Source organism: Lissotriton vulgaris, chromosome 3_1 (assembly GCF_964263255.1).
Source record: "Lissotriton vulgaris chromosome 3_1, aLisVul1.2, whole genome shotgun sequence".
In the NCBI taxonomy this organism is placed as follows: domain Eukaryota; kingdom Metazoa; phylum Chordata; class Amphibia; order Caudata; family Salamandridae; genus Lissotriton; species Lissotriton vulgaris.
In genome coordinates this window covers 936,206,020-936,278,108 of record NC_141689.1, presented here as the reverse complement: position 1 = coordinate 936,278,108, position 72,089 = coordinate 936,206,020, and positions in this window count along the sequence as shown.

The following is a 72,089-nucleotide window of genomic DNA, read 5'->3' as shown; positions in this document are numbered from 1 at the left end:
TCAAGCTTGATAACCAAGTTGTCGACTGCAGCGAGATCGAGAGATGTCATTTTTAAGAAGACAAAGTCTTTATTAATAATGACAGCGACTCCGCCCCCTACTTTCCCTGTTGCTCGATCTACCTGGAAAATATAGTAATTGTCCGGTAGGGCAGCCAAGATGTCAGGGGAAGAATTGATGTTGAGCCAAGTTTCTGTAAGGAAGAGAATATCCGGTTTATGGCAAGTGAGAAGGAGGAAAATGTCCATTTGGTGTTTGACTAGTGACCTCGTATTAAGATAAAAGATGTTTAAGTGCGGAGTATTAGTGAGAATGGGCTTTGGTTGTCGAGATTGCTGACATTGCAGGGGTAAAAGTGGCAGAGTGCTAGCAGAGGAGGATAAGATACCCAAATGGCTCAAATGCCCTATGGTAACAGAGGACAGACAACTTGCTGAACTACGAAGGTTCAACAGACTGTCGGCCGAATAAGTTGTAAAAAAGACAGAGGGTCTGGCCCCTGGGCCCGACCCGGCGCGGACGGGCGCAGACGGGCTTGCCTTTGGCGGTCAGGGTGGGGGACATATTATATGCAGTCAGGCGAAATAGTTGCAGATCAACTACAGCGGCAACCCTGGGCTACTCCCAAGATGGCGGCTGCCCTCCCAGTCCCCGTAGCAGCGTCAAATCGGCTGCATGAGGAAGTGATGGCAGATGAGGAGGAGAAGGCGGGTAAGTCCACGGAGATACGAGAGCAGTTTTAAAATACACAACAATTTTTTAAAAACACAATGCGATGGTGCAATAGTGCTCCCGGCTTCCGCCTCAGGAGTGAGAAGCAACCTCTAAGCTACCTAGATGCGTCACTTTGTAAATATGGCGCAACAAGGCGCATTTTTTACGCCACTGGTGCGTCACAAAAAGTGACGCACCAGCGGCGTAAAAGTGACACACAGCCTCATAAATGAGGCCCACTGTTTTTACTCATTGTTTGTTAAATAATTGCTGTAAACAGTAAAGCTGTTACTAACCAGACCAAAGAAATAAGGAAAAATAATTGAAGTAATACCTCAATTGACGAGATTGTTGATTTAAAATAAATGAATCGTCTGTTACAAAAAAAACATCGCTAAGGTAAATTCAAGGTTGCCCTAAAAGTCAGGGGCCATTGCTTGTATAGCGCACAATCTTTGACACATAAGAAATTAGACGAGGTTACAGATTTGTTTTTATAAAAAAACGAAACAATGGATCAGGTTCTATTGGGAATCTAATGAACAGCGAACCTCACATGTTTTACTATTTTATGATAATCAATTTCTAATGGTTATATTATACTAGCAGCCCGTCCCGACCTTGTCCGGGAGCAATCAGGCCTCCCCGACCCCCGCCCTGACATTGTCCAGCAGCCCGGGACCCCGCCCGCCCCGACATTATCCAGCAGCCCGGGCCCCTGCCTGCCCCGCCCCCGCCTGCCCCGACCCCCGCCTACCCCGACATTGTCCGTGGGTCCCCCGGAGCCTTACCTCGGCCGCCGCTCCTCCCCCGTGCTCCTCAGTTCACCGCTCCGCCGCTCCTTGCCGCTCCTTGCCGCTCGTCACCGCTCCTCCCACCTGTCCGCCGGTCCTCACCGCCTGTCCGCCGCTGGCCACCACTCCTCCCCCACGCCATGTCTGCCGCTCCTCCTCGCGCTCCTGGACGCCGCTCCTCCCCGCGCTCCTGACGTCAGCACGCAGGTCGCGGCCGGCGCTACTTCGAAGGGACTACTTTTTTTTTAAGGTACATTTTTTAAATAACGCATATTTTTATAGTTTATATAGCCTATGTCCATCTGCACACCCTGACGATTACAATGATGTATCGGGTGTGTGGATTGGCGCTGTGGTTCCCGAGTTTACCCGCCTCAAAGGTTCAAAGTTCTTGCTTTATAATTGTAGTATAGATAGAGAGGTCATCGAAAATGGATCGTCCAGGAACAAGTTCGTAATGGTTGGATCAGGGAATAATGACCGCAATGTCTCAGAATGTAGATGGAAAATGGTATGGTAAAATAACCATTTGAAGGGCGAGCGAGCAAGTGAGAGTTAAAGTGAGACAAAAACAAAAACAAAAATATTGCACACAGCAAAAAGGTATTCTGAAACTCTGCTTCCATAAAACAGACAAACATACTTATTTCTACGAAACCTTCACTGGAAAATATGTATACATAATAACAGCCAGACTATTTACACAATGCTTTTGTCTCTTCTACATGTTTCTTAGGACAAACACATTATGCTCTTCGTATTCTCTTTTTAAAATGATGTATCCATGAAATTTGGGTTCCATCCATCAAAGCTGCAGGAGCCAAGAAATACGTTGTCGTGTCCTTGTTAAATGTGAATAATATAGGTCCTGCTGTTATTGGAAATTGTTTGAAGAGCTATTCTGCCTGACACTTTTGTTTCTATTTGAGATTTTGTTTTATTTGAGAACTTTTTCTTACCTTGTTATTTACTTGTTATTTAGTTGCTTGCTGGCCAGACAGCAGGTATTTTATTTCTTTCAGATTTGTTTATCATGACATCAGCAGGCTGCTGATGGCTTGGAAAAAAATTAACTATCTGAAAAGTTTGAGAGTTTCCCTGAAAAGCAGTTTTAATGAAAAATCCTCTCTTTGTTTGGTGATGGCTGTTAACTTGAGGTAAAATAGAAATCTGTGTGTATGAAAAGGGAATATTTAACGTCAATCACACAATGTTTTTTTTAATGGCCAACAATACAAGGGAGACGTGCTGGATATCTGACACTAGCTGTTGTACACTAAGAAAATTAATTATATGCACTGTGCAAGGCGACACCAAATCTAGAGTGCCGCATTGCCATTTAATCACCAGAGATTGCTAAGGGAGGGGCTCCATTTTAATTTTTCATAACCTGAGTTCATTTACGTAAATACAAAAAATCCTGAAATCCGGTGTTTTCTGACCTCGCCAGAAAGGAACATCAAACTCCAGGTGTGACGCCCAGGACTGAACACAGTATGCCAGAGGTGGTCTCTAGGGCACAGCTCTCCGGATGAGATTTTCAGTATGAAACACAATGTGCTAGCTTCCGACGTAATAGACCAGTTAGGAACTCTAGACTCTAGTCCCAGCAGAACTAATAGAGGTGAGGCATCAAGACCCAGGCACAATATTTCAGATTGAGGTTCTGGCACCTGGCATAATATCTTAGATGAATGGTCATGATGCTCCAGATCAGGACCCCAATGTGGCATCTATAAAAGTAGTAGCAATACACCAGGGGATAACTGAACTCTAAAAACACTCATTTAGAAAAAAAAGACTTCCTCAGAGTCCATAGGACTGCAACAGGTCATAGTCTCCATTGGTGCAACAGGTGCAATCCAGCCCAGAGTCCAGAAGAGCCCACTCAACCTTGATTATTGCTGTATTTTATAATTCAAACAGCAGCCAGGGACATTTCCTCCTGTGCAATATGGCCAATGGCACGCTGACTACGTTACTGAACTGCTAATGAGTCCTTACAAATAAATGGGCATATTATCCACAAGTAGCGATATTTATCGCTAAATAGGCTTCGCGATGATTTTTTTATCGCTGCCTATCGCTGGATATGTTAGCGGAGAAAACATGCTATTAGCAACGTTTTTCTCCATTGTGCTAAAATATCCAGATAGCCGCGAAATGCGTGAATATCGCTGAGAATACAGTGATATTCACGCATTAGCGATGAAATGCTCTTAGCCATGTTATCAACCTCCCATTGGATAACATGGCTAAGAACTGGTCTGGGCAGGTGTTAGTATTTGGAGATATTCGCGCTTAGCGCGAATATTTCCAACGCTACGCCTGCCTTGCTAATAGGCAATAGCGACGTTAGCGACTGCTTTCAGTCGCTAACTGGTTGGGTACGCCCACTTTGCATGTCATTAGCGATAAACAATTGCAAATTGGGCCTCAAACCACTCGCTATCGCCTAAAAGCTGTCGCTATCATCAGTTAGTGACAGCTTACTAATAGGGCAATAGAATTATCGCCGCTTAGCGTCTGGAAACGGCCGCTATATCGGCAATGATTGCCTATCGCCCCCCTTGGTAATATGCCCCAATGTTTCCACACCGTAGAGTTATATCATAACCTCCATGTTCTCCTGTTTTTTGTCTCCTCAGGCCCTAAACTTCATTTTGCTCTCACTGTGACACTATTGTGTTATTTACACACTGTCCAGTTATCCCATAAGTGCACCGCTTCTGCCTTTACCTTTCTATCTCTGCCAAGTGTGTGAATGGCCAGGCGCCCACAGGCAGGAGTCAAGGAGGGTCGTGACTAGGAGTGGGTGGAATTTGCGTAGTTGCGCTATGAAAGCTCTGCGAAATGGTAAAACTCTCCGCGAGCATGCAAAAGTTCAGCGAACACGTAGAATTGCTTCTTCCGCCCGTTCACAAAGCTTTTTTCCTTTTTACAAACGTTATTTGCGTGTTCGGGGAGAAATATCTTGCGAACATGCATTTTTAAAGCGCAAACAAGCAAAAATTCAGCGAAGCTGCAGATCGCAGAATTTTGGGAAATTACCCAAATTCCGCAAATTCTTTGAGCGGAAAGGAATTTACCGCCCAGGCGTAGTCGTGACGGCATCGCAAGGTGCGCAGGGTGGGAGCATTTAAGACAACGAGAGGCAAGAGATTGACCTCTTTTCTCTCGACAGCGCACCAGCATACCAGATCACACAGGTCCTGGAGTTTTACATGCTTCGGGCACATTTTCAAAGGTGAGCATTGTAGATTGAGTGTCGCAATGGGGGTACAGCCATTTTGCGTGGCCACATGGTCAGCTCATTACTGAGGATGATAGGTGAGTGGGTCAGGCAGAGGCCAAGTAAAGTAGCCGTAGCGTGTAGAGTCTACTACCCTTGGGACTTCGGAAACTAGTCCGAAGTTCTATTGCTGCTGCTTACAACAAAGAGCTGGATGGTTCCATAATATGAGATCCTTACCTCTACTCAGTAGCCTCCTGGTAAGATAGGGTTTGGTTCAATGCATGCGGAGGCTATAAGGGAGAGATACGGTTGCAGTGATGCAAACAGTAAAGCAAAAAAAGATATTTACAATGCATTTGAAAAGTGCACTGAACTTTTATTTCCTTGTTTCTCTTTTCGATTCTTTAACTGCAATAACGGGGAGGCACACCTCGCTAAAATGGGGGCAACATGGTCGCAGGAAGATGGACGGGCATATCCGGAGGGGGTATGGCTAGCTGCGTCAGTGGCACAAGGCACGGCAAGAGCTTTTGGAAGACCGTTGCGCTGTCAGTATACAAGTGTGAAAGGCTCCCCGGTCATTATTATTTTTGCGTTTGTATATGAAATGCGTATTGATGTTATTTAAGCAGGAAATGTACTCGCATGCCCCTTTTCCACACAAAGATACATTTCACTGCAACATGGTGCACAAGCCTGGCGTACAACGACTGCCCGCATTCTAGTTGTTTGCATTGTTACCTACCTTTTCTAGCATTTTATTTCCTTGTTTCGATGCTAGTACCCAATATTCGTATTCAGTTTCTGCTGCAGTCTAAAAAAATGCAAATAAAAGAACAGATTATTCAGTTTCTCACCATTCAGAAAACCTGGCCGTGCTTTTTATAGTGGTTGCAACTCCTAAAAACTTTATTCAAAATACTTAAAAAAAAAAAGGATGGCACTTGGTTAAATTTTAAATGTGTGGAGATGCTTTTTTTATAGAGAACTTAGGAAAAACCAAATTCGGAAATAGACCAGAATCCATGGTCAGAAACAAAGTTGGCGCTCTCTCTACTATTCTATTATTAAAGAAAACAAGACAATTCATTGTTTTTAAGGCTGAGTGGTATATTTGTTGGGTGCACGAGCACCCACACCTGAACGCGCGCTGCCTCGACCTGCAGAGAAGGCGCTGAGCACAAGGAGGAGGAGGGGAGCCCAGGACATGGTATAGCCTCCAGCAGATCGCTGATATCTTCTTCAGACAGATCTGCCTGGGACTCTCCAGGTCTCACTTAAAGCTTGTGAAGGAATCTGTGAATAAAGTGAAATTGAACATAACAGAAATCTCTCTCGAGCCTACTCTTATTCCGTATAGTCCTTCTTTCAAACTACGATTGTCTGTCTCAGTGTTCCCTAGTATTTAAAATACTAGTATGTGTTACAGAGTAAAATATTGCTTGGTCTCTAACTCTACCATCGCGTTGATGTGGTGCCTGTCAATAAGGTCAAAAATATTAATCTTGTCTGTATTTTCCTGTAGGGTTCAATATTTAGAGTAAAGGTCTGAATGTAGCCAAGTTACTTGGGAACTATGCAGGTTCACCAATTGCAACTCGGAGGGGGTAATATACATGATCACCTGCTCATGCAACCTGCATTACATTGGCATGACCTTAAGGAACATAAAAACATGGATATGTGAGCACGGAAGTAATATGAGATGTAAACGAGCCACAACCAAAATGACCACACATTATATTGAACAACAACACACACTCAAGGATCTACGATGGACCGTTACTGAACAAACCAATAATGAATCTCGGGGCATATTATCAAGGGGGTTTATCTCCGCTTTATTGGCTTTAAAAGCCAAGAAAGCGGAGATAAAATTATCTCCCTATTAACTAGCTGTCGCTAACACCAGTTAACGACAGTTAGTAGGAGATAGCAACCATCTTGGTCCCCACTTTGCATGTCAGTGATATTTATGACTAATGACATGCAAAGTGGGCGTGCCAAGATGTTAACGACTGGAAACAGTCGCAAACATCGCTATCTCCTATTACCAACTTTTGGAGATATTCGCGCTAAGCGCGAATATCTCCAAAAGCTAACACCTGCCCTGAGCAGTTCTTAGCCATGTTATCCAATGGGTGGTGGATAACATGGCTAAGAGCATTAGCTCGGTAATGCATGAATATCGCAGACTTTTCAGCGATATTCATGCATTGCGGCCGATTTTTATCACATTTGCGATAAACCTTGGTAATACCAAGGTTTATCTGCGATAAAAATCGCCGCAGCTCAGCGGTAAATTTTTGTCTCTAACCAAGCAATAGCGATAATTATCGCTATTGCTTGGTAATATGCCCCCTCATCTATTTGAAAAAGAGCAGAGATGGGTTTATAGACTAAAATCTCATGAGAAAATATCCCTGGGGCCAATTCGCATAAATTATTCATAGGGACCTTTCCTTACTATCAGGTTGACCACTTGAGCCTGACTACCTGTACTGCACACACCTTTATCTCCATCCAGGAAATTTTAATGGGGACCTTAACTTTGACAACCATCTGTATCAAATGGTCTTTTTGGACCACAATGAGTGCTTCTGCTGACTGCAAAACTGCCTGTCAGACCTATCCAATTGGATGCATGGCCATTATTTAAAACTAAATGCTGACAAGTCAGAATTTCTCCTCATCGGTGGGGCTAAACAGCTCTGGGATAACACCTGGTGGCCAATTTCCTTAGGTTCTCCACCTAATCCTACATCGTCTGCTAGAAACGTAGGAATTCAGATGGACACCACTCTATCGATGAAATGCCATGTCACCTCAATATGTGGTAAAGGATTCGCCATACTAAAAAGGTTGAAACGGGTCTTCCCCTGGATCCCACTGGAATGCAGACAGATCCTAGTCCAGTCGCTACTAGTTAGCAGGCTGGACTATGGCAATTCAATATTTGTTGGTATGTCGGACTACTTATTTAGAAAATTACAACTGGTCCAGAATGCTGCAGCTAAAGCTGTTTGCAATAAGAGAAAGTATGATTCAGCCACAAGCTGCCTGAGAGCCTTACACTGGCTGCCTATGAGGCAAAGAGCCACGTTCAAAATGCTATGCATCGCCCATAAAACAATACACAATACTGGCCCTTACATTCTACGGAATAGAATTAAGTTCTATGCTCCAGCACGGAACTTACGTTCACAAGCCTCAGCCAAAGCAGCCACCACACGGATCAAGCTATCCAGGATGGGCGGACGTGCCTTTTCACACATCGCTGCTAAATGTTGGAATGATCTGCCCATCAACCTCCGACTCACGGACTCCTACCCCATCTTTAGGAAAAAACTAAAAACTGCATTATTCCCCATATCAGAATAATCATTAAGCCCCAGGAAATTGCCCAAGGTTTTACTGCTCAATATTGCAGCGCCGTGATATCCTGGTAGGATGAATGTTGCGCTTTACAAGTACACATAACAATAACAATAACAATACCAACAAATGGCTTTTCCTTTGATTTTAGTTTGCAAATAACCAGCCACTTTATGGCAATATTGGCTTCTAAATTCCATCTTCAGCCAACTTGTTTCACCAACACTCCCCCCCCCCCCCTTTTCTGATGCCCTTCCATTTTCTAATGCCTTTCTTTGCATCAGGGAATAATATAATAACATACCTTTTTGTGTTTTAATATTTCAAGAGGTACTCTGTTGTTACCCAGTTTTCCCTCTCATTACCAAACACATCCAAGCACATGAGAACATTTCTGGTTTTTGACCACAGTCAGCGATCTAGTTGTACAAAGCATTTACGAGGATGACAATCCTAATCAGCGTTAATACGTCGACGAGCAGCCATTTTACAGGATGTGAGTACCGTTCTTTACCGTAGTACGCGGTCTAGTTGAAAAGCGCCCCTGAGGATGCAAACACTGGCCCCAATCCAATGTTATTTACGTGACCGACATGCTCCTCCAGTATCTCCGGTATCTCCGGTGCCTTGAGTGAGCAAGTCAGGTTTTCAGTAGGGTAGTAAACTTGCATTTGCCTGGCATTTTAAAGCAACCTGTCGCCTCCTTTTTGGCAGTAATTTAACTTCCCTGAGTTTCTCCCCTATATATATATATGTTCAGGGTCTGACTACAGGCGTCCTTTCTGTTCCTCGAAGGACTCATGAGGCCCAGTAACAGTCTCTTATCATGTATGTAATTTGCATTAACCCCCACTATTATATGATGATGTGCAAATATATGTTTTGTGAGTCTGTCTATGTTTGGTTTGTCTTGTGAGTTAAGTGTCATGATATTCCACACTGTGTGCTCACAAACTTGTATTATCTCCAACACTATGATCACTGATTCACCACCAATTTTTACATAATTGTAGACCTGATGGGTCGTGCATTTTTTAACTCTTTCTCTCTCTCTCCAAACCTCTGCAGGATTTTGGAGATTTAAACAGACCAATTAGGTGCTGTATAAACTTATTTATGTATCTTTTTGTTTATCATTATATTTTAATAGTTGAATAGAACTTTAGGAGTGGGAGCATTCTTTGTCCTTTGAGGTCCTGAAGAAAAGCCTTGATGTTGGGCTTGAAACTAGTCGACCAACCAGGGAATCGGCAGGTATTTTGCCTCGAGACCTTCCTGTTGTTTTTTGACACCGGATTTCTGGCCATCTCGATTGAAGGAGAACCACGGGCCGTACTGACCTTTGCTGCCTGCCTGCTTTCAGCGCCTGCCTGCACCGCCTGCACCGACACCTCTCGCGTTTCCCGCTTCGCGGGAAACGCTCGCAGCTGGGGTGACGGGGATAGTGAGGGGGCATAGAACATCAATGCCCACAATACACCTGGGCCTGAAGCTGCCTCCCCGTCACGCCCTCCACAGGTGGGATAAAGCCAAGACCTGCATTGCGCACCACGGGAGACCTTCCTGTTGTTTTTTGACACCGGATTTCTGGGCATCTTGATTGAAGGAGAACCACGGGCCGTACTGACCTTTGCTGCCTGCCTGCTTTCAGCGCCTGCCTGCGCCGACACCTCTCGTGTTTCCCACTTCGCGGGAAGCGCTCGCAGCTGGGGTGACGTGGATAGTGAGGGGGCATAGAACATCAACGCCCACAATACACCTGGGCCTGAAGCCGCCTCCCCGTCACGCCCCCCACAGGTGGGATAAAGCCAAGACCTGCACCGCGCTCCACTGGAGACCTTCCTGTTGTTTTTTGACACCGGATTTCTGGGCATCTCGATTGAAGGAGAACCACGGGCTGTACTGACCTTTGCTGCCTGCCTGCTTTCAGTGCCTGCCTGCACCGACACCTTTCGCGTTTCACTCTTCGCGGGAAACGCTCGCAGCTGGGGTGACGTGGATAGTGAGGGGGCATAGAACATCAACGCCCACAATACACCTGGGCCTGAAGCCGCCTCCTCGTCACGCCAGCCACAGGTGGGATAAAGCCAAGACCTGCACTGCGCATCGCGGTATGCGCGCGGTCGGCGCCAGGAGAAGCACGGGACAAGGGCAGGACAGTCTTAGACAGTCCTAGACTGGCCGTGACTGGACTGGGCCGGCCACTCTGTCCGTACTACTACCAAAGTAAGCTGTCTGAAGTAAGACTATACCATCCATTATTTAAAAACTGTCTCCCCGCGCTCGCATCTAGCGTGCACTTATCTGGTTGCTACTAGTTTGTGTCGTAACGCAGTGTTTAATATCATTTGAGAATATGTCAAAGAAAAATGTCCATGGAGCTTCAGAGACGCTTAATACCATGGATAACTATATGGTTCAAGTGGTAAACAAAATAAACACCGAAAGAAGGCAATCGTTAGGCTTGAGTCAATCCCCTGTCCTTCATTTAGTGAGCCCCTCCACCAGCACGCAAATGTCTGATATACCATTGCAAGACCTCAGAACGAACATCCCAGATACCAACCTCCTTGATATTGAAAATCATGACCAAAGTGTAGATCTATTGGTCGATGTGGAGTCAAATGTAGAGTCTGACCCGGAGCCTCAGGTGGAATTTATAGCCGAGGAATCCCCCCCCCAGTGCCTGTGACCAGGGCGGTGAGAACCTGCAGAAGAATTCAGTCCAAACGGGGGGGGGCCACGGACAGGGAGGAAAAGGACCGCTTCCCCACCAAAGCCTAAGGAAAAAAAAACGGAGCATGAGGAAGATAACCTTAGACAAATTATAGACGATGACCTATTCAACAGGATAGCGGACATGATAGATCTTAAGATAAAGACCATCATTAAGCCACTGATTGGGAAAATTGATAAGCTAACTGCAGAAGTGAAAGGGATGGGAGGGCTGCAATGCAAGTTAGCAGAAGAATTAGAGAATGTAGTAACTATTGTCACTAAACCAGTAGATACGATGAAGGGAAATAATGGGGGCGATATAGTAGTAGATGAAGGATCGTCAGAGACCATCCCACCTGGTCAGGCACCACCAGCTGTACTTAGCCAGGAAGTAGCGAGTGAGGACCCCATACTCCCATGTACTGTACCATCACCGCCGCCCCTAGGGGATGATCCTTCGCAATTTATAATGGAAGCATCACCATTGGTACTGGTACTAGCTAACGTACCCAACTTACTCCCTGGCCAGACAGAATCTATTTCATCCCTGACAAGTAAGGCGTTACACTGGTTGACAAGCAACATGCAGATGACACATCATGGGAAAGAACAGTTGGCAGGGGAAATTGTAATGGCGAGGAGGATGACATGGATAGGGAACAAGTAAAAAAAGTTCAAGGGGGACTGCGTAGTGTTACATTTTTCAAACGCAGCCGTGCTCCCAAATGCCCTGTCAAATATATTCTCCCCCAATGAAGAAGTGGTTCCATAATCCCTCTTACCCAAAAATTCTTCTATAGTGAACAGCAAAATGCGATTCAGCCAAACATCCTAAGATCAGGATGGTCCACAAGAAGCAATATATGGGGTGGGGTTCCCAGACCTATACATAATGATTATGTATTGGCCCAGCAAATAGATTTGGTACAGGGCCAGGTGACCATCGGAATGTGTTTTTTGCCAGGACCCCTAGAGCACACTGGAACACAATGAATAGGTGGGGGCTAGGTGTTCCGCTAAATGACCATGGGAGCTGTGGAAATGGCCTTGGAGCCTGGCTGGATGATGAGCAGTTTCCAATGCGCCCCAATACCCCACTACCTAGGTGGAATGCAGTAACAAATGGATGGGGACTGGGGGCCCCAACCCACGATTGGGGGTTTGGCACAGCTAATAGGTTTGGAGTCTTGGCAAACTTAAATGATTGCGATTGACGTATGGGGGGTCCAAATACGACAACAAATGGAACAAGGGCCCGACACATAACAAGTAACCCCAAAGATAGGGGCTGAGGACTTAGAAATGGTATAAAAATGAACGAGACTATAAGTTTGGAAGGCCGTAAAGCGCAAGCCACCCCGAAAGGGAAATTGTTCCTGACCAAACTCCGATCGAGACTGTTGGTGGCTCCCTTACGGAGCATGTTAGTGTTAAGGAGAATGAAATCACTCATGAGCAGTTAAATGCAGCAGAGATAGTGGGTAACTTACCGGTTAATGAAAGCCCCCTTCTACGAGCAGAAGAGGGGGTACCCCTGACCGATTCTGCGGCGAAGAGAACTGTAGAAACCTGCAAGATATTAAGTTGGAATGTTGCGGGTCTCAATTCCAAATGCAATGATAAGGAGTGGTCAAGCTTTGTTGTTAGACACAATATTATCGCCTTCCAGGAAACCTGGGATACAACTGCTAACTTTTGGTGGGATGGGTATACTAGCTTCGCCAAGGCAGCTATCCCTAGCCGCACAGGCAGAGCTAAGGGAGGCCTGTTAAAGTTATTCTCTTTAGAACTGAAGGGCTCCCTAAAACAGATTAGCACTGACTCGCACAACATCCTCATTGTAGAGAGAGAGATAAACCCTGCTAGGAGATCTCTATACATTCATTTTTATAACTCAGGGAATAGGGACAATATTGGTAGTAATATCCCCACCTTAGACGCTATACTAAGGTCAGGCAGTCAGTACATACAGCTGGACACAGAGTACATTTTATTAGGCGATTTTAACATTCATCCCTGCATGTTAGCATGCAGCTTAAGCAACAAGGAATGGGGTGAAGACCTCGAGGGACCTCACTTCGAGCTCACCACAGAAGGAGAGGAGCTAGAAGAGCTTTTGGCAAATTTTAACTTGTATGAACCGGAGGGTGACCTAAGAATAGCCACATTCACTGGTACAAATCCAGAAACCATAATTGATTACATCTTCACCACGCAAGATATCCTAAACCAAGTGATTTCCTATTGCACTGTGCCATCTCACTATAGCGACCACAACCCCATTTTACTTGAAGTGATTTGGGGAGATTATATGGGGCCAAATCCGGGGAAAGTGAGAATGGCTAACACTTTGCGTACCTCTGATCAGGGTAGGAGAGTTAAGTGGCCCAATGTCGTTCCAGAAAATTTTTATGCAGAGGTTTTTCCGAAAATTAAGGAACAGGTTGAGGTGTGTCAGAACGCTTGTGCCCTGGGTTGTGAAACTATAGGGGCCTTTGAGTTGATCTGTGGTCAGGTGGCGCAGGATCTCCTGGTTAATCCAATGAAAGGAGCACCGAATAAGAAGCGCTGGTTTGACACCGCGTGTTCCAATGTACACAGGTCTCGGATGGCAGCCTTGAAAAAAGTACCAAGGGTAAAGGGCGAGAATGTTAGATTAAGGAAAATCTACAAGTCAGCTATTAAAACTAGAAAAGATAGCATTAAACGGGAAGCCTGGGAAAATCTCCTATCCATGGCTGTACAGAAGGACAGTCGGAAATTTTGGGAAATAATCAAACAACCACTCTTTTCGGACCAAATCAATGAGGCCATGGACTGTGTCATCCCAGATGACAAGTGGTTGTCCCATTTTAAAAATGTGTATGGGGATAACGATCAGGCAACCCAAGATGTCTTGCTGGTCACCTTAGACGCCACTCCAATACATTTTCATAGCACAGAAGTGGAGAAAGCTATTTTGGCCACAACCAAGCATAAGGCCCCGGGCCCGACGGGGTGCCAGCTGATTTCTTCTTACATTCCCCAAAGCTGTGGGCAGAGGTACTGGCCAATGTCTTTACTGCCATTAATAGTAACCCTACACCATCCTCCTGGGACATTTCAACCATCGTCCCTATTTTTAAAAAGGGCCAGCGGGACGATCCCGGGTGTTATAGGCCCATATCCCACATTTGGAGGAGAAGGAAGTCGACGTTCCGCGCGCAGGAGCTGTTAAGATTCCAGCGCTCCTGTACGCGGACGACGCCGTGCTAATTGCGCGCACGGGTGTCGGCCTTCAACGCCTCTTAAGTGCCTTTGGCACATTCATGGAACAGCTTGATTTAAAAATAAACGCTAGCAAGTCGCATACCATGGTGGTGGGACGAGAAAGCAGTAAGAGGAGATCTAAAACCTTCACGTGTAGAGGGGATATGGTGTCTAGAGTCCCCACGTTTCCCTACTTGGGGGTCCTTTTTGACCAGAGAGGAACCTGGGGTCCTCAAGTGAGGGCGAAGAGGTTGGCGGTTATCAGATCATCATCTGCCCTCATGGTTTTTGCAGGTAGGTTGGGTGCTAGGCCAATGAAAGCATTGTTAAAAATCTACAAGAGCAAACCGGTTGCTGTTGCATCATATGGCTCACCATTCTGGGGCTATGTAAATGTGGAACCAATCCAGAGAGCGGAGAACAGATTTATACGGACACTCCTCTCTCTGCCGCAGTCAACACCAACCTACTCTATACACATGGAGGTGGGCTTAGATTTTCTAACTGATGGGTTGAACATGGCTTCCTTGATCTTTTGGTTAAAGACGTGGCTCAATGAAGACCTCCCATTGAACCATAAGATCATGTCCGACGTCTTGTCCCTAGACCACTTTAAAAAGATCCCTTGGCTGGCCTATCTGTTGAAGGCATTCTCAGACCTGGGGCGACCTGAGCTTTTTACTTCCCCCCAAGATATCAAGGTCCGAGATATTGATCTTGTTAAAAAGCACTTTATGATGAGGGCAAGAGCATCCCGTGAGGAAAGGGAGCTAGTGAAACCATCAGTAAGGGGTCATTATTTACTTGTCAATTCATTCTCTCTAGCACCTTATCTTGGTTTTGTTACAATCCCATTCCATAGGTTTCTTTTAACTAAGTTTAGGTTTAATTTGTTACATTTTTATTTAGGCACTTTTAAAACATGGGGAAAAACGGAACTAGCTTCACCCTGCAGCTGTGATCATTTTTCATTTCAAGACACTATGCATTTTGTCATGTTTTGTGGGTTTTATTCAGAGCCAAGGGAAAAATATCTGGTACCAGTCCTGAAGGAGGCGGGATTCACACAAGTGAGACCGGCCTTGCTCTTCTTACAATCATTGATCAAACCACGCATCACCTTTTGTATAGCAAACTTCTTGATTTCTGCAGCTAGGATGAAAAAACATACCCATTAGATCCATTGTTACTCCTTTTTAACTTTTGTAGGCCTAGATCTGTATTAATGTAATTGATTTTATGGTCATATCTTAATATGTATGAAATGTTCCCTAATTCCCTGTATGAAATGTTTTTTAATCTCTTTGTATGACTTAATTAAGTCGAATAAAGATAATTTGTCTTGACTTGACTTGGCCTCGAGCATTTCTCACTTGTCCCCAGATTTTAGTATATCAACTAGGGGAGTAAAATAAAGTATTTTTGTCCCACGACCTTGATATTTTTAATGTTTTCCCATATAGTTTAACCCACTCCATCTCAATTAACCACATAGGTGTTTGTACTGATGCTGATCATGCTGTAGCTATTTTGTGCATGAAGGAAGCTTGGCTGATACCACCATCACTGATACTGTAACTGTAATGTGTGTTAATGATATGTGATTTGCTTCCCTCCATGCTTTCTCTGTACCATGCATTATTGAAGCAGACAAAATATTTCTACTACACGAAAGTCAAAAATAAGCATTTACCATGTCAATTGTTTCAAGTTAAGAATTATAGTGGTTTTGTTATTTGCCCGAGTTAGGCCCATGTAACATAGCAGCACATTTTCGTGCATTGTCCTCTTTTTGCACATTAACATTACTGCTGTGGCCTTTTGCACATATTTGTGTATTTGTGGCAAGGTTAGATTAGTTTCCCTGAAACTACTTCTGTTTGCACATCTGGCTTTGCTTAACATTATCACAATGCCTCAAACACCAAGTACAAGGCATTTATGCATAATGGTCAAATGTTGCTCTATCTTCATCCACGGGGCAACAGGGCTATCCACATATCCATAAAATTGCTAATGTATACGTACATTGCAAGGATGCTTTTTAATATAAATAATTAGAATCTATCTCAGAGGATTAGCAGAGGAGGCACTTCAGCTGACACCAAGGGTCCCTGCAAGCCTTAGGCATCACCATGCACTAGCCTGACATCTCCTTGAGGGGTGTCTATTTTGTGACCAGGACGGGGTCCTACATACTTTCCTAGCAGTTAATGGTGTTGGATCATCCAGTGGGGGGTTCTTGGCTCTACACCTACACTCACTCTAGCGCATTAAATCATTTTATGCACCTTACTCAGCGGCAGATATACAAGGAAAGTAAATGTAAATGTAAAAAATGCAAATTGATTCTTGTATAGCGCACTACTCACCCGCAAGAGTCTCAAGGCGCTTGTACGAATACCGCTGTGGAACCCATCCTGGCTATCCCTGTGAGGCGTCCACTCCTGGGTAACCCCAAGGTGGAGGCCAGGCATCCTTAGCGTTGTGGGGGCTGTTGTGGAGATTAAGCAAGCTATTGCCCAGAGTTGCAGAGTGGGACTCCATGATTGTAATAGGCACGAGGCGAGATTTATCAGGTCCGTGGAATTTTTGAGCCCAAGACCGCCAAGGCTAGACCTCTGCATCAGGGTCTGCCGCTCTAATCATTGAGCCACACTTCTCCACTAATCAATGCATTACGCAAACCATTTGGTTGCACTGCACTGAGTCACTTTCAAAGCACAGGGATGCAAAATATTTACAACAATATGTCGCATCTCTCTGCTTCTCCCTGCACTGGCACGCAAACTGTTGCCATGAGCCGGCACAGGCACCCTTGCACTATGGTGCAAGAATGCCTGTGTCTTGGGGAGATTGTTTATGTGCAGGAAGGGTTCCCTTCCGGCACATAAACAATCAGAAATTGCGTTTTTCAGCTTCTATGTGTGCTGCATTAGCACACATAGAACTTGCAAAACGTCATTGTTTTACTGGATTGTTTACGTGCAGGAAGGGACACCTTCCTGTACATAAACAATCACCAGAGGTGATTTCCTCTTTCTATGTGTGCTGCAGAATACAGCACGCATAAAAAGAGGTAAAAAAAAGGAGAAATTAATACATGTATCCTCGTTGCACCTACCTACACTTCCCCTGGGGAGGTGTAGAATTCAGATGCATTTCAAGATTTACGTTTTATCTTAAATCTGGAAATTTTTCTGGTTCCATGGGTGTTGCGTGTGAACACCCACAGCAACACCCATGGAACGTCCGTTTCAGCAAAGTGCTGCGTGTAAAGGGGCCACATTTACAAGGACAGGAAATTCACACAGAGTGGTTTTTCCTGCCCTTGTAAATATTGAGCAGTAAAATGCGCTCCCAGTGCATCACAAAAAGTGTTGCACCGATGGCGCAAGGGGCTTGTAAATCTGCCCCTCAAAGTTTATGTTGTCTGAAAATGTGCAGGTTCTACAGATTAGTGGGAACTGCTTGTCATGATCCCACCAACATTGGATGGGTTATAATTTATTTCAGTCGTGCTTTCTCAGTGTTAGACCTGTCAGCCCTAGGGTGGTCTTTCCCTATATTTTTTCGCCCTTGCCTCATTTTTTTCCACCTTCTTTTTGTTGGCCTTAGGTCTCCGAGCACCTTCCCATTGCTAACCAATGCTAAGGTGCAGGTGCTCTCTACTTCAAACATGGCTGCCACAGGCCCCTGCTACTGCAGCATGGTTTTTTTAGTGGCACTCTAGTTGCCAGGAGCTGGCTGGAACCCTTAAACATTGCTGCAATACCAGCCTGCCTTGCCTGCCCATAGCTAGACTAGGGATGCTCCTGGAACCTTCTAGAATAGGGGCGGAGTCTATTTTTCCCACCTTAGAGGGTGGTCACCTGATCTGGGCATATATAAAGAAAGGAGGGAAAGTTTTTAGTCAGTTGAGGCATCACTGACCTGGGGGACCCTACGCAGGAGACTTAGGCGGTAGGGCCTAGTCAGGAACCTATACCACTGGGGGTGACAGGGTTTAGGCGTTGCCCACCAAGCTGTGTGAGGAACACTGAACTAGCCCACTGATCTGGCCCGGAGGGAGGGGAACCCAGGGACCACCTGAAGTGACCTGCTGAGGAAACTTGTCAAGCCTTCAACTCAAACCCCCCAACCCCTCTTCAAGTAACTACCTACCAAGGGTGCAGGAACAATCTAGCGCCAAGAAGAAACCTCACTGCCACAGGACTGCTGGGGATCAGCCAGGTACTGGTGCTGTATCCACGCGTTCCCTGCTAGACTGTGCCCCCTTGTGCTGCCCTGTCTCATCTCCTTGTTGACCTGCATAAACTGCTCTTGCCCCCGAGGTGCTGTGTTACCAGCGCTGTTGCCTGAAGTGCCTAACTGTTTAATCGCTTGCCCTTCCGAGCGCTGGGGCTCCAAGAACTGCTGTCGGGCATTCTAGCGCTGTGCCCCGTAACTATTGTGGCCCCTGAGAAGCACTGCACCCGTCCGAACCGTTGGGGCTCTGGAGAATGATGGGTCCCTGAGGAAAGCGCTGCGCCGGCAGAGACTACTGTCGAGCCCCCAAGTGCTGCATCAAAGGAAGCACCCCATACCTGCTTCACCACAGCAGCCCTGGTTGCCCCTGAGTCCCCACCAGTGCCTCGGCCTGCAGTTCCACCATCGGAGCGCCGTCCGCTTTCCTGCCGCGGCCTGGCGCTAGGCTATCCAGGCCCCACTGCTGCCCACATTACCCCAGCGGCCCTCAGAGTCAGGGGAGGGCCGCCGCATCGTACCAGAAGGCCACACTAGGCCCAAGAAGGAGTGAACACTCGCCTAATGTGACGGGGGTACCCGGCCACGTGATCAGCCGCATCCCCGCCCTTTGTCACGCAACCATTGGCCTGGGCTGACTCGCTCTCTCGGCAAGCCCCGCTATTGGCTGCTGTGGCCAGGCCCGCCTCTTTTAGCCCCCTGATTGGTTCCCGGGCCGGGGAAGCTACAGAAGGCCCAGGAACAGCCTGCAACCACAGAGGAAGATCACCGGAAAGTTAACCCCTGCCTGGGGTAAAGTGGATTATTAGCGAGTGCTAGGCCCAGACCCGGGGATTGTCCATATTTCGCCTAGTGACCTGCTCACCATAGGCCTTAGGCATGGTTTACCTCCTGAAATGTTGATTCTTGATGCCTAGTGTATCTATACTCCTTTTACCTTAGGCACTGCTTATTCTTGCCTTACTGAAATTCTCCACATATGGTAAATGAAATGTTTATTCCTGCCTGATGCAATATTTTACCTTTACCTAATGAGATGTTGCCTGATCTTTGATGAAATGTTTATTCTGGATAAAGGAGGTGTTTAGTTCTAAGCAAAGTGATTGCTGAAAGGTTTACTTCGGATTAATGAAATGTTTTACCCTCGTTTAGTGACCTGCTGATTCCTGCAACTAGGAAATGTTATTGCTGAGTAATTCAGCGTTTATTCTTCTAATGAAATGAGTTATTGCTACTGTGACTATTGATTTGCTCTAAATGATTCATAGAACGTGACCTAGATAAAAGCTACTTGATTTGAATCAAACTCACTGGTGTGGTCTCAGTCATTGTGTGTGTTACCTGTCTCAGTGGATGCATGTGCTGTATAGTCACTTAACACCTGAGCTTTCGGGTGCCTACCATCTCGTGCCAGGCTACCCCGGGGGAACTGGTGACCCCAGTTCCTACACTCAGAGACTCCTATTCACCTCCAAACCGGAAATATCTGTGGTCGTAGGGAAATCAACCACATTGTGCCTGCCCTGTCTTTACAAATGCATCTACTAATTTCCCTTTTCCTCAAAACAATGTTCATAAACAGAGAACACATTGTTGAAGTTGGAGTGGAATTAAACATAGCAGAAAACTGCAGACATGCGGTTACTCTAAAATTATTACAGTATGGTCTCCCGGCTACGGGTGCAGATGTTATCTTTGTGGTTGAGGCATGCAAAGCATTCAGGATAGAGGTATTCTATTCTTGGGTTAAATTCCCAGCTGCAAATGCCTGTTCACAAATGTTTCATACCTACATTGAAGATGAAACATCAGAGGAATATACTCCATACGTAGACATAGAAATTCCTCTTGCTTACCAAGAGCATATAAATTAGTTTAAAAGCACCCTCCCACACACTACAGAAAATGTGAGACTCGGTCTGCTGAGAATAAAAAGAATGCCCTGGCCAGTCTTAGCTGCAAATACACCACATCCTAACACTGCTAACTGCAGCAGAAATGCGTACACTATACAGATATGCAGTAAAGATATTATAGAAATCTTACACAGTTCATAATGTGAAAACTCACAGTTAACCCTGCCTGGACTGCTCAAGCTATAAAACGTGAATTTGCTACCATGGGTATCAGCACACAAACACCGAATGCCGTTATGGGAAAGATTCTCACCAGTTGGGAGAAAATTCCATTCCCAATAGCACAAAAACCAGCAAGCTTGAAGCAGTATTTCCCCATATGGGCCCGCAGGAAAAACACAGAATACTAACTAATTGCTTGCGAATGGGGAGGGCTCCTTCGGTGGAAGACTGTGCAACTTCAGGTACAGTCTTTGCTGCAATTTATGCCAGGACGGATGGCAGTGCTTAATTTGAGGGGAGGCTTTCTGGTGCTCGGCACCAGCCCCTAATCCTTGGCACTGGTGCTTATAGCACACTTAGCACACTTATTTATAAGGCACATGATTATCCCCAGACTCACAGGGTGTTGAGCCACGGCGAGAATCGAACTGGGTTCCCCCAGCTCTGCAATTGGCAGCTCGACCCATTAGGACAAGTCCTCCCCAGGTTAATAAGTGCTGGGGCTCTAGTCAGGAGGCAATTTGTACCAGCACATTTGTTCTGTTAGCGCTGCCTCCTGAGGTGAGCCCCAGCAGTTTTTATTTTACAAATTAACCACTGACGCGTGGTACCATTTCACCGGCTGTCTCACCTGAGGTACTGAAACAAGTACCGAATGAGTACGGGGCAGCACTTTCCCTGGACTTGGAAATTAACCTTAAGGGCCATTTTGCCACAGTGGCATCCATTATGTTAAGTACCATAAAGGGGGAGGGAGCAACATTAACTAACCACCAACCTCTGAAGGAGTTCACTCCTGCACAGCAAGAGCAGGAATTGCCTAAAAGTATCGAAGAAACCTATGGTACGCAAGTTAGAGAAAGTTTAGGAGCCAGACCTGGGAAACCACAAGTTAAGAGTAATTCTGAAAAGAATAACTCTAAGCAAGTACCCGATTATTCCAAGAAAAAATGGGCCAATACACAAAATGTTTTTAATAAAACACAATCAGGGTGGGGTCTCCTCAAAACACTGAAAAGAAATATAATTTTAGGAACCATGATAAGATTATAAAGCCTGACAGGTATCAGAATACTGCTACACATTCCTCTTGTTCCTTTCAGGAGTCATTTGATACATGTTCAGGGAGAAGAGGACAGTCAAAGCGCAGATTGGAAGACCAAGTGAAACCTAAGAAGGAATCACAGCGCTCAGCAGGCAACATCATTAAAAAAGAAGACCAAAGAATACTCAACCTCAATTCAAAAAGAAGGTAGCTGGGATTAAAATAAGGCATGCCCAGGCTGCTGCTGACTCTGCTTCTGAAAGGGGAATGGACAGTGATGCTGCTGGACAGCGCAATAGAAGTCATGATAGCTCACCAGAACCTGATGGATTATCTGGTGGCAGTAGCGCCAAGCAAGCATATCACTGTGGAAAAACCTGATACTAGGATGAGTTGACATCTGGTTACGACGTTCTTTTGGCTGAAAAAGACTGGCCACCTGAGTTCCTAATAGAACGCACAAACGGAGAAACAGTAATTTTACTTGCTTTCTCTGACCTTGTTCTAGAATTGGTTGAACATTCCTATGCCAAGGAATTGGCATAGCGCTATCTCCTGCATTATAACGAAGCATGTTGGGGGATGATTAGTCACCTCATCACGAATCCCATTGAAAACAATTCCTCAACCCCTGAGACAATACCCAATAAAACATGAAGCTAAAAACAAATTAGGGAAATCCTAGAACAAGTTGAGAACCAGGGTGTAATAGGAAATTGCACCTAATACAGCATTTTCAATAAGGGTGATACAGTACCTTTTGCATACAAATCACATTTGTAAACAAATGCCAAAATGTTTTTTGCACCCATTAAAAGAAATTCTCACAGCAGTACAGACTGCTGAAGTGAAAGAAAAAGCACTGGCTCCGGAAAAGCACACAATTGTCGTAACCCCGGTAGAGACCTTAGGGCCAGATGTGGGTCGCCAATTACCGGTCGGTAACAGACGAATTCGGCCGTTACTGACCGGTAATTGGTGATTGAGATGTAGGGGCCATTATTTTACAGAATCGGTTAATTTACCGAATCAGTAAATTTACTGATTCTGTAAAATACCGAATCGGTAATTTTACCGAATTCAGTAAATCAAGATGTAGGTGGCACTCCACAGAGTGCCACAGGCCCTTAAGAGTCGGTATTTTACCACCCAATCCTATTGGGTGGTAAAATACCGAATTCAGGTGTGCATGCACATCTGTGACTGGACACCTGTGCCATGTGACACACAGACATGCCCTTAGGGCATGTATGGCACACAAGCCTACTCTTGGGGTGCTAGAGGATGACAAAGTGACACTCCCTGCACCCTTGCTGGATTCGGTATTTACTGAATCGGTAAATACCGAATCGGTATTTCCCATTGATTCCTATGGGCTCCAAAGCCCATAGGAATCAATGGGGAATACCGATTCGGTATTTACCGACTCGGTAAATACCAAATCTTACAGATTCGGTAATTCAAAATAAAAAATTACCTACATCTCCCTCCTTCTAATTTACCGATTCATAAATACCGATTCGGTATGATTCGGTATTTATGAGTCTGTAAATTAGATTTACCTACATCTGGCCCATAGAGCATTACAAATGCCAAAGCATTACATCCACGATGGATACAGTGGGCTAACTCTCTCACTGTAACAGATGTAGATTACAGATTTGATTCTACATTACAAACACAAGCATTTTTTAAGTATGAACAAGAATATCTTCAGGTAAATGAAATAATGCCTCTGGATCAATATGATGACATTATATACACTGATTGGTCGGCCTAGCCTGCTGTAGGAATAAGACACTAATATTCCATGGCATGCACAACAGTAAAAGGGCTCATGCATGTTGGAAAATGTTGTCCTGAAAAAACACACGCACAGTTTCTAGGAAACTGTTCAGCACAGATGGCAGAACTCAAAGCCCTGCTGCTGGCACTACAAAATATGGATCATGAATTCCCCACAGAAAGAATGCTAGCCACGGGCTCATGGTATCTACGCCTTGAGTTATCAACATGTTGGCGTTCTTGTTGCTTGGAATTCCAGGACTGATGAAGGCACTGAGGAAACAGTTTGTACTACTGCCATTACTGCAAACACTCTTTCTAGTATGAGATTTGACCAAGATATCATGGTGGCTGTCAATGCTGCTCAAAATGACACACACCTGCTCAAAGGCTTTCCACTCAAGTTGTCCTACAAATTAGAGGCACAAAACATACCATATTCTCAGATTCCAGGAGTGGGGGACAGAGCCATAAATAACACTGATCGCAGATTGGGGATAATACTGGCTGCACGTGAGGGTCTGGGTTCAGTACATACAGGGATTACTACTACAGTTTAATTAATGAAACAGTGCTATTGATGGCCAGGTATTACTAAACAAACCAAGGACGTTGATCTCAAATTTGACATCAGCCGCAGATGAAGGGCTCCACTATAGCACTTCTACCACACTCACGGCTTTTGATTTATAACAAGCCTTTGACTTGTGTCTATTTGGATCACTGCAGTGCTTTACAATATGAATGGGCTTATATGTACATCTTGGTGGTAGACGATTCATGCTCCAGATTCCTGTGGGTATAGCCACAACGGTTGGGTGATGTCCGAACAGTTGTCAAGGATTTGTGAGTCTTCATTGGGACATACGCAATTGGCACCCTACATTTCGAAAAGGATACTGTGTTTAGCTCTTGGGATTACAAGCAAACCATGGAAGGTTTGGGTGTAACCTTGCAGTACTCCTCCCCCTAATATTCTGAGGGAAATCAGTAGTTAAGGGGAAAAAAACATGACTTAAAGCAATCTTCAACAGCAAGGGTTCTAGGTTCAGGTTACAGTTGGGTCCATCACCTATATGGGGTCCAGAGGGCACTCAATAACATGCCAAGAAAATACCAGGGTGGTTATACTCCTCATGAAATTCTGTTTTGAGTGAGAATGTGGATCCCAGATCTTGATAATGTCAGCACAGTCGCAACAGACACACAGTTTGACATCAATGAACGTTTAGCTGTTTTACAGGAACTACATGAATTTCAAAACACTAACGCACCTTCACTGGTGAATTGAAAGTTTTGCCTGCAAGTCCTACCTGGGTCCAAAGATTGGGGATCTAGTCATGGAGACAATTGTGGACAAGAAAGAATTTTGGCCATTTTATAGAGGGCCTGTACTTGTGCCGGCCATCAAAGGTACCAAAACATACTTCTTCCACCTAAGAAAAAAGGTTTGTCTCAATTGATGTGAGCAATTGCCTCATATGGAGCCGATATTTGGGGCTATCTCCCAACACCAGGGATCCAAATCATAGAAAACAAGTTTATTCAATCCCTCTTGTCACTCCCACAATCATCCCCCACATATTCAATTCACTGTGAAGTGGGTTTGGGGTATATTTCCGACAACCTGAAAATGGTCCCTTTGTTACGATGGGTTAAAACCTGGCTCAATGAGGAAATCATGCTGAACCACCTGATACTCAAGGACTGTATGGCCCTGGACAGAGCTGATAGAATACCCTGGCTTGCGTATGTTAGAGCGGCATGCGTGAGGCTAGGGCGTCCGGAAATGTATTTATCTCCACAGGGCCTTAGGAACGAGGATGTAGGGTGGATTAAGCGTAACTTCCTCAACTTGCTGGAGTCAGAAAGGGAGGAGGTTAAACTTAGGAAACCTATGGTGAGATCAATTTATCAGCTGGTAATCTCCCCAGTCAAGGAACCGTACCTGAAGTACGTGACTAAACCCTGCCATCGTTTACTTCTGGTCAGATTTAGGTTCAACCTCATTCACCTTACGCTGGGTACTTATCCGAAGTGGGGGACCCCAGAAGATACCCCACCTTGCACCTGTGACAGTTTTTCTACGCTCCACTTAGTGATGTTTTGTGAGCACTACCTGGTGGTCCGCAAAAAATGTTTAAACCCAATCCTGAAGGAATTAAAATTTGTCCAGGTGAGGCCTGCCCTCCTACATTTACAAATGCTTGATTCCGTTAAGGTCACCTACAGTGTAGCCAGTTTTTTGGTAGCAGCAGCGCACATAAATAAAACAAGACTTACCCAGACGAATTTATTAGCACGATGATACTCCCCCAAAAACTTTTAGCTTATAATGTATTGAGGACTGTTTGAAATTGGGGTGGGTTTATTGTTTCATGATATTGATTTTATTGCATTTTCTCTTTGTATCAAAGATTTTAATTGTTTTAGATTGTCAATAATGAACTGTAATCATGTGCACATCTGTAAAATTTTAACATGTATAATAATGAATTTTGCATTGCTTTTATGGTTTTTATTAACCGAAATAAAGATAGTTGACTGACTGACTGACTGATTTGATCAAATCACACTATGTGGTCAATTCTAAACAGTAGGCTCGTGGGCTCCTGGGTAGCTACCACATTCTTCTCACTACCGTTCTGTAAATTCAGATGGAAGCTTTAATAACTAAACAAAATTTCCCTCTTAAATTAGAAACAGTAAAGAACAACGTATTTCTCCTTCCCGTTGAAACATCTACAACTGTACAGTCAACTAGTACAAAGACACACATTTCAATTCGAAAAATTGATGATATTTACGTGAACATGCCACAGAGTCAAACTCAGTGTTCTTCAAGTCCTGCTGAACTGCCAAAAATAGACCGGATGGCGTCTGGCTACTTCGTGAACTATGATGACTGCTCATCGGATTCAATTAATCGATTATAAGCTACAAGTGCATGCTCTCTATCTTTTGCTGACATACTTTGTTACTCCTGGGTTACACCATTGGATTACTATTGGGCTTCTTTTCCTGGCCCTATGGATTACTTTGGTGACTGTCTTTTGCTGCTTCTGAATGGACATTTTCTCCCAGAATGTTCTGCAGTTCAACGTGTGTACTTGGTATTGAAACCACATGCTTCATCACACCATAAACAAAGGGAGCTGTCACTGGTGAACATTAGTGTAGGTCCAGTTCCTGAAGGAATAGTGTGGGACAGGGTTTCGTATGATGTGTGTGGTCCTCCTGAATTTTTACAAATACAATATTTGTTCAAAATGTATTCAAATTATATCATCACCCCTAGTACTTTCTCTGATTGGGACATTGATACAGAACATAATATGCTAGAAGATCTGGAGCAGTCAATTGTTTTTTTCTGATGAATTACATTATGGTGCAATTATGGTGATATGTTCTGTTATCAACATTATGGTCACAATTTTTTACACAAAGCAAGTATCCCACGTGCTGTTTTTAATTTCACCCAATGCGAACACTGCCCGAAATCACCAAAGGGTGGTTCAAAAACATTTGAACAGAAGATTATTTTTTCAGGTTTTGGCACATCAGACACTGCCTCTTATTATTGCAGGCTTGCACCTACACCTGCAAAGAAAAATATGGTAACAAACACCAAGCTGATTTACTCTACTTCCTTTCTTTCCCAACTGTCTGTACAGGGTTTCGACTTTTGGAAAGACACAATAGATACCAAATCTGTTTGGGCGACAAAAGATTGACAGGTTCAGGAACGGAGGCCATGTTTAGAGCATGCCTAATTCCACATCAAACAATTTTCTTGCATAAAACAGTGCAACAAACTTCATGTCTTCCGGCTACTACAGCAATAATTAATAATTGTTTCTCCTGCAAAGGACTGGGTATCGTATTAGGGGAATATCCTAAAGTGGTGGTGTGGATATCTATTACTGCCCCATGCCCTACATTGTAAGTGCATTATTTCTGTATATCTACCCAGAATTGTTTTATTTTTTAAGCACCCAAGATAATATGGGACTTTGCATAATAGTATTCCCTTAAATTGGGGAGCCCTATACCTCCTTCCATTATGGGCCTATATAAAGTGTTTAGAGCCAGTTTGGGTGTTTTATTAGCCCCGATAAAGGTCGAAAACAGACCCTCTAATTCTTTATAGAATTCAATATGTTATGCATAACTGATTGCAGAAAACAAAATGCTACAAAGAGAAAGAATGGACATACGGATTGAAGCAACGTGCCCCATTAGTGATATTGACAGTTGGGTCTATATTGTAAATAGTGACTTTTTTTTTAGTATTAATAATACATAGTTCAATATATATGTAATTTACGTTCACAGAAACATACACTCTTAAATATAATTTTGGTCTTATATTAATAGAGAGTGAAATTCCAACAATAAAGTGTCTAGTGCACAATTGTATAATAACATTTCGGCCTTTCACTTATTTATTTTGTAGCCCCCTAATTCTTGAAATTCTTGAAAGATCGTAACCATTTTCTATTTGAATGTCACTCTCAGGTTTGAGAAAGAAGGCTATATCATCTGCGTATAGTTTTATATTAGATATCCCGTTTATAGGTGCAGTTTTGGATGAATACATTCTTATAGCTATTGCCAGCAGTTCTATGAGTAAGGCAAAAAGTGTTGGTGATAAGTGACATCCCTGTTGTGTGCCTATGTTTCCTTTACATAACCAATATTTCTAGAGTTAATGATGACCTGTGCTGTGGCACCCTTATATAGACGGATAATATATCGATTACGTTTTTCAGAAACCTAAATGCTTCCAGGATAATGAAAAGACTTTCCAAATATACCAAGTCAAAAGCCTTTTCGGCATCTAGAAACATTACCTGGACAGGTATTTTATTTTGTTTTATGTAATCTTAGGCTTCTTTTTAAAAGTTTGTATTGGAAAAAGGCTGCCACCTGCCATAAACCTGCACTGGACAGGGTGTACAATTGATCCAATAATATTTTTCATCCGATTTAGCCTGTAGGAGTTAATATCCTCCTTATTCTTATCTTTGTTTAAAAAGCTAACTACAACTGCTGTGCACTTCCCCTTCTAATTTACCATTATGTAAAGGTTTCACCACTCTATCAAGTTCCTCGAGAGAAAATTTTATAAACCATTTTTGAGATTGCCCATTTGTGAGCTGTTGAATCAGGACTTTATCTAAGAACTGCTTAAGACAAGTAATATTTCCTTGCTGCTGTGAATTATAACTTTTCTCCTAGTGTTGTCATAAGGCCTGCTGAATATATACTGGTTCTATTAGGTAGGTCCTAGTATATGTATTTTCTAAGGGTGTAATCTTATTTCTGATTTGTCGTTCTCAGGACTGCCAAGCCAATAACCTACAATTATATTCGCTTTCTTCATATACCGTTTGAAGGTACGCAGAATTTGAAATGTATCCTTCTGCATAGTAATAATCCTGCATGTGTGCTTTAGCCTGGCTGAATGATTCTTTATTTACAGTGGTTTTAATTTGTATACGTGCTATGCTTGCCTGATGTTGTTTGTCCTCCAGTTCCTTCCTTTGTAATGTTGATATTTTTCAAAGCTTTATCACTTTGGTTGTACTATATTCCCAAATTGTTGCCTTAAAGGCCTCCCAGACGTTTTCTATTGGAGCAGTCTTCGTATTAGTCCTAAAATAGCATGACATCTCTTCCTCAACATCTGTGCACCATTCATCATCCTCTAGATTAACTTTCTTAAAAAAACATCTACAAACTGATCTCCCCCCCACACCTTCACCCCTCCCAACCAAACTAACTCACATCTCCTCCCCAACACACAACCTCCCACCTTGCCCGTGGCCGGGAGACCGAACAGAGCGGAGAAAGCCATGACCTGGGAAGAGGCGCTCGAAACGGCTGCCTCTTACAACAACATCCCTACCTGGCCCACACCCGAATCGGCTGCCTCTTACACCAACCTCACCACCCGACCCTCCCAGTCCTCTATTCAGGTAATTACCAGCCTAAGAAACGATAATCCCACACGCAGACCCCCTAGACCCCCGATCTCCCTCATCACCATTCCCACCAAACCTACAAAAAAAGACCCCCCCGGGACAAACTGCCTACTCATAAACTGCAGATCGGCCACCAAACACTCCACAGAGCTAGCAGAGACCATCCTCAACCACAACACAGACATAGCATTCATCACGGAGACATGGCTCAATGATTCTTCAACACCTACCCTAGATATGCTTGTCCCACCAGGCTACTCCATCATCAACAAAGATAGAAATAACCAGAAAAAAGGTGGAGGCGTGGCAATCATCCACAAGAACGCCCTCTCGGTGGCTGAAGCTAACACTTTTGACTACAACTCCTTTGAATGCCTGACAACTAACATCAAAACCAGTGACAACCATTTAACACAATGCCACCTACTATATCATCCTCCAGGTAACAACGCCACATTCACGGAGCAACTTTCAAACCTGATCGCCAACTGCTCTCTCAAAGAGTCCAACACCCTCATTCTGGGGGATCTTAATCTACATTGGAACAATGAGAACAATGCCACTATTAAATCCCTAAACGATCTTCTGCACTCCAACAACCTCTCCCAACACTGCACAGAAGAGACCCACTACAAAGGGGCGATCCTAGACGCCATCATCCCCCCCCATGATGCAATCTCCATCGACCACATCCTCCCGGTAGACTGGTCTGACCACCACCTAATCCTATTTCAACTTTCCCAAGGGATCCAGTCTTGCCCCCCCACCGAAACCCCCCCCACATGGTCCAGAAACCTATCACAAATTAACATCTCAGAACTAGAAGCAAGAATAGCCTCCGCCCTACCAATCTCCACAGAAGGACTATCAGCTACCGAACTCACCTCACACTACAACACGACCACGTCCAACATCCTAAACCAACTGGCACCCCTTAAACGGAAAAAGCAAAGGAATATACCATCAAGAACTTGGTTTAACAAAGACATCAATAAGGAGAGGAGACTGCTCAGAGCCACAGAGCGACACTGGAGAAAGAACCCCTCCACCATCCATCGCAGGGAACTCAGGGAAGTACGAAGAAGGTACAAAAACAGTATCAACAACGAAAAAACAAACTTCTTCTGCAATGCGCTGGACAAGGCTAAAAATAGACCCAGAGAACTCTTTGACATCATCAAAAAACAAACATCCAAGCCAACAATTGCCCTTGTACAGCCCTCCAAAACTCTATGTGACAACTTCGTCACCTTCTTCAACGATAAAATAGCCAGGATCGAACTATCACTAGACACCAGCCCTCCCTTGTCTACCAGCATCACTCCAACAGCTACAGAAACCACCTCCACTGACCCCACCGCTAACACCTGGTCTTCCTTCGACCTTGTCCATGAAGCCGAGATCCTCAATCTAATCTCATCCTCCAAACCCTCTTCCCACAACCTCGATCCCATCCCCTCCCAAATGGCAAAAGACCTCAAACGCACTCTCGCGCCACTCTGGTGTGAAATCATCAACAGCTCCCTAAAGACTGGCACCATCCCGGACTGCCTCAAAGTCGGCCAGGTAACTCCCCTCCTGAAGAAACCAGGCTTAGACCCCAGCGACCTCAACAACTTCAGACCAGTCTCAAGTCTGCCTTTTCTAGCAAAAATCCTAGAAAAATGTGTACTACGCCAACTCAACAACCAGCTTAATAACATCAACCTCCTGGACCATAATCAATCTGGCTTCAGAAAAGGATATAGTACTGAAACCGCAATCCTGAACATAGTAGACGACATACGCAACTCCCTCGACGCAGACCAGTGCTGCCTACTCATTCTCCTCGACCTGTCAGCGGCATTCGACACGGTTGACCACAAGCTCCTCATCAAGTCCCTTAAGGAAAGAGTAGGTGCAAACGATATGGTCCTGCAATGGTTTGACTCCTTCCTCCAGAACCGCTTCCAAAGAGTCAAAATAAAAACCTTCACATCCGACCCCCTCCCCGTCACCAGAGGGGTTCCCCAAGGATCTGTTCTCTCCCCGCAACTATTCAACATATACATGGTACCCCTCACCATCATACTGAAGAAAGCAAACATCCCCTTCCATCTTTATGCAGATGACACACAGATCTACATAGAAACCACCTCCTTCAAAGACATTCTAAAGCTCAATAACACACTCAAAGAAATCCAAGCCTGGCTAGGGAAAAACCATCTCAAACTCAATCAAGGAAAAACAGAACTTCTCCTCATCTCCAACAAGGATGACAACCCCCAAATCACGGAATGGATGAAAGCTATCGACGCTCTCAGTGGGAATCTCACTCTGACTAACTCAGTAAAGTCTCTCGGAATCACCCTTGACCATAAACTTTCAATGACGAACCACATCAAGAACTCCGCAAAGAGCGCCTTCCTTAATCTGAAACTCCTCAACAAAATCAAACCTCACATCCTGCAGAGGGATCTCCAAATAGCCACCCAATCTTTGGTGCTATCCAGACTGGACTATGGGATCGCAACCTTAACAGGCACAGCCCTATCACACCTAGCGCCAATGAAAACAACCCTCAATGCAGCCGCCAGAATGGTCTCAGGGGCAAAGAAATTCGACCACATTACCCCAGCACTCAAAGACTTAAAATGGCTCCCAATGGAAATGCGCGCCAGCTTCAGAACAGCTTGTCTGACACACAAAGCCTTGCACACAGGGAAACCGGAATACCTAGCCTCCAAGCTCAGGAAGGCGGGCCAGTCCAGAAATCTCAGAAGCTCGAACACCCTACTACTCATCCCCATGAAAACCCGGAAACAAAAAACCGCAACGCGCTCGTTTGCCGGCAACGCCCCAAAAATCTGGAACTCCATCCCAGTTGACATCAGGACTACGACTTCATTTCAAGACTTCAAGAGACGCCTCAAAATCCTCTACCTCAACCGGGCATTCTCGAACTCTACCTCAGCAGCTCACCCTGCAACTATGACTACCTCTAACCCACTACCTCAAACTCGCCCCTCAGGCGCCAATTAACTATGTTAATCCTTGATCTTACATGAATCTCTTTTCCTTGATATATTATTATGCAACCGTTCCCTGCAGCTCGATTGTAAAGCGCTCCGATACCCTCGGGTCTGGCCAGCGCTATAGAAAACTCCAAAAATAAATAAAATAAAAATAAAATAAATAATTCCTGTCTCTTCCGTTTTGACCATGGCATGATCTGAAAAGGCATTCTCTAAATGCTTGTATTTTACCAGGTTCAAGCTATTTGTAGAGAGAAAAAAATCTAGTCCTGAGGTGGAATTATATTTAGTGGAAAAACAAAAATGTGTGTTTTTTTGGCTAATGACTTCCCCATAGATGAACTATATCTAAGTCTCTCTTGCAATGGGCTAATGCTTTGGCCCTTCGTGGCATATTTTGCTTTCATACGGCAGATGTTGTGTCTAGCTCTGGATCTTGCAAAAAGTTAAAATCTCCACACATGATTATCTGACCTTGAATGTTAATTATTGTCTGTTTCATTTCTTTCAGGGGGCTAGGAATGTCTAATATGGGTGCATATATGTTGGCTGCAGTAAGCCTACTTTTATTTAACATGCCATTAATAAGAGCCCATCTACCCTCTGAATCAGTTTGTGTGAATGTTACCTTAAAGGGTAAGTGTCTTCGAATATATATACTGGCACCTCTGTGTGCGGAAGTAGAATTTGACAGGCAGTGGAAGCCGGCCCATTGTCTAAAGATTTTATTTTTTTATTCACGAAATGTGTTTGCTGTAGAAACATAATATCCAGGATGTGCCCTCCCACTGACAAATCTATTGTCTGAGCCTTACTTTTATTGTTGAGACCATTTACATTTAGTGATATTACCTTCAAAACCTCTTTATACATACTACTCTCTGACAGGCCGCATATTTGCAGTATTTCAAGAAGAGGTAATAAAGTGACTTGTGCTCCAAGCAGCTTATATTTTGAAACAATTTATGATCTATTAGTGAAATAGAAAGTGGCATGAGCATTGAAATGATCTGTCACAGCAAAACCTTGCCTCCTATTTTTACCAAGTAAGAAGCATCACACATTGTTAAAGAGATATCTGTGCTTTACAATAAAATACGGCTTAGTACATCCTATTTTACCCTAAAAAAAGTGCAGCATGCATTGCCAGAACATAAAGTGACATATGCATTGAGATATTTTCACACTGATGACCAATTGCATCCAATAAAGTGTTATATACCTTAAACTGCCTATTGATCTAATTCTACCCGACCAAAGTACGTTGTGCTGTGCCATATATATTGTGTGGAAAAAAAGGGAAGAGTGGGCCATGTGTCTCAATTTCCCTTGTCCCTTGCCTTACCTTGCCCCTTATTTTTTCTCTATCCTTTTGATCTCGTTTATACCATAGATGCAGTGATTCTCAGCCCGAGCACTCTGGATTTGTTTAAACTCAGCCAATTTTGCAAAATTGAGCAATGTGTACATGTAAATGAACGCTCCATTTTCCCCCCATGCTACACCCCCATAACTCTGAAGTCCCCTTGCCCACTGAAGGCAGATTGCCCACACTTCCCTCCTCAACCCCAACCCCAAGCTGGATACCACTGTGTTTCACCCCTTGTGCAGCAGACATTACCAAGGCAGTCTGCTGTTAGAGCAACCTCAACCCGTCCTGCCCGCTGATCCACCTCCGCTTGCGAACAGAGAGGAGATTATGCTGCAAGGAGGCACGGGAGCCTTTCGAGCCTGTTAAGCCTGTGAGAGTGGAATGAGAATCCGAGTGCATTGAGTGCATTAAATGTATCAAGAAAGACTGCGGAGGTATTGACAGCAGGCAGCAGCCGCAGCGAAGAACCGGCCACTGAGAGAGTGCAGCCACTGTTGCTGCTTTCAAATTAGCTCCAGCCAGGGTTTCCGTGGAGGTTGCCTGCAACGCTCAGCCCTAGTAGGGGGAGGGGCGTGAGTAAGGGGTGGACTAGAGGTCCGCCGGGGGGGAGGAGATAGCCCTTCCCCCAACATTGACAACACCCCCGCGGTTACTACCACAGGGGTTTATGGCTCATCAGGTGGGCAGGTCGCGAGGGGCGGCCTGACCCTGGATCGTCCGTAAGTTAACCCAATGTGTTGGCATATTGTTTATGCAAATAAAGCTGCAACAACTTTCTCCAACAAAACTTTGTGTGGTGTCCGTTATTGAAGAAATTGTTGTTAGTGGGTTGGGTTTAGAGGCCAATATCGGCACTATGACAGGCTGCCCCGGGCCACCATAGGGGGCCACCTACGTGGGCGGCAACCCTTAGTGCCACATGATGGCGGCGCCCAATGAGCGCTCTAGTGTTGGGACCCGGCGGGTCCCGAGTGATGTCACTTCCGGCTGGCAGTGGGTGGGGGGCGAGGGTATAAGGCCCAGGGTCACGGGTCTGGCGCCCTCTTTTGACCCTTGGCTGCCTCGTGGACAGAACCCCTCCACTCGTGGGCCTCCCGCTCGTGCTGACCAATGCTGTTTTCCCTCCCTACCGCGAACCCGGTGGCGAGCAGCAAGGGAGGGGGCAAATATCTAATATTATGTTTGTTTGTGTTGCAGGCGGAGTTACAGAGCGATCCAATGCTGGAAGGTAAAGAAAGGTACCCTCTACAGGAGCACAGTAACGGTGCGAGAACCAATTATCCCCAGGGAGATCCTCGGTGGGATCCTGGAGGAGTGACGGCGCCCCGTTAGTCCTTCGGGCGGTTGTGGACCTGAGCAACCGGGTGGGTTGCATGCAACGCTCAGCCCCTGTAGGGGGAGGGGCGTGAGTAAGGGGTGGACTAGAGGTCCACCGGGGGGGAGTAGATAGCCCTTCCGCCAACATTGACAACACCCCCGCAGTTACTACCACAGGGGTTTATGGCTCATCAGGTGGGCAGGTCGCGAGGAGTGGCCTGACCCTGGATCGTCCGTAAGTTAACCCAATGTGTTGGCATATTGTTTATGCAAATAAAGCTGCAACAATTTTCTCCAACAAAACTTTTGTGTGGTTTCCGTTATTGAAGAAATTGTTGTTAGCGGGTTGGATTTAGAGGCCGATATTGGCACTATGTTGCTTCTTTCAAATTAGCTCCAGCCAGGGTTTCCGCGGAGGAGACAGTGAGGAAAGAACAATCAATTTTTTGGGCTGCTGCTGTCCTGAACAAGGTGAACCTGCGCTGCTGCGAGGAATACATTGGATAAAGTGGATAAATATCTAACATATGAACTAGAAGCGGCAGAGGATTCCGAGGACTCCGACCAATCAGTCAAAAGTATGCTAACTGGTATACTCAGAGAAATTAGAGACCTTAAACACTCACAAGCACGAAAGATAGCAATGTTGCATGAAAGACTCACAAAATTGAAGGAAAGTATGTCACTTGTTTCACTAAGACTGAAAGAGACTGAGAACAGTATCTCAGATATGGAAGACAAAGATAATGTAATACAGAAAGAGATTGTCCAACTAGAAAAGAGCAGCAATTAGATGAGAATAAGCTGAAGGATTTAGAGAACTTTAATAGGTTCTCCAATTTCAGACCGGTAGGCATTCCACAGGGGAGTGAAGGCACTGTCGTTTTGAAATGGTCAGATTCTCGTTTGAAGAAAATTATAGCAGAACTGATGGGGATTTAGCAAACACATGAGCCCACAGTGTACCGGCCCAAAGACATGCAAATGGAAAATACCCTTGCACAATACTCCTGAACTTTGCAGACTATTAAATCAAGGATCGCATCTTAAGCATGGCTATAGCAAAGAGAACTTTCTCATGTCAGAAATACCCAAATTTAAAATCTTTTCAGATATGCTGGCAAACATAGCATAGCAATGATTGATTTATTTAGGGCCAAATGTAGCAAGGCATCAATAGTCCAGGAAGCTAAACTAAAGGTTTTCGCAAAGGGCCAATTTCTTCTTTTTTCTGATATTGGGGAGGCTCGGACGCTTCTTGTGAAATTATCTAATTAGAATGTTAATTAGAGAGCTGTTTAAGTCTTCAAGAATATGTAGCAATGCACAGTGTGTGCAGGAGCTTAGGGGTTTGTAGGGTGAGGGTGGCTCTGGAAGACATGTGAGGGCACGAGGCCGTACGCAGAAGGGGTCTAACACAAAGCTGTAATTCATGATTAGAAAGGAGTAGCTACATTATGTTTCATATATTTATAAAGGTTCTGATAAATCCTCTTTAATGGTAAAGTTGGATTTACCATTGCTGTTTTATAAATGCCACTTTTAGAAAGTGGACATTTCTCTGTTCTGTGTGCCTTACAGCCTGTCTCCAATACACGTCTGGGGCAGGTGACAGCTGCACTTTGTTCATTCCCTCTAGACAGACACAAACACAGGAAGGGTGGCAGTGACAGGGCACTCATTACATTCATCTACATTCTGATAGCTTTTCCTGGGCAGGAAGAGTAAGGGAGAGCTGACACACCTGAAAAGGCAGTTACCAGTGTCCCACACAAATGACTCATTACCCCCCACAGATAGCCTGGGGGTGGACTTGGATGAAAGTTGTCTCTAAGCCTTTCCACTCTTTACTGTATTAATGAGTGGAAAGGCTTGGTGACATCTTTTAGCGATGACCTAGTGTTGTCCTTTGGAAATATACTGGTATTCGGCGCTAGTGTTGTGCCAGTTGTTTTTTTCTCTTGTGGGCATTGACATAATTTGGGGATAATCAGGGGTTGCAGCTGTGACCTTTAGCTTCTTCCCTGCTACTCTTGGGATGAAAGGCAACAATTGCACTTCAAGGGCCCGCTATGAAGTCACCCCTACTTTAAATGCACATTTGGATATAAGTACTGGGGCTCTTGCCAAACCAAGACAGTACACTACTGGACCTGTGAAGAACTGCCAGAAGACTGCTGTCCTACAAAGATTGCCACTTTGCCTGACTGATGTTCTGAAGGAACTGCTTTCTGCTATTCTGAGCAGCCCTGCTGCCTGCTGATCTCTGCCCTGCTGAGGACAATGACTGAACCCATCTCACTTTAACCCAGAATGACTCCCAGTTCTTACTGTCTTGTCCCCTGTTCTGCAGTCTCAGGACCATAAACTACTTCCTCTAACTCTGCAACAGCACCTAGACTCTGTCATATGTGTGTGCTGTCCTGCCAAGTGGTGCAAATCCTGAACCCTTGAAAGGTGATCTCTGCAGTCCAGAACACCCAGAATAGACATAGTGATAACTTTGAATTAGTTGGACTTAACACATTGCCCCTTGACACAAGAGACAATGGACGACATCACATCAACGGACTGCGTCGTTTTACACCGACGGGCAGCTCGTTTTCATTGCAAATCATCATGCCATAATGGGGTTGGTCAAAATTTCGTGGCAGTCGTTAAAATTGTCAAGAGCTACAATCTGGAACCTTTCCAAAGAAATAAAACTCAAAACCTTTCCTAGCTTCAAGTGGAAATTAAAACAGAGCATGCTAAATCAGCAAAAATAAGCCACTTGATGACTTTTGGTGCCCCTCTTTCAAAGCCTTCTTTAGAAATTACTTTTCACTTACCGTCTCTACAAAAAATAATGCTATCATCCTGTGCTTTTCTTGCCTACCGCCTCAAACTAGAAATTAAAACTTCATATACTTCAGGTCATCTTTAATGTGTTTTTGTTAATCATAAATTTTGTGTAGTCTTTTTGTATAATGGTCCTGCAAGCTCAGCTTCTGCCAATGGTTTGTACAGTTTGATATAATGAACTATAAAATAGCTAGTTGAAATTTCCACAATGTAAGCCTTACAAAACTGCATAAGCACATTTACCCTAGTAATATCCCCAAGTAAAGCTCCACATAAACAAGGAGTATTACAATAGTAGACACTACATCAGTAACATTAATATTGACTCATTTACCTATTCAATTGGGAGACTACCAACACAACACAAGTTCCAAATGTTTATTAAAAGTTCAATAGACTATAAGGATATTTTAAACCCCAAAAATCTGACCCCATCTCTGTCCATCATTACAACATCCGCACATGATTTAATTTAGCAATTAATAATGCAACATATCCTACCACATATGTGTCCTGTCCTACACTCTTGATACCCATCAATTTCTACCATGGCTAATCAAGAGATTATTAAATCACCTAAACATCAATGGAGCATTCTCATTTGCTTCCTTCAAGTTTTCTAGCATTCACCCACAACCAACACTACAACACTCACCCATTACTCACCACACCTGAACCAACAGCAACCAACACTCACACAACACTCCACACTTGCAAGCATGCTTCTCAACACCCTCTCAGTCTCAAACACGCCACAGAGAACTGGGACCTGCTGCACGACAAAGCCCAAGACCAATTTTTCCTCACTTAAACCTGGATGAAACCTGCATCAGCATCTTACATCGCCACAGCAATCCCTCTCAGCTACAATATCACCAGGCAAGGAAGACTTCACGAGCCCCAAGGCGGGATTACCATAATCCACAAGAACATCATCAATTGTACCACCTCCGTGGACACGACTTCCTCCAACATGGAACACCAGTCATTCAAGCTCCCCGTCACACCCAACTTCTTTGTAAGAGGCACTCTCATCTACAGAGCACTGGCACCACCTCCAACTTTACCGACATCATCACGCACTTCATATCATCACTTACCCTCAATGCTAGCAATTACATTCTACTCTGAGATCTGAACTTTCATCTAGAAGACCATGCAGAACCCAACTCAAAATCACTCATTGAAGACCTTGGAAGAACGAGTGAAGTGATCTACCCACGTCGCTGGACACCTCTTGTTCCCTATTTTGACCACCTTCGACAACATCAGAGTCATTTAGACCACAATAGTCCCCTGTATAGTCCCACATCATCATCAGCATCCCACTCAGGGACCAATTCACATGCATCACTGCCGGAGCAGCCTGCCAAAACTGGAACAGCATCACTGACAAGGATTGGAACACAACTCTTAACACCCATGACTCGAACAAAACAACAACCCCAGAGTGACTTAAGAAATTCAACAATTAGATTATCTCCCGCACCATCTCCCTTATGCCCTAAAAACAAGATATTTACCCCCGGTTCGTTGTTTCAAAGAGGAACATAGAATGATGAATCATCATTGTGAACAACTGGAGCACAAATTGAGAATGAACCTAGACAACACAACCAGGAGCACATTCTAATCTGCCCTAAACACTACTTCCAAATGATTCAGACCACCAAATGCACTGCTCCGGCTGACTGCATCTATCCCAGCACCAACAGAAGCAAAGAAATATTCACCATTGTGAAGGATTTCACATCACCAGCTACTGCTTCCAACTCCATCACCCCCTTGCAGCACCTCTGCAACAATCTCTCCCCATTCTTCAGCAACATAATCACCATAATTTACAGCAAGTTTTACCCGCAACTGGACCCAACAAACATCACTAAATACCTCCCATCTTATCCAAGAATTCAAAGCTAGCCACATGACCCGTCATCACCCCAGAAAAAAACCTATGACACAATGAATTCGATCCACTCAAGAGCACCGTCAGACACCTGCCCCCACCATGTCGGCTTCAGAGTACTCTAACCCATCAACACCATGCTCACAACCATTCTGAAAGTCTCCACCTCTTCTGTTACTTTCCCAGATGCTTGGAAACATAGAACTGTCCTCCCTTTGCAGTAGAGAGGCCCTCTGTAGACTCTTTAATGCTCGCCAACTACAGAACAATCTCCCTTATACCATTCCTGGTTAAGGTCTTAGAAGAAATCTTCAACAGACACTGCATTGAATACCTCAAAGATCACCAACTCCTCAACACCAATCAGTGATGTTTCAAATCAAACCACATCAAAGAAACTCCCCTCATTGCTGCCATAGATGACATACATATGATTCTGGGTAGCAGAGATATGGCGGCCCTTATTCCCATTTTCCTCTCCAGAGCATTTGGTATGGTATCCCACTCCATCCTTATCCAACAAATACACAACATTGATACTCAGACATGCACTCCAATGGAGCTTCTCCTTCCTGACTGGATGGACACAGTCAGTCTGCCTGGCACCAAACACGTCAGACAACCATGACATTATCTGTGGAAATCTGCAAGGATTCTTCCTGAGGCTGGCCCTCTTCAATGTATACATGATCGCTCCTCCCAGCATCATTCGTTCTCATGACATCAATGTCCTCTCCTACGCCAATGACATCCAGTACACAGATTACATTAATTACCTGCATGATTGAAAGCACCTAAATGAAGACCAAGGCCCAGATTTATCAAGGTTTGCGTTGCCCTTGTGCCACACAAGTCCATAAGGTAGATTTACTACGCCACGTAGTGCCACCTTGCAATGCTTACTAAATCTGGAGTAACATAAGGCAGTGCAAGTCACTGCCTTGAGTTACTCTGTGTTGGGAAGGTGTTCCATGGGTGAAGCGTGTGTGTTCTCATGCATCTACCTATGGTGTTTAGTGCATTCCCAGATGTACTAAGACTTGTAAACCTGAGAATGTGTTAAAAAAGAACACCTTCCCAACATTTGCATAGTAAAGAGAAATGTGTTTATTTCTCCTCATTATTTTTTCTTTCTATGTATGCTGCATTCCACAATACAAACTCAACAGCTTTAACAACAAGCTTGACTTGACCGTCCAAGTCAATGTTGTAACCACCTCATGCTGCTTCCATTACCTGAAGATGCTAAGGGAGGTTTCAAAGTGACTTCCAATATGGACAGGGAAAACTGTCAAGCAAACCTTGTTCACAAGCAAGCTGGACTTCTTGTACACCCTCTTTTCTGGGTTTGTGAAAAAAACTCACCAGAATGCTGCAGACCATTCAGAACTTGGAGGCCCAAATCACTCTTTTCTTCCCATGCCACACTTACATCATACCACACCTGAAAGAGATCCACTGGCTACCCATAAACAAACAAGCACAATTCAAACTCCTCACCCACATTTTTAGGTACTGACCAAGCATACCTCAACAATCACATCTGATTTCACAAACCTTTCAGATACAGCCGCTCATCTGGACTCCTATTTGCACACATCCCTTGCATGCAGAAAACCAGATCTGGAAGTCAAGCCTTCTCCTACAGTGTTCCGAAAGAGTGGAACAACCTCCCTCTTCACATAAGAATCTACTCCCCAATTCTTGAATTCTGCAAGAAGCTGAAGACCTGACTTTTCAAGTTGTCCACTAGGCTTTAGATTTGTCTAGGCTCACAACTGCACAGTACTAGCATAACCTTAGTGGTGAAAATAAGCTCGACAAATCTGAATAAGACAACATGACATTGTACAGTAAATTTGCCCCTAACCATGTCCTGTTGCCTCATGATGCTCTAAAGTTCTAAAAAATAAACTACTAACAGAACTAACTTCAGAAAATAACCGCTGGACAGACATTCTGGAAGGGAACAGGACTTACTGGGCATCGACTTTGAGGGACTCATTGAGTAATACTTTTGTTTTAAAAACAATTCCAATATTAATTAATTACTTTTTTCAAGCAGCCTGATCACAGGTAAACAAAACTGAAAAAAACACCTAAGGAAGTTGTGGTATCTCCCTCCTCTGTCTTCCCCCGGCGGCTACGCGTGTGATGGTTGCTGCTCGCGGTGACATCACTTAGAATGTCACCGCGACCAGCGTTCCAAGGCGAGCGCCGGGGACACTCTGAGGCGACAGCTGCGAGGAAGGCTGTGGTTGAGGTCACAGGAGTTCGTCCTTCAAATAAACCTTGTAGTTCATTCACCACCCTGTGTGCTGTATGTTTCTTTGGTGAATGTCGCACTGGCGACGAGGGTCAAGAGCCTGTGACCTCAACACGCCAAGAAGTATGCGGTCGGAAGAAGATTATCGGCGAAGCAGTAACTGACTTGAGGAACTCAGCCGTAGGAAGAAAAGGAAACAACAGCTGCTGACGTTGGAAAAGGAAAAGAAACGAGTCGAATTGAAACCCATACACGAAGTGCCGGCGATGAGAGGAAAGACTCAAGGGAAGAACGCGTGACGAGAATACTTGAGGTGAGGTGTGTCAAGCCTTCCGCCGCGTTCGTGTGGCGAGCCCCGACATCAGCGGCTCACTAGGTGAGGAATCTCCCTGTTCTGTCTGAGCCTGTCAGCGGACGATTTTAGCGCCGCCAGTGCTGAACTGTAAGCGTAAGCCTGGCGTGTTGCTCCCAGCCCCCGAAAGAAATTTTCACCGCGCGCCCCTTTCACTAATGACTGAGCAGCATCGTGTAGACGTCGCAGAGACGTGTGAGGACTGTCCCACAGGGCTGCGCGAGGTGTGGAAATTAGCGAAGCGGAGGGATTATCGTCCCTATTTAACAAGGCGTTTGGCTGCTGAAAGGGGTTGACCTGCCGGCGCTATGAGGAAGGAAAGAGCGCTTGGGTTATTTTAAGATCGTGACGGAGACACCTATTGGAGTGCGTAGTGAGAGGAAAAAAAGAGCACAGGAGTGCAGCGTGAGGGTGCTCTTATAAAGATTAACGCCACATCCCTGCATGACTGGGGGTTGATCTGCCAGCGCAGCGTTAGAAGCCGAGAAACTCAAGGAAAGACTACGTGGTGTGTTGACTCTTCTGGAGCACTACGTTGGGAACAACCTGGATTGTGCACAGGTCCTGTGTTGAAGTGTTTCATCCTTGTGCACCCTTTGGTTTTTGGGTTTTGGTTTTCAAATTGCCATCTCTGGTAGCCAAAGCCAGGTCATATTGACTTGAGGGCGTAGCATAGTGGTGTGCGCCTCAGTATTGTAGCAGTCCTCTGCCTCCTCTGTGACCTACCAGCACTGGAAGCATCAAGGGTAATTTGCACGAGGAAGTTTGTGCTCTACCAGTGTTTTCCTCCAGATCTTTTCCCTGCACTTGTGAGGGTTTTTACAAACTGTGCCCCGTGGAGCAGTTGAAGGGAAAGAACTTTGGGGGAACTGTATCACCCTTAAGAGAGATGTCCTGGATGTGTTGAGTGACTGCACCAAGAAAACTTAAGTGTTTTATAACCCTTTTTGGTTTTTCATAAAAAAAAAAAAAAAAAAAAAACTTTCAATTGAACATTGAAATTGTTAAGGGCGGGTTTCATTTACATAGTTTTGAGTAAGTTTCTCTCTGTCTATTGTGCAGCAAACATGCAAAGTGTGACCCCCCCACCTTTTTTCTTAACAAGCCCAGGTGATCCCACCATCCTGTGGAAAAAATGGAAAAAAGTATTCCTTAACTATGCTACTGATTGTGGGCCCAACCTAGGACTAGAAAGGAAGGTTGCATTGTTGGCATATTACTTGGGCGCAGAGGGAGAAGAAGTTCTAGATCACCTCCCAGAATTAGGGGCACAGGAAGCTAGGGGTCTCAATGAGTTTGAGATTAGTCTAAAGAAGTTAGATTTACACTACCTCCCCAAGACCAGCACGATTATGGAGAGGTACCATTTTGGTAAGTGGGCACAAAAAGATGGTGAATCTATAGAGGATTTTGTGTCTGAGTTAAGGAAGTTAGCTGCTACGTGTAAGTTTGGGGGAGCGAGTGAAGAGAGAATCAGGGACCAGTTCGTTTTGACCTGCAGGATGGAGCGAGTGCGAGAGGAGCTTTGGCTTAAAGATGACCCGCCACTGAGGGAAGTTCTCATTATAGCCAAGCAGGTAGAGCACATGTTGCAGTGTGTCCAGGAGATTAAGCAAGACGCAGGGGAGAAAAAGAACGATGACAAGGCCAATGTAAGTGAGGTGGTGACCGAATGTGAGACTGTGTCTGTAGTAAGGGGTCAAAAAGCAGTGGGCAAAGAGCAGAAGGAAAGTAGACCGGGAGGGTCATACAAAGGTACCTGCTATAGGTGTGGGAAACAGGGTCACCTATCCAATGACAAAGAGTGTCCCGCCCTCAGGTTCACGTGCAATAAGTGTGGCAAGAAGGGCCATTTCAAGCAATTTTGCAAGAGTGGGCAGGGGGCCAGTAGACAGAATAGAGACAGAACGAATGTGGTGAGCGACGAGTTTGTCGTGCAAGTAACAGAGTTGAAGGCGCCAGGCCCCAGTAACCACTTATGCAAAGAAGTTACAGCGCAGATTGAAGAAGAACAAGTAGATAGTCCTAAAGACACCATAAAAGTTGGGAATGTTGACCTAGATGCATTGTTTGACTCGTGTTCTAGAATAACTATCATTAATGCCAAGGAGTTCTCACGTGTATCCAAGGGCAAGATAGTTTTGAGGAAGTTAGACCTTAGACCAGGAGGGTATGCAGGGCGCCCCATCTCCATGAAAGGATACTTCTTGAGCAAAATTCAGTACAGAAACAGGTCTACAGTGTCAAAAGTATATGTGTCCACAGTAGGTGACAACATTTTGGGGTGGCGTGCTCAAAAGGGGTTAGGAGTGTACCTCAATCCCAACAGCAATCCCCAGATTTTGATACAGGAGATACAGGAGGGTGAGGCTAACATCACAAGAGAATTCGAGGAGGTGTTTAGGGAAGAGCTTGGGTGTTTGAGGAATTACAGTCACAAAATCAAATTGAAGGAGGATGCCAAGCCTGTTGTGGCAAAAGTCAGAAAACTCCCCATAGCCATTCAGGAGGAAGTCAGATTGGAACTGGAGAAACTGTGCAAGGCTGGAGTGATCGAACCTGTGGAAGCGACCGAATGGTTGGCGCCCATCGTGGCAGCGAAGAAAAAGGATGGGTCAGTCCGGCTCTGCATTGATTTGAGGGCACTCAACAAAGAGGTCGTCGTTGACCGGTACCCCTTGCCAAACATCACCCAAATGATGAGCATGCTGGAGGGTGCAAAGGTGTTTTCCACCCTCGATCTCACCTCGGCCTATTTCCAGATAAAACTTCACGAAGAATCTCAGGAACTTACTGCTTTTGTGACACCCATGGGTGCCTACAAGTTCAAAAGGATGCCTTTCGGTCTAGTCTCGGCGGCTGCCGTTTTCCAAAGAATCATGGGCAACATCCTGAAGGGCATCCCTGGCGTCATGTGTTACCAGGATGACGTGTTAGTCTTCGCTAAGAACCAAGCAGATCACGATGAGAGACTGAGATGTGTGCTGAGGAGGTTTTTGTCCCAGGGTCTTACTGTGAAGAAGAACAAATGTGTTTTTGGCTGTGCCGAGTTGGATTTCCTGGGTCACAAGATTACTGCAGAAGGCATACGTCCCAAGATCGAGCTGCAGAACACCATTGTGAACCTTTCACCCCCCAAAAGCAAAGACGAGATCAAATCATTCATGGGGATGTTGGAGTTTTATGGAAAGTTCATTAGGAACTTAGCAGGCAGGACGTACGCCATCAGGCTGTTGCTGAAGAAAGAATGTGAATTCAAATGGAGCCAAGAATGCCAGAGCGAATTCGAGGATGTTAAGAGAGCTCTTGCGGAAGCCCCTAGTTTGAAGTCGTACATGCCCGGCCGGACAACAATCCTCACCACAGATGCTAGTGCTAAAGGGTTGGGAGCGGTTCTTACCCAGAAAGGTGTAGAAGGGGAAGAAACCGTGGCCTTTGCCTCAAGGTCACTCCAAAATTCTGAGAACAACTACTCAGTTATTGAAAAAGAGGCATTGGCGGTATCCTGGGCAGTAGGAAAATTTAGAGACTTCCTGTGGGGTACGCAGTTCACCCTCCGAACCGACCACAAACCGCTAGTAGAAGTGTTCAGCAAGAAGGGTTTGGATGCCATCTCCAGTAGGATAAGACGTTGGGTGGTCAGTCTCCAGGAGTACACATTCAAGGTCGAGTATGTCCCAGGAACACAAAACCTTGCAGCCGACTGCCTGTCCAGACTGGTCAATGATGTGGAAGCAAGCGAAAAGCAAGACAAAACCGATGAAGACGAAGAAGGATTCATGGTCGAGAATGTCTGCACCATCCAGAGGGCGTTGGGTGAAGAAACGTGGAGAAAGGCACAGGAAGAGGACAAAATCATAAAAGAGGTATGCAGAAGAGTGAAAGAGGGGTGGAAGCACGGGGACAAACGTGATGAAGACCTGCGGCCTTTCCAGGCTGTCAAGGACAAGTTGACCATCGTTGACGGATGCCTGTTCAGGGGAACAAGACTCATACCACCAGCTACGGTGAGAGACAACCTCATCGAGATAGCTCACGAAGGGCACTTAGGAATCACCAAGACCAAGCAAAGACTCAGAGAGAGCTATTGGTGGCCGAACATGGACCTGTACACGGAAAGAAGAATCAGGGAGTGCATCCCGTGCTGCAATAGCGACAAGGTCCTGAAACAACAGACACCACCCATGGTGTGTAGGCCGCCTCCGTCCGGACCATGGAACGAGTTGGCTTTGGACATCTTGGGCCCGATGACTGGGGAACTGCGGACACCCTATATTTTGGTGCTCGTGGATCTGTATTCTCGGTGGCCGGAGATTAAACTTGTCAGCGAAGTCACGACCAAGACCGTCATCGGGTTCTTGCAAGAAGTATTTATTCGTGAGGGGCTTCCCAGCAACATCCTCACTGACAACGGAGTGCAACTATGCTCAAGGGAGATGGAGGACTTCCTGGAAGAAAGAGGCATCAAGCACAAGCGATGCGCATTATACCACCCAGAAACCAATGGCATGGTCGAACGCTTTAACAAAACCATCAAGGAGAGCATCCAGCTGGCCAAAGCAAGTGGTATAAGTTGGAAAGAAGAGGTGTGGAGGCGTTTGGAAGCATACAGGTTCACGCCTCATCAGACGACGGGCGTCACTCCGTTCGAATTGCTCCGCGCCAGGACACCAAACACAAAACTTGCCCCGGGGTGGATGGAATGGCACAAGGGGTGGTCTGACCGTACTAAAGAAAAGGAAGGTGAGAGGAAACATGAACAAGCCATGAGGGTGAGGAAAGAAGGTTACAACCAACGCAAGGCCGCACGGGAGGTCGGTTTTAAGGTTGGAGACAACATCAAAATCAGAGCTCCCACAGGGAAAGCGAGTTGGTCAGAGTACAGCAGTCCCACAAAAATCACAAAACTATTCAAGAATGCGGTCAAGACACAAGAAGGAAAGATATGGAATCTAGGGAGAGTCGTAAAATACCACCCTCCTGTTGTAGTCCAAGATGGTGAAGGGGGGAGGAAGAGTGGTCAAGGACTAGATAGCAGCCTCGCCAGCAAGAGCCCGTCTGGTGTCCCTCTCCCAGGTCGCAGGCCCAACAGGAGAGTGATCAGGCCTCCTAGACACTTTGACCAATATGTAATGATGTAACTATTGCCATTCTGCCTAAAGAATGTTTCTCTCCAATTTTATTCCTTTGTTATTGTTCTATCCTATGTTTTCCATTTCTGCAGGGAAGGGGGATGTGTGGTATCTCCCTCCTCTGTCTTCCCCCGGCGGCTACGCGTGTGATGGTTGCTGCTCGCGGTGACATCACTTAGAATGTCACCGCGACCAGCGTTCCAAGGCGAGCGCCGGGGACACTCTGAGGCGACAGCTGCGAGGAAGGCTGTGGTTGAGGTCACAGGAGTTCGTACTTCAAATAAACCTTGTAGTTCATTCACCACCCTGTGTGCTGTATGTTTCTTTGGTGAATGTCGCAGAAGTGCTCAAATATCAAACAAAAAGGGGGGAAACATCCTTTACAACGCATCTTTTACAACGCTGTGCCTTTACGACGTACTTTTACAATGCAAACCATTACAACGCATTGCGCTGGGGGGCGCTCTAGGATAGGGAATACGTTTAATTTACTATCCAACACCTTCCCTAGTGTCCATGGGGACTGGAGTTGGAATAGTAAATTAAACTATTCACTATCCAGCACCCCAAAGCGCTATGCGTTGTAAAGGTTTGCGATGTAAAAACCGCGTTGTAAAGGCATGCGTGGTAAAAGCATAAGTTGTAACGTCATACATCCCAAAAAAGGCACTGAAAGTTCATTTTGTCAGGTATTCAGCCATGTTCATCACGCAAGTGTTGCTTCTTTAAATCCATTATGATACTGAAGACATAATATAGTATCCAAAATGATTAGATTTTATTCTTCATACATCAAAATCCATCCTACACGTTTAGTCCTTAGACAGACTTCATCATGGTTTAGGGTATTCTTGTACTTTCCTACTGAGAATAAAGGGATCGGAGAAATTATGTGGCCATGTGGTGAATTAATCCCAAGTGGATCCTACTCACAATTAAGTCAAGTTAACGTGATATTGTATACAAAGGTCCTCCTTCCTTGTGCGTTTCTGCTCCGATGTGAGCCTTGGACACAGGTGAGGCCAGATACTAAATCAGAGTAACCATGTGCCTTTAAATGCAGGGTCCGATCTGCCCCAGAAGTTAAAAAAAATATGTAAACTGTTATATCCTAGTAAAGAGTTCCAGAAGACTTGGATAGGTTATAGATGAAAAGTTTATTCTTCCTAGATGGTTGGATAGGTGTTCCAGTAGATATGTAATCAAAACCCCACCAGGAGCATCCTCTCTGCTGCTCAGCCCAGGATCCAACTGACACTCCCACTCCAAGCATACCAAACATTCCAATGACATCACATTCACACTAACATTCTATACTCCCTGGCTGAACAGCAGGGGCAGAGAAACAGGGAAGAGGTGAGGTAGAAACCTTAGATATAACAAAAACCTAGCATGCATCAGAGTAGAATACTCAATGTGTCAGCTTGAGAAAAATAAAATCCGGGATAAATGCCATCTCAACATTGCAATAGCTGGTAAATATCACCAATTCAAACATGCTGGGGAAATAAAGGGACTGCGTGCATTTATAGTTAAAAAGTGAATTCCTTTAAACATTATGCCACCTGCTATAATACATCTTTGTACAGCAGAAATCCGGAAACAAAAAAGTGCAGCCACATGCTACCTCCTCTGCCCTTACTTGCCTTCCAATGTCATGTTCTCGGGGAAATCCTCTTGGTGCCACAAAAGCAAGCTGGATCCTGCTTCCAAGTCTTTTCAGCCATCAGCAAACAGTCCTTCCATTAAGGGAGCCATGAACCCATGCAGGGTTGCTTTAAGCAAAAAGAGGAATAGAACACCTGTGCTTAATTGTACACGAATTTAAAGTGCTAAAGCCATCTTTCGGAGCTTCCTGTGTTAATTTTCAAAATGGGTGTTCCCTTAGATTCCTGTTTTTGCTTAAAATTCACATTTAAACTTATGCACCACATTTGAATTAATGCCAGTCATGCTCCTCCATAGACAGTCGTCATCTCACAACTTACCCCTTGGGGGCGTGGCTGAGCCGAGCAGCAAGATGGCCGCTCAATAAATTTGCTCTGCCGGCCAAATAATTAATCCAACATTATTCCTGACTATGGGGTCTACTTAGTAGGCGAAAATAACATATAATGCTTGCGGACGTGAGTCGTGAGCAGCCCAACAACCCAGCTGTGGATAGTAGAGTGTGACGGGCCTGGCGGAGGACTGCCTTGCGGCCTGTAATCCTAGGAACCACACAGCATGCTGTGCAGAGGATCCCTTAGGCTCTGGAAGGCGGCCCCGGTGTGCAACTAGTGGCGAAACCCACAGCAGCGACAACGACAGTTAGCAGTTCCCGCGGCTGGCAGACATCTCCCCACCGGCCCTGCCCGCGGTGCGAGCCACACAAGAGATAGTGGCGGGCCAGGTGCCGTCACAGCGAGGTTATCAGCAAGCACTGCAGCAACAGATTCTCGCACCACTGCAATTGGGAAGCGGCTCCACATGCAGAACCCTCGGTCATCGAACATACTAATAAAGTACGCAGCTGCCCGTATCCTGAAGCGTGAGGAGTGGGCAGAAGCCGGCCATGGCAGGTAAGTGTACGCCATCTTGGATTGGCATACCGTGCTGTGTAGAAGGAACGCGATTGGGGAGCAATAGCCTGTGGCTGATCCGGAAACAAAAGCATGCGGCGCCCGACATTATGCCAAGAGAAAACTCTGCAAGCCCAGGCGGCGACAGGCTTGGTCAGCGATGTAAGGACTATATCGGAAGACAAGACGCACTAAGCAAGACCTGTTGAGCGCCACAGAGGTGGGTTAGAGGTCTCCCCTGCAGCTAGGATAAAACCCTGCCAGACACAACCCAGGCCGGACACAGGGCCCTTGGTGAAGGGAACAGCGCGTGGGAAGCTTAGTTCTGCAAATACCTGCGTGTGGAGGAGCTTAATAGGACTCACAAGATTTGATTTGATTTGAGGATTTATGAAGCGCAGCAGTCACCCAAGGGCATCAAGGTGCTAGAGACCAGCCGCCCATACCCAGGAATTTAGAGTGGGCGCAACGCTTCGGCAAGATGCTAGACCGTAAAGAGACAAGTTGTAGGAGCCTTTCTAAAGGGGAGCAGAATGGAGATGGATCTAAGAGCAAAGAGCAGGGAGTTCCAGAGCTTACTAGCTGCCACCGAGAAAGCTCTGTCCCCCCATTTCTTCTTCTACGATCTAGGTACCACCAGTTGCATTTGAAGCGAGGAGCGCAATGATCTGGTAGAGTAATGCCACTTGAACATAGTCTTCAATCTTGATGGATAGGAAGCCTGCAATGACTTATGGACCATACAGAGTGTTTTGAAGCTAATGCTTTGTTCAATGGGGAGCCAGTGCAGGACCTCCAGTCCCTTCCTGGCAGCTTGTTTCCTAGGAATGTCCAAAATGAGTCTTGCTCAGGATTACCTCCTACTGAGGCAGGAATCCACCCGAATGATTCCTGGCAAGATTGTCTGAGAAAACAGCAGCAGCACCGGCAGGGTTGGATAGGCCAAAACCAGCTCAAAGTAATTCGGTGGAAGACGACAGTTGGGTTGCTAAAGCAGGCCATACACCACACAAACACCTCGAACATTGTGAACTGGGGAACCAGATTAGAGGGCAACCGCCCTAATACGATGGAGCTGGTGCATATAAACAAGCCTACAGCTCTTTGTATCAGTCGGCAAAATGAGGAAAAGCAATACCAAGCAAATTAAACTACCATTTGCAGGGGTGTGGAATTTATCAAAATATCTACTGGTCCATGGGGCAGGTTGCTTCATAAATCTACTTGTCCTGTAACAAAATCCACTTGTCCCTTTGGTGCCATGTAATGCTACCACAATTGATGGCATCAATCTAATTATATAAGAGCTCTTATATAGCCTCTCGGATTATGCCAGAGCATTTCCCATAGTAGTGTTTGAATAACAGTAATCATTTTATGTTGCCAAGTTTCCGCAGCTCCACATACTGGGACTGAAGATGGTGGTAAGCAGTAGTTTCAGGCTTGGAATGCCCTATTGCGTCTGTGCAAACCAACTAACTTGCATGTTTTAGGGTTTTCAACAAATCTTCTCTAATCTTTCCCATACTGAGAAATGTTGGAAATTTACTCCTGAGAGTGGCAAACGTAAACCTTCTTTCAGAGTTGGGAAAAAAGAAGTTAGAGGGAAAATGAACTTTCAAACATCCAGGTTTTCACATGAGCAAATCTACACATGCATATTTGCTCATGCTAAAATGCAGTTCACAAATATTTCGTAAAAGTACAATTTCTTGCCCTACTAATGGAAATTCTTGTGAATTCACTCCAGTACATACCCCGTGAATTCACGAAAGCCATATACCAAAGGTGCACTTTTGAGACTTACTTTAATAATTAGGCCCCTAATTTGGTCTGGCGTTAACCATGACCTTTTATGTTTATTAAAATTCTCTCACTGTGAATCGGCTGGCTTCACTGTGAGTGACAACATTCTGCTCTTTCACAGGGAGCAAATCGGTACACAAAGTAGTTTTGTTCAGTGCCAGTAACTAACTAATGTGGCAGTGTGTGCATTTTTGAGACCAAAAACAATTTTTTGCGTTTCCCAATGTTTGTTATAATGGTGAGGGCCCGGCAGCTCTCACATCAATAAGGTTTTACAAAAGCCATGCCAAAACAAGTCACGCAATGCCAAAACTAAAAAGCTGACCACCAATGTCAGACCTACTGGCTTTGCCAAGACTTGTTTATTTTTGTTTCCCATAATTTTATTGAAACTGGTTACAAAAATTTTCCAATATGAATATTTTTTGAGTAAATACTAGCATGCATCAACACATTTTACTAAATGATGCTGCAAAGAAATGGTACCTGAAATTTTACAGTAGTTTAGCAAAATGTTATTTCCCTACTTTCATTTTTTAGGAACATTTTATATTGAAAGCAAAGAAACATTAATCTTTCTTTCAAGCTTCTGCAACTATTTGCATCTAATCAGAGAGCATTCTGTGAGCATCATGCATAGCCTCATGTTGCTAAACTTTGAAACCGTGTGTACACATTTTTATACTGTAACTACTGTCAGTAGTGCAGTCAGAACCTACACTTACTGAGAGCGCTCACAATAGTAATAAAGGCTTTCAATTTCAATTAATGAACCATAAATGCAAGTTTACCCAGCACTAACACATGCACACAAATATTAACTTAACTGCAGGCAGTGCCCTTCGCTGATCCTTAAGGTGGTACTGCAAACTGCCAGCCAAAGGGTTTGTGCTGCAGGGGGTTGGGCCTACTTGTCCCAAGGACAAAATACAAATGAAAACTTGTTGCCCCTGACCCCAAACAATATGTCCTGGGCGTCGGGCTATAGGAATTCCACATCCCTGCATTTGATTATAAAAGACTCACCTGTACAACAGATACAAGATCTGAACAAAAAGCTGAAACAAGCCCCAGGGAAATCCTGAGAGACAAGAAGATGACCTATGCAATATACTGTTATAAGTAAAGACAAGCTTTAAAGCGATTGACACCAAACTTGATAAACTAACTACCCAACTGGACCATGTGCGTAAGCGGGTGGACTCGCATTACAATCGCCTTGACAATCTTGAAAATAGGGCATCAGACACACACGACTACCAAGTCGAATCCACAGAACATTTACTTCAAAAGGAAAAAGTCTTGCATATAATCAATGTGAAAAATGAAGATTTAGAGTCTTGCTCTTGATGGAATAATATTCTAATTACGGGCATACTTGAGACTACGGCAATTCTGAAAATGGAGCCCTATGTGGAAGGATTGCTCCCTGGGATGTTTATTGTCGAGAGAGCACATCGTGCACTGGCCCCCAGACCTCCGGAAAGAGCCACTCCTCGTCCGATACTGGCTAAGATCTTGACCTACAGAGACAGGGACACAATTTTAAGATTAGCCCTGGAAAAAGGTAATGTCACACACTAAGAGAACAACATATTGTTCTACCCAGACTTTATACCCACGGTCCAGGCAACCTGCTGTGAATTCATGTCGGCAAACAGCTCCTGCAGCAGGCCGGAGTTTCATATGCAATTCTCTACCCTACAAAGCTGAAGATAATACAAAAGGGCTCTGCGCATTGCTTTACAGATGCTAAATCGGCCCTCAAATTTGCTAAACACATTAGCAAATCAAAAAGCTCCCCTTCCCGAGCCCAACGAGAAGCAAGCAAAGCTGCACTGAGTGACAACGATTAAGAACTGGGAAGCGAGCTGCACCAGATAAGATATATGTATAACAGTTTAAAAATGGAAGCGGGGATGTGGGAGGTAAATTGGGTGCGTTGTGTTCAATAAGAGAAGGCTCTCTAGCTTATATACAAGTTCGCACAAAATAGACCAACTTAGACACATAGGCATTACTTGATAATTCGGCCACCTGCCAATCGGCAGGTTAGTAAGCTGGTGACCCCATGCCCCAGTGAGATCTCCCACGGAATTTTACTTCTGCTAGTAAGGTAATTTGTTACAAGGGTGAAAGGGTGGATTTAAATACACAACCTGATTAGGGGGTTGGTGTGGGTGGAGCGGAGGGGTGGGAAACTGTTTTATATGTTTGGAAGCAGACAATAACAACCACACTATTTAATGACACACAGGAGACAACGGAGACATATGAAGCACATACCAGGTCCACCCTCAGAGCAAATCTAATAAAACCAACACCATACCATGCCGGTTGGGGATGGGGAAGCCCTACAGGACATGATGCAATGTAATAACCCTATGGGCCCATTAACGAGATGACGGCATACACATTCATAACCTGGAACATACAGGGGCTCAACAATCTTTGGAAAGCCCGCCTAATGTATGTTTATCTTGCTAGATACAACATAGACATATGTTTCCTGCAAGAAACACATCTAAAAAGCATAGACTCAAATAAACTGCGCCATAAGCGATGGGGAGAGACCTACTCTGCCATATACTCCAACTACGTGAAAGGAGTTGCCTTTTTAATTCGAAGTGGTGTTGAGTGGGTAACACATCAGACGCAGATCGACTCAGAGATACGTTATAATACAAGTCACACTTGGAGACATCAATATAACAATGGTGGCAATCAATGGGCCAAACACGGACTCCCCTGTCTTTTTTAATGACGCATGGGCCAGAGCTGTTACTCTTGGGGGACACCATTATATAGGGAGGCGACTTTATTATCATATTGAGCGATCTAGTCAAGAGAGAGGGCACGTCCTGTAACCTACACCCCAAAGCTAGCAGAACACTATGCACGATTATTTCAGACAATCATCTTGTTGACATTTGGCGACAGTAGAATGGCAGCAGAAGTGAGGGCACATGTATATCTGCACGGCGCAACTCCTGGTCCTGGTTAGATTTCTAGTAGGTATCAGGAGACGTAGCGTCCTGGTCAGAATATATTATGCATATGCCCAAAACCCTCTCAGATCATGCTCCATGCCTCTTAAAGGTGAGGACCCCTATAGCACCGAGACATGAATTTACTTGGAGACTACTCTCACATGCTTTATTAGATGCAGCATTCAAGGAGGAAATACGAAGTGGCATAATTGAGTACTGTACTTTAAATCAAGGCTCAGTATCTTCCTATTCCACATTATGTGAAGCATTCAAAGTGGTCATTAGGGGAAAATGCATTTCCAGACAAGCGGGGGCCTGAAATCTATCAGACAGACAATCAAGAAGTTAGAATCGAACATACGTGAATGTGAGCTCAAGTACTTTGAAACAAACAACTCAGCCCTTCTCGCGCCTATAAGGGGAAAGATGTCAGGATTTGAAGATGAAGCCAAAAGAGAATTAAACTTCATGGGGAAATATGCATCTGCTAAAATATAGGGGGAGGGAGACAGGCCGGGTAAAACTCTTGCCAACACCCTCAAACCTTCACCCAGTGCACAATACATAAATTAGATACTTGATGAGGAAGGCACTGCAGTCAGGGGATCACATGAGATTCTTGAGCACATAACCAAATTCTATGCCACGCTGTGCACCTCTAAGGCCCCTAACATAGGGGACAAGTTAACCACATATTTAGACTAACTAGAACTACCATGGCTCAGCAGGTACACAGGGAATATCTAGATGAACCATTCACCAAGGAAGATAACATACAGGTCATAAATAGCCTTCCAAGGGATAAAGCTGCGGGACTGGATGGGCTGACAACGTCATTTTACAAATGCTATGCTATCATTCTCGCACACCCCCTCATGGACATGTATTAAGAGTTGTTACAAAATGGAATCCTCCCTACCACAACTAGGGAAGTAGTAATACTAACACTCCTCAAACCAGGGAAAGCACCAAATCAATGTGACTCCTACCGACCCCTTTCTCTTATTAACATTGACAATAAGATCTATGCAAAATTGCTTGCAAATAGATTACTACTTCCCCTTAATGCCAGACCAGACCAATCGTGGTTTATACACAGCAGATCTACGGCGCACAATCTTCGCACCTTCTTCGCGTTGCTGCACTATCTCAAACCCCAGACACCAGCAGTGGCAGCACTTTTGGTCACAACTAAGGCATTTGATTAGCTGGAATGGCAAAATCACTTCACTGTAGTTGGCAGACAAGGACTAGCCCTCCGTTCATTAAGCAGATCAAACTATTATACTCTCAGCCAACAGTCCAACTGCGCATAAATGGACTAATCTCGCCCTCATTTGACATCACCCGTGGCACCAGGCAGGGATGTCCCTTGTCACCCCTCCTCTTTGCCATAGCCATGGAGCCATTTGCGTATAGAATTAGACAGCGCCACAAGACGAGGGGGCTGGAATTTTCTACGCTAGTCTTAACAATATCACTTAATGCAGATGGCATCACACTATATATTAAGAAGCCTGAGGAGAACTTGAACCGAGTGCTTTGGGAAATTACTAAATTTGGGGGACTATCAGGCATACAAATTAATTGGGCTAAGTCCATACTCATGCCACTCACAGACTCGACTTGTCCATTCGACGCAGAATATCCAATATCCAAGGCTAGTGGTCCTGTCAAATACCTAGGAATATGGCTGAGCCGTGACATACAGGAACTATGGGACACGAACTATAGACAGGTGGTCACATGGTTGGAGGAGAAAATAGACATTTGGGCTAAACTCCCAATATCCCTAGATGGTAGAATAGCTATAGTCAAAATGATTGTCCTTACGAAACTATTCTATCTATTCTTAAATCTTCCACTGCCATTAACCCAAACATTACTTAAGAGGCTAAGATCGTTAATGATCACGTTAATATGCTCGGTCAAACAGGCACGCATCTCGTGAGAGGTGCTCACCTTCCCCTTACGTCGGGTGGGATGGGCGCGCCGTACATTAAACTATATGCATACTGCGCTCAGGCGCAGTTTTGATATCATTGGCTGTATTCAACACCGTTCCTGCCCCATCTGACAGTGGAAGCTGACAAAGATGCCCCAAGACCCTTAAAGGTGAGCGTGTATCAAACACTCAAGTGGAGCAACACCGAAATAAGTACAAATGAAACTGCTCTGGGCTTGGGACAAGCTACGTATCAGAGCGGGACACCCAATTTTATATGCACCTTCCATTCCACTTGCACGGAATCCACAGCTGCCCTTTTTAGAAGACAGAGGTAATGTTAAGAGAGCCCTCAAACTAGGCCTAAACACTTTTGCCAACCTCTACCCTGGAGATACTTTCCTAACACCTCCTCCGCCTAGTCAAGATACGTCCTCCAGAACCTCAGACTTATTATTCTACTGTAGTATGAGAGAAACGTGCCGAAAGATCCATAGTACATTTCCAAACCCTCCACCCACTTTGGCCCTCAAACAAATGCTGCTTATTGATTCTCCAGGTAAACTTATCACTAGATTGTACAACACAATGCAAAAGTCAGCCCCAGTGACAAAGGTTAATGTGCTAGAGGGATGGAACCCGGAACTAGAGGTCCCTATAACTGAGGCCCAATGGAACATTTGCTGTGGCCAACTAGAAGCACTCTCCCCCAACTACAAACTAAGAAAAATACACTTTAAAGTCCTAAATTGCGTTTATAGAACCCCCAATCCAACTTCATCGAATGGGACTCCATGCGGAAGCGAATTGTTTGAGATGTGGCACACAGCAGACCTCCTTTCTACACATTGCCTGGGGCTGCCGAAAAGATAGCCTCCTATTGGTTTGAGATGTTTCAAACGATTAGCAGAATACTAGTGGAAAATATAGAACCAACACCCATTATGGGGATACTGGGTTACGTTAAATATGCCCCTACAGCAAATAGATGTCTTCTAGTCATGCTCTTCCTCCTGGCGAAACACAGAGTGGCCATGCACTGGGAACAATCAACTGCCCCTACGATCAACAACTGGGTAGTAGATACCACATTCTGTCAAGACCAACTAGGTATATTTGCGAATTGATGCCCATCACGTCCTGAACCAAAGATATATGGGGACCCTTCCAAACCTGGCTTGCGACCTACAATGCCAATCAGAACCCAACACAGTCACCCACACACACATCTGTGTACATCACTGATGTGGACAGAGATTTATACAACACTGAAAGAGTTAGCTTCACCTGTTCATAGCCTCCCAGGGAGGTACATATGTCATGCCATATTGACCTGGTAGATAAACGCTTAGAATTCAAAGATATGTGTGGACCTTGGGAATTCGGTAATGTCTACTGTATTAACACAAATAATTTGTCGTGCTTTCTTGAGTTCTGTTGTTATTGTTGATGTTGCAGTAAATGAAACTCGCATGGTATATTTACCTGACAAAATGCTATGTACAAGATGTGTGTAATAACTTCAAATGCCAGTAAACAAAAATAATTAAAAAAAGCTATAAATTACTCCTTCTTCATGCACTAGCTACATCATTAGATATTACACATGGTTTAGCATGTGAAATAATTGCATTAATTTAAAAACCTACGACATCTGAAATCATATTACATGCCAGAACACAGTAAATGTAAATGTAAATGTACAGGAATTTATATAGCGCAAATCACTAACCGGTCTCTAAGCGCTTGCTTAGGGAACCCGTCCTGGTATTCCCCTGTGAGATAACCCCGACAGGGTATCCACAAGGTGAAAGCCAGGCATCCCGCCGCGAGGGGCCATTGTGGAGATTAAGCAAGCTATTGCCCAGAGTCGCAGAGTGTGAACCCGTGAATCGAGTAGGCACCGGAGCGAGAATTGTCGGGTCCATGGACATTTTAGGACTCAAGACCCCGCCGAGTCGGGAATTGAACCCTGGTCCTGGGCTGACCTCTGCTTCCAGGTCTGCCTCCTCTAACCAGTGAGCCACACTTCTCCAAGTGCATGGTACAGTGTACACGCAGCCAACCCAACGCTGCGCATAGCCTTTAATTACTTGTCACATAGGATTAGCCACGCCCTGCATCCAAATTCCCACAGATAGCCGCCTGCAGGCAGTCAACCCCAAGCTGCACACCGCATTTGGCCATGATCACCAGGTGGTTGGTCATGGGCTTGATATAACGCCAGGCTCTGTGGCCAGACCACCATCAGGCTACTAACCTCACAACGTGCACAGACTTTCGGGTGCACAGCATAAGGACATATATATCAAGGTGGAGTGGGGCATTGAGCCATCCTTCTTCAGCCTTAATAGGCTGTCGAAACCACATCCCCAGGGCAAGTACAATAAAAAGCGGAGGAGGCCGCCCTCCTCCCTGAGTCTTCTGATGCCTCGAGGGCCCCTTCTTCTGCAGCCGTGCTTTTTTCTTAAAGGAGAGGGGGCCACCTCCCCAAGTTTATTTTGACCCTTGGACCCACATTATTTAAAGGTGGGTGCCCTGGCACCCTGGGCACCCTGGGCACCTAACAAGCACACGTTGGGGAATGTGGGGAGTCAAAGGTCTCCGTGGCCACAGCTGTCTTAGTGCATGTTATAGATGCTGGCATTGCACCCTGTTAGATTTGAGTGTATCTAGTTAGCAGAGGTTTGACCTTTGACCAAAGAGGGACCCTTGCGTCTAGTCAGGGTAAGGGAGTACACTCCTAAAATAAGCCCTGCTCATCCCCTTTGTAGGTTGGCACGAGCAGACAGGCTTATCTCAGAGGCAGTGTGTAAAGCATTTGTGAACACATACAGTAAACCAGTGACAACACTACAGATAGACACCACACAAGTTGTAGTATAAAAATAGGTATTTTTATATAGACTTAACACAGGACCCCAAACGACAAAAGTCCACAATGCTGTACTTTAAAAATTGTAAAATTAGCTTAGTTCTCTTTAGATGGTAATTGCGACACTTTGAGTTCAATGTACCTTTGGATGCGTAACGCTATACAACAAACATGTTGTAGGGAAGGTGATGCGTAACACTATACAACAAAAATGTTGCCGGGGAGGTGATGCGTTGGTTCCTTACACACAAGAATGGTGATGCATCGGGTCCCTACTGATGTGTAGGGGATACGCCGGTTCTTCTAACGTAGGGAGATAATACATTGGTTTCTTACTGTGCTTCCATAACGATGCGACCAGCAGCGCCGCGATACAATGAAGATTGATGCAATGAAACAAAAATTGCCTCTTCTCCTTGATGTGACACAATGTGTGCACTCTCGACGCTGTGTGGTGACTCAACAATTCTTCTGAGCCGTGACAGGCCCTGCGACAAGCTTCTCCAGTGATGCGACAGCATCTGATGCGACAGTGACCCTCTTCTCCGGTGTTGCGAGACGCTTCGGCGATGCGATGCGACATCTGCAGCGGCGACACCCTCCTTCAGTGATGCGGTGACAGCGGCTGCGGCTGCGGCGACATGCTTCCCGAAGATGAGATGGCATCTGGTGCGACGGCGAGACTCTTCTCCAGCGATGTGAGGCGCTTCTGTGAGGCGCTTTTGTGAGGCAAAGAGACAGCGGCAGCGCACACCCTTCTTCAGAAATGCGATGACAAAGGCTGCAGAGGCAACACGCTTCTTGTTCGTGAGTCGCGCTTCCAGCTCCTTGCGACATGCAGTCCCTCAGAAAGCCCAACACAAATGCAGGCACTTCCAAAGAACGCTTGGGGAGCTGTTTGGTGAAGTCTGTTGTCCCTGAGACTTCAGCAGGAGGAAAGTTCAATCTCAAGCCCTTAGAGATCCTTTACAAATACAATGAAGGTAGCACAAAGTCCTTTCTCCTTTCTTTGGTAGTCAGGTAACCACTGCAGGCCAATCCCCCAGACAGCACTCAGCTTAGGGATAGTCTCTTCCTCAGTTCCTCTGGTTCCTCTCCTCAGCAAAGGTTTCTTCTTGTTTCCCAAAAGTGATCTAAAGTTCCTGGGGTTTGGGCCCCCTCTTTTATACTAATTTTACCTTTGTTCTCTGAAGGCAGAGAGGCATTTGCCTAGTCCAAACGAGTTCTGGTCAGTCATGGAGCACTTTATTGACAAGACTTGTTCTTTCCTTTCACAGTGTAGGCCAGGGACGTCAGACGCACCACAGGAGGTGGAGCCAGCATTGTGGATGGAAGGCACAGCCCTATTCAGGTCCCAGGTGGAACTTCTCCCACCCATCTGCATGCAGATCTCCCTATTTGTCCCTGTGCTCACTCACCCTGCCTCCTGGAATCCCCCAGCCCCTGTAACTGAAACCCCAGACAAGGAATACACAACCTAGCAGAGGCAGGCTTGGATAGTTAGGCAAGAAAATACCTACTTTCTAAAAGTGGTATTTTCAAACACAGAATGTTAACGCCAACTTCACTAAAAGATGCATTTTATCATTCTGAGTTCAGGCATACTAAACTCAAATGTCTACCTAGTTCCCTGAGTCAGTTAGGATTATAAGATGTAATAATCAAACTGCCTATTCTGGCCTATGGGGAACAGGTATCCTTGCAATAGTGAAAAACTAAAATGGCAGTAATTCACTATTAGGACATGCCACACACACCAGGGCATGTCCTACCTTTTACCTACAATTCACCCTGCCCTTGGGCCTACCATAGGGGTTATGCATAAAAGGAAATGTTTAGGGAGTGGCAAGCGGGTGCACTTGCCCAGTCAACATGGCAGTACCAGATTGCACACAGGCTCTGCAATGGCAGACCTGAGGCACACTTTTACAGGAGGCATTTGCGGGAGGCCCAACCAGTGCTGGAAGCAGACCAGCAGCATTTGATTTACACGTCCTGGGCAAACTCAGTGCACTCTACTAAGGTCTGACAAGTACACCAAACCAATAAATCATGGAATCTCTAATCCATACATCAATTTACCACAGGGAGCACTTCCACTGTTGCACTGGAAAGCAGTGGCACAGTGCCCAAAGCATCTATAACGTGCAAAAACACATGATGCAACAGCACAAACTGGAAGGTAGACCAACGCCAAGCTGCCAGGTCTAGCACTCCCACCCTGAGGGGCCATATATTTATGCTGCTTCCTCTAGGCTGGGGCAATCTGTTGTTTGTTTTCCCTGCCTGCATCACTGAAGGTGTGGAAACAGACCTCAAGTCTGCTCTCAGTCACTGGGAACTTTTTTAATGCTCCGGCCTGCTGGGAGAAAACTTTGAATTGGCGCCACTGTGAAAATGCTCCCACCAGATGGGAGCAGACACATATTTCCCTGCCCACAATAGTGCGGGCAGGGAATCCACTGTGTCCTGGGGGTGGCCTCTTTGGGACATAGCATGTGAGCAGGTCCCGGGAGATGGGGTCCGCAGGACCATTAGCAGGACCATTAAAGGCTCAAGGAGGGGAACTGCCAGGACCCCTTCCCTTTTTTAAAGATAAGGCCCTGGGGTATGGGGTCCCCCGGGCCTTTTCAAGGCTTGGCTAGGGTGGCTGGGTGCCCCCCTCCCCTTAAAAAATTATTTGGCCCCGGGGGATGTGTCCCCAGGCCAAAAGAGCCTCAGGCAGGGGACCATGGCCCCTCCCCTACATAATTATTGTGGGCTCCAGAGGATGGGGTCCCCGGTGCCAAAAAGGACTTAGGGAGGAGGATCACCTGCCCCTCCCTTAAATAAACAAATTGGGCCCCAGGAAGCATTTATTTACGCAATCCTGCAAGATCACAGCAATTTTTGCAAATTGTTTTTTTTTTATGGCCAGGGAGCCCTCTGGGTCCCCTCCATGGAGCATTGGGGATCAGGGTATATTCCAAATATGTGGAACATGGAACTATATTAGTTGTGGAACGTTTGTAAAGCCAAAATGTGTCAGCGCCTGCTTATTCCTCAGTAAAATTGCTTATTAAAAATCGTATATGAAAAAGTGCATACTGCTGGGTACTTATTAAGTGAGGGGAAGAAAGGATTTTGGGCATTGTGGCCACAATGGGAGTATCTGAGCATAGCTGGCATTTCGCAGGGCACAGGCATCTTCCAGACCTGGAAGTCTATATATGTATGACTTTCTCCGGAGTTAGAGGGAGACACCAAATTGTGGCAAATGCAGAATACACTAGTAGCCTGGGACAGCCTGGATGGGTATGGGCTCTTACATGCCTCCTTGAATATCTCTGTGGCAGACAAAATCAGGGGCAGCTTCACCATAGATGTAATGGTGAGCATGTCCTTGGTTTAAAGTCCTTTGGATCGATGAGGACCCAAATCAAGGATGGGCCCTTGAGTTATATCACTGTATGTATGATTGTATATAGAATTCATAGACTGCCTGAATGAGGTGCAAATATCATACAACAATTTCCAGAATGCCCCTGATTGGATTGCGGTGGGAATAGGAATAGTCAAAGGGCTTACCCACTTTGAGAAAAACTGTAATGGCTGAAATGGCAGTGGTGCATGGAGGGATGTGAATTGTGATCATCTGTTAATAAATTAGAACAAGCATTTGCAATGCAATAGGTCTCGCATTAGGAAAGATTGAGCTATTGGCATTATAAATGACAATTTATTTATTTATGTGTTGGTTTTGAAAATGGATAAATTAAGAGCATTGTTACTTACAATGCCAATAGCTTAAACTTTCGCAAATGTGACACCTATTGCATTTGTAATGCAATATGTGTTGTGTTGAGAGCGAGTGAGTGAGTCAGTGGTTGAGAGTGAGTGGGAGAGTCAGTCAGGGAGTGGGAGAGTCAGTCAGAGAGTGGGAGAGTCTGTCAGTGAGAGTCTGACAGTGAAAGTGAGTCAGTAAATGAGAGAGAGTGGGAGAGTCAGTTAGTGAGAGAGGGTGAGAGTTAGTGATAGTTTGTCAGTGAGAGTGAGTCAGTCTGAGTGAGAGCGAGTCAGTGAGTGAGAGTGAGTGAGTCAGTCAGTGAGTGAGAGTCAGTCAGTCAGTCAGTGAGTGAGAGAGAGTGGGAGAGTCTGTCAGTGAGAGTCTGGTATAGAGAGTGAGTGAGTGAGTGAGTGAGAGAGTGGGAGAGTCAGTCAGTGAGAGTGGGAGAGTCTGTCAGTGAGAGTGAGTTAGTTAGTGAGAGTTAGTGTGTGAGTCAGTTAGTGAGAGAGTGGGAGAGTCAGTCAATAAAGCATGTCCCATACACGAAACAGCCCTGTTTGTAGCCTATTTGAAAAGTCCTCTGCACGCCATGATATTATGGCCTTGGTGGATGTTTTGGGTTGTAATAAAAGCAGTTGTATCATAAGGGAGTAGGGGGAATAAGAACGAACAAACAATAAAGGAGAACTGGAGAGTTTTTGTTTACAAGGAAATGGAGAGTTTAAGAAGAAATAGGGGTTTGAGGGAAGGGAAAAGGTACAGGAACCAGGAGGATGTTTTAGAAAGTGCTTTAAGTTGAGTGGAAAGATATGGCCAGATTGGAAGGAAACGTATGAGAAACAAATCACTGACGGGAGAAAAAAATGGCCTCTAAAAGAGTAGTGGGGAAGATGTCTTGTGGCTGCCTGCTGTCCATATAGTGTCGCTGGTCTTTCCTGTGAAGCTTTGAGACAACGCCTTGTTAATTTATGTTAGTAGGAGAGCCCGAGGCTGTGATTACATTTGAAGGAAAGTTTGGCATTTAGTGAAGTGAGGTTTATTGCAAGTGGGGGAAGTGTGCTGCGTATGCCTGTAGGAACTGTAAAGGAGCGGGGTTGCAAAAGGAAATTTTAAAGGCAGGATGCTTTGTATATGTATAAACCTTATTGGTTATGTGTAATTTTTAAAATAGAAAAGGAGGCCAAACAAACATGTGTACAATGTTTCTAGAAAAAAAGTGTAAATACAGTGTTGTGCGTCCCGGAAGACTCCGCCCTAATTTAAGCTTTTTGCACGTGTTAATATCACGGCACTAATTTGATTAAAACGGAACAGTTTTGCACAGTACATTGTCAAATAGGCACAAAACTGTTTATAACATTTTTATTGCAGAGGAGTAGGCACTGTTTATTACCGGCTCTGGCTCATGGTAAACAAAGCAACATCAAAGAGGCTGGCCGCGAAAGTGAAAGACACTGCTGCAACAAGTAGAGAGGCCTAGTCCAATACAAACGGAGATGGGTTCAAATACGATTATTTCCTCAAATCTGGCATTAATGGCATCACTGTGTTTTGTGTATATGCATTTAAATGGCATTTATCAGTTGGAAACTGTCCTGTAGAACTAGAATCTAATTCCCGTTTGCTCGACTGACAGTCGGTGTGATCTTGGGCATGACAGCCTTGGTATCACTGGAAAAATTGTGCATTAGGCCTTTGACACATGTGGATGTTTATGTAGACGGTGGGCCTACTGCAGAGGGGTGATCAGCTCTGGCACATGGTAAACAAAACAACATCAAAGCGGCCGGCTGCAAACGTGAAAGACACTGCTGCAGCAAGTAGAGAGGCCTAGTCCAATTCAAATGGAGATGGGTTCAAAATACAAATATTTCCTCAAATCAGGCATTAATGGCATCACAGTGTTTTGTGTATATGCATATAAATGCCATTCATCAGTTGGAAACTGTCCTGAAGAACTAGAATCTAATTCAAGTTTGCTCGATTGACAGGTGCGTTCTTGGCCATGACAGCCTTGGTATTACTGGAAAGACTGCGCATAAGGCCTTTGACACATGTGGATGTTTATGTAGATGGTGGGTCTACTGCAGAGGGGTGATCAGCTCTGGCACATGGTAAACAAAACAAAATCAAAGTGGCCGGCCGCGAAAGTGAAAGACACTGCTGCAGCAAGTAGAGAGGCCTAGTCCAATACAAACGGAGAGGGGCTCAAAATACAATTTTTTCCTCAAATCTGGCATTAATGGCATCACAGTGTTTTGTGTATATGCATTTATATGGCATTTATCAGTTGGAAAGTGTCCTGAAGAACTAGAGTCTAATTCCCGTTTGCTCGACTGACAGTCGGTGTGATCTTAGGCATCACAGCCTTGGTACCACTGGAAAAATTGTGCATTAGGCCTTTGACACATGTGGATGTTTATGTAGATGGTTGGCCTACTGCAGAGGGGTGATCAGCTCTGGCACATGGTAAACAAAACAACATCAAAGAGGCCGGCCGCTAAAGTGAAAGACACTGATGCAGCAAGTAGAGAGGCCTACTCCAATACAAACGGAGATGGGCTCAAAATACAATTATTTCCTCAAATCTGGCATTAATGGCATCACAGTGTTTTGTGTATATGCATTTAAATGGCATTTATCAGTTGGAAACTGTCCTGAAGAACTAGAATCTAATTCACGTTTGCTCGACTGACAGTTGGTGTGATCTTGGGCATGACAGCCTTGAAATCACTGGAAAAATTGCGCATTAGGCCTTTGACACATGTGGATGTTTATGTAGACCGTGGGCCTACTACAGAGGGGTGATCAGCTCTGGCACATGGTAAACAAAACAACATCAAAGCGGCCGGCTGCAAAAGTGAAAAACGCTGCTGCAGCAAGTAGAGGCCTAGTCGAATACAAACGGAGATGGGTTCAAAATACAATTATTTCCTCAAATCTGGCATTGATGGCATCACAGTGTTATGTGTATATGCATTTAAATGGCATTTATCAGTTGGAAACTGTCCTGAAGAACTAGAATCTAATTTGCGTTTGCTCGACTGACAGTCAGTGTGAACTTGGGAATGACAGCCTTCAGTGAGCAAAGCCAGAAACGGCGTGGGCGGCGGAGCGCATTCCTTTGAAATCTTTGAAGTTTGATGCCGGCTGCAAGCAAACCAGCATGAGTACGGAGAGAGGCTCACATGCTGCCAAATGTTGTGCGATGTGCAGGCACCTGCACACATGCACTGTAGGCAATCCGCCTGGAAAAGCCTTCAGGAGCACTTTTGAAAGCCCTTACTTAATATCTCACCAAAGCTTCACTAACTCGATGGCTTAGGCGAGACCTAAATAATCCTGGGAGTGCAGCAAATTTTCTTCGTGTGGTTTTAAATGAGGGTTTTGTGGTCTATACCTAAATGCTGGCACCATTTTTGAGTGAGAATTAATTTACAGTGGTAGCACTTGGTTCCGAAGGGCTTGCTGACAATTTAGAGGGAAATACTAATCTGCGGCCAGTGTACTATACACTAGGAGAACGGGACAGCCTGCGGGGGCATGAACTCTTCCATGCCCCCCTGAATAACTTTGTGACAGGGAAAATTGGGGACATCACCGTAGTGCAATGGTGAGCATGTCCTTGGTTTACAGACCTTTGGTTCAATGTGGCCTAGAATCTTGGATGATCCCGGGAGGAGTATCACTATGTGAGTGATTGTATATGCAATTCATAGACTGCTAAAAGGTGGTGTTACATCATACCACAATTCCAAGAATGCCCCTGATTGGTCAAGGGGGGAAATTTGAATATGAACAGTCAAAAACATTTCCACTTTGACAAAGTCTATAATGGTCGAAACATGTTAGTGGTGCCTGGTGGGAGGTGAATTTGGATCACCTGTGAATGAATTAGAAGGAACTCCTGGGAGTGTGGCACATTTTCTTTGTATGGCTATAAATTAGGGTTGAGTGGTCTAACCCTGAACCCTGCTCAATGACTACATTTTGTGAGAATGTATATATATATATATATAGAAGAAAGACTCGTCCCGAAACTCCAACACTGCCAAATGCCACGCAGTCGCGAAAAGACAAAGAGAGGAACCCAAGGATGGTGCCAAACAAAGTGCGTTTTATTTAAGCTCAATTTTGCTCAGCATGCCCGCCATTACGCGTTTCGACAGTATCCACTGTCTTGATCACATGATGTGATCGCAAAGCCACATGGGAATTTATACATGACAACAGTGACACAAAAGGTGGACTTAAGATTAACCACCCATTCAATGCACATAATGTTCATGAAAGGATTCATTGAAACAAATGGGGGACTAAACAAATAATGTGTCTTCCCTGGTATATATATGGACCTGGACGAAGGCCTCTGGCCGAAACGCATAGGTTATCTGTTTGTTTCCTGATTCACATGGCACTTTTCACATTTAAAATGGAGAACAAATGGAGAAAATAACAAAAAATAAAAATAAATCTATGATCGCTTATATATATATATATATATATATCAAAACCAAAAGTCAATGTAGTACATTCTCAGGAAGAATTCAGGCAACACAAAATATCGATATCCAGATTTAATTCACACAACGCGTTTCGGCGAGAGCCTTGATCACGTGTGAAAGTGCACAATGAAACAGACACTGATAACGTTTTCCACGATTAAAAAATCAACATAAACTTAGGAAAAATATCCTCTCACAGTCCCACAGGTTGTGGCAGCATCAATGCTGACAGGAATGACTACCTTGATGTATGTCTGGAAATTAAACAAGGCAGGGTTTGCACCTCTCTCTTTCGGAAGGCCACAGCAGGTAACAGCGTCCTGCATGCCCTCAACAGCCACCCAGAAACACTCAAGTGGAGTATAAATTATGGTGAACTGCTGAGGCCCAAAAGTAATTGCAACAATACTGAGGCTTATACGGAAGAGAGGGACAACATCCTTGTGAGATTTCACTCTAGGGGTTATTCTAATTGGTTTCTCAATAAGGCCAAGGATCGGGCAGAGGGGTGTAAAGAAATCATACACTCTGTGATAGAACAGGTCACATACCTGATGATGAGAATGACAACACACGGATGATTCTAATTTATAACCCAGAATCACAGAAGATCAGGCACATACTTGCCAAACACTGGGACATATTGAAAACTGACAGTGTCCTGGGTACTAGTACACCTAAGAGACCGAATATCACGTATAGACGCAACAGAAACATTCGCAACTTGGTGATCAGGAATGACATCACTAACTACCCCACCTCTACGAGCCATGGCCTCATCGGATTTTATCCATGCGGCCATTGTAAGGCATGCAGGCATCGTAAGTACAGAGGAGGTCTGGAATACAATGGAATAACTAAAAGAATGTGATAACAAAAGGAGGTACCCCTGAGATTTATCGCAGGGAGAGGGATAGGTACATAGAAAAAAGGTGTAGAGTCCCTGTTTAGTGCCTAGCGGATTAAATTCGCTGAGGTTGTCATTACTAGAAAGAGCTATAGCTTGCAATAGGGTCAAATTTTGATACCAATCTAAATTAGAGACACATTCAAGGCAAAGTGGACAACTGAAGCAACAAATAAAACCTTAAGTAAATATACCAAACAACCACATTTTATATAAAAAAGATTACAAAATGTATTTGTACCTCCCTACTGGGTTACAATCTAAAACAAAATCAATGACAAGAATAAAATGGTTTAAAACAACCACCAGCAGTGGTAGTGCAATAAGTATCATGAACAGTCAAAGTTAAAAACAGTCGACGCGGCGTTTCGGTGCTTTTTGATTCTGGACACCTTCTACAGGACATTAAAACATTTGACTCCAAATCTGTGATTCCGACAGGAATTTGTTTATAAACTAGCAGGCACTAAACAGGGACTCTACACCTTTTTTCTATATAACTAAAAGAATAACACATTTTTTGACGTGTAGCACTAGTTTTGTCATACATATGAGTGCACTTGTAAACTATGGTACATTGGCAGTACGAAGTGCACAGATAAAAAGGGTCTTGGAACACCTTAGAGCCATCACCAATCACGACCCCAAATATACTGTTGCACGTCATTTTGAAGAGTTGCATTTCTCTAACGTTTCTGACCTCAGTTTTCTGATACTTGAACACATCCCCAAGAGCCCCAGAGGTGGTGACAGAGTACTTACCCTTAGGCAGTGGGAATCCCGTTGCATTATAGATTTCTAAACCAAGAGCCCGGGAGGATTGAACAAGGATGAGGAGTTATCGATCCATATGAGAGAGGAGTCGTAATCCTTTTCCCCCCTTTTCCCCTTTCTTGTTACCAGTGTCTCAGTGGTTGTTTACTGTTTTTGACTGTTTTACAGATATATTGTATAACATTGTATCTCATGCTTTTCTGCTCCCTTCCCTTGTAAGGTCTCGCCGAACCAACGCACATGCGTTGTTCTGCCAGAGTATAGTAGGCAAAACAAACTCTTGAAACCAGCGGGGATTGTCCCTAATGCATGTGAGGTACTCTAGCGCGACGCTTCCCCAGAGCGCGCTTGGCCTCACTTCTCAATCACACCCCATTTGGTGTTCCCTCCCACTCGCTCGCACATCAAAGGCTGCTGCTCCCCCGCCAATGCGCTCCCGCCCGCCCCCCCACAGCAATGCCAAGAGCTTGTTTACTATTCCTTTACAAGCGCACAGCTTCTTTTTTTTGTTAACGTTGCTTTCCATCCGTTTTTTTAATTCCTTCATGAGCACTGCTTATGTCATGCAGCACTGGCGTATACCGCCTTCCTAAACCGCAATGCTCCCTTGTTTGCAAAACAGCCACTTGCAGACACACTCTTCATGTACAACAGGATTCATGGGGTTATTGCTTCCTTTTTTGTTAACGTTGCTTTCCACCCATTTTTTTAATTCCTTGTGCAGCCACTGCTTGTTTCCTGTGCAGCCAGTACCCCTCCCCCTCCTTACTACGTGCCACACGCAATTATCTGTGCCCTCCAGCCAGGGTATTCTTGAATGGGAATTTGTGCCTGGGACACCTCACGCTCGTTATCGCCGCTCGTCTCCTTGCTCCTCCAGCCCCGCCCCCCAACCCACACACACACCCCCATCCCCAGGTTGCACGTCACCTTATGTTCGTTATCGCAGCTCCTCTCCTTGCTCCTCTGCCCCCCATCCCCCCAAATCACCAGGCTGCAAGACACCTCATTCTTGTTATCACCGCTCTTCTCCTTGCTCCTCCCCCCCTTCCCCTGAGACTGCCATGGAGCGTGCATGTAGGACAGTCACACTGTGAAGCCACCATATGGCCCACGGCCTCCCAGTGCCCTGCTGTGTTTTTATTGCGGCCGCGCACATCACCGAAAGTAAGTTCACAGAGCTCCACTTCTAAAATTTCAAATGCTTTTTATAAATGTGCTCCTTGAAGTTACAGCACACTGAACTAGTATTTTACAAATAGTGGTTCGAGGGTATCCATTCCCACAGGAGACAGGTGCTACTTCCGTCATTATCTTTGCTGGGCTGAATTGACAGTCTGTCGAATGGATGGGACAGTGAGTGGCTCAGTCCCCCCATCGCTGCTGATATTAGTTAGTTCTCTTATGTTGCAATAGTGACAGTGTGGAATATAGAGCTTCGTACCATCCCTCTGCCATTTCTGAGAGCCGCATGTAATAAGCTTTACACCTGCTTATTATAAAGGCACTCAGCATATCGACATCGAAAGGATGGAAGGCTGGGTTGGCCTTGCATGACTTCACGCTTGTGATCATAGCACAGATCAGGGAAGAGTATTTAACTAACCAAACCGTGTTTAAATCACTTGTCCCTGTTGAGAAGGGCACAACCCTGCGTTGGCCTTCCTCCATCTCGCAGTGAGTAAGGACTGGTGTTTCAAATCCCAACATTCAGAAGGCAAAACACTCGCAATGAGTAGTTCGTGGCCGTACCAAATATCTGGAATTACATTTCCCCTAACCGGCGGCAGCACTGCTCATGTATTGCGTTCAAAAGAGAAATGAAAGAGCTCCCATCCCAGTGTAATCAATCAATCAATCAATCAATCATAGCATTTGTATAGCGCGCTACTCACCCGGAGGGTCTCAAGGCGCTTGGAGGGGGGTCTGCTATTGCTCGCAGAGCCAGGTCTTGAGTTGCTTCCTGAAGGAAAGGTGGTCCTGGGTCAGTCGGAGGTGTATGGGGAGGGAGTTCCATGTCTTGGCTGCCTGGTAGGAGAAGGATCTTCCTTCAGTGGTGGCTCTGCGGATACGTGGAACGGCGGCAAGGGCGAGGCTGGACTCCCACCCGCCAGCTACGTTACGAGACATAACGTAGCTGGAGGGGTGGGAGTGTAGAAGGTCAGGCGGTTGTTGAGGTACCTGGGCCCCGGGTCGTGGAGAGCCTTGTGTACGTGGGTGAGGAGTCTGAACATGATCCTCTTGCTGACAGGGAGCCAGTGCAGGTCCCTCAGGTGTCCGGAGATGTGGCTGTGTCGGGGGATGTCCAGGATGAGTCGTGCGGAGGCATTCTGGATGCGCTGGAGTCTTTTCTGAAGTTCTGAAGTTTGGCTGTGTTTCCGGCGTAGAGGGTGTTCCAGTAGTCCAGTCGGTTGGTGACAAGTGCCTGGGTGACCGTCTTCCTGGTTTCAGTGGGGATCCACCGGAAGATCTTTCGGAGCATACGCAGGGTGTTGAAGCATGACGACGAGACGGCGTTGACTTGTCTGGTCA